Source organism: Budorcas taxicolor, chromosome 18 (assembly GCF_023091745.1).
Source record: "Budorcas taxicolor isolate Tak-1 chromosome 18, Takin1.1, whole genome shotgun sequence".
In the NCBI taxonomy this organism is placed as follows: Eukaryota; Metazoa; Chordata; class Mammalia; order Artiodactyla; family Bovidae; genus Budorcas; species Budorcas taxicolor.
The window spans coordinates 44,296,648-44,357,595 of record NC_068927.1 but is presented as its reverse complement, the minus strand read 5'-3'; the positions used below and the strand labels follow the sequence as shown (position 1 = coordinate 44,357,595).

Genomic DNA, 60,948 nt, shown 5'->3' with positions numbered 1-60,948 from the left:
TCACAAATAGATTAAAGCTACCTAAAATAAAGAGCTGCAAAGTTACAATCAATTCTGTTTGTTCAAATATCACCATCAAATGAGATTAAAAAAAAAAAATCAGACAATATTTCAAGTGTCCGGCCTCGCTTAAGTCGTTCCTAATGCTATCTGAAAAATGTTAATTCATTCGCCTCATACCTGGACTTTGGGAAGAGAATTCTTTCCTAAAATGTGTCTATGGAGTTTCCTATTCAAAAAAGTCTGTTTCAATGTTTCCTAAGCTTATGAGTCACAGCCTTAGCTCAAGAGGATGAAAAGTCAAGGTGAGAAAGAGCACCATGAAGACGGCACACTGCATGGTGGCCCGGCTGCTTTCTGATTTGTAGGCAGAACTGACATTAACAGAACAACGCATACATAAATGAGTAGGACTACAAAAGCAAAACCAAAAACTCTGTTCTCTTTACCCTTTGAAATATGCTGTAATACAACGTGTAATTAACGAGAAGATTTCAACTATCTGATGGCAAGTTTTCATTGGTTTCCCGTGTGTCCTATTGCACATCAAAAAAAAAAAAAAAAAAAAAAGCAATTTCCTGGATAGGAGAAACCCAAATGTTTTTTGTTATTAAAAGTTTTAGAAACACTCTGAATTTTTACTATATTTTAGCCACATTTGGTTATACTTCGTATGCTAAGTATAACTAAGTAAAAAACTAAAGGAAATAAAATCTCAATAGTAGTACTCATTTGAAGGGGCTTCTGAGTTTCATCCCACTTCCCCTAAATGATTTTTATTTAACAGTTTAAACTGTTTCCAAGGTCTCATGGCTAGATGCAGTTTCCTACTTTGTTGTTTCAACAGACTTTTATAGATAACAAGCTTGGTCTAGTTTAGAAGAGCAGATTAGAAGGCCTATGTAACTACTGAGAAAACTGGGGTTTCTGTCAACACTCTGAAAAGAATCTCTGAGAAGTGCACTGTGCTCAACTAGTCACCATTTTTATGAACCTTGAGTTTTGATTTGAGGTTGGCAGGAATTCACCTTTCTCCTCTTTTGCTCACAAGACATTCACTATAAATTTAAGACAATAATTTACGTTGTAAATGGTTACTTATAATCTAGATTTGGATTTAGAGATCTCTTTTCTTTCTAAAGAGTAAACTATTAATAATATATCTCAGGTTGAGTGTAGATTTATTCCTATCAATCTGACGAAAGATTTGGATTCATCATCTCAAAGCCCTGTAATAATCTATTTTTTCTTGTTGATACCAAAAACCCTCAGACACTTGCCTCCCATTTCTCACAAGAGGCCTGTCATCCATGTCAACATTGAGAATAAAGAAAACTAAGGTCTGCGTAAGACTGTGACACTTTAGTAACGGTACGTTTTGGAATAGTTCCTGAAAAGCCCCTTCTTAACTCTTTTGCTTGCATTTCTACACTATAATAAGCTTTTAATAATAAATACACTCAAACTAAGAGGTAACAGAAGGTTATTGTCAGGTTATATCTTTGCTGCCTCCTCAATCCATTTCCCCTCATTCAAAATGCTTAAATATTATTACCCCTTATCTATTTGGAATTTCTTTTATTACATTACAAATTTGGTTCCAAGGTACCATCTGTCATTTCCTCAAGAATCACACCTACTATTTCCTCTGTGTCTAGTAAGTTCCTGGACAGCACAAAGGGCAGACTGCAGTTTAAAGGAGTCTTCCTCGGCTGGCTTCCTCTTTGGATAACAATTCCATCTAATTTGTGTTTAGAGTTGTGTTGTGGTCCTTATTTAGGATGATGTTTACAATTTCACCCTCATGCTCTTTCATATGATCCAAGAGATTCTCTTTGCTGGTAGATTCAAAACCACAAATACAACAACAGAAGAGTAAAACGCAATACTCCACGCCAGGAGGGGCCAGACTGGAGTTTTTTTCTAAACTGCATGAGGTATTACTTGCAGGGCTTAGCTTCTCATTCTCGTTGGGACCTTTGACTTCATTGGGAGCCTGGGGAATCAGCTCTGAGGATGACACCAAATTTTCTGAACTTCGCGAAGTGAGAGAATCAGCTCTTCCTTCACTGTTGTTTAATACTGTCTTTCCAGAGGATTTCCCCCGAATCCTTAAAACAAAACACATCAAATAGAGTTGGTTATAATGCAGACTAGTAGATTTAACTCTAACTTCACAGAAAAAAAAATATATGTAACAGTAATTTCTTTATATATAATAGTAAAGATCGAATACCTGCCACTTTGTGAAATGGCGTCATTAATAGCCTTGTTTACTTGTTCGTAGTTGTAATTTTGGTCACTGGCATGCTTCCACATGTGAGACTTCAAAGAAGGAGGATGGCTGCACACATACCCACACAATGAGCATCTGAAAAACCGAGACGAAGGAAATCAGATGATCCCACGATTTCGTAACTGTTAAATTTGTTCTCCTGAGGACTTACTAGATATCACATTTCACTGAATCTAAGATGCCACTGATTATGAGACATACTGATATCAGAGGCTAAAATGTCCTAGTGCAGATCTCTCAGAATCAATGAAATAAAAGTATTTTACATTGTAAAGAAATAATAAGAGTCAGGACACAAACATCCCAAATTACTTTAGCTATTACAGTATTTGGAAAGATTTCTAATACACTAACATGTGAAATCTTTGCACTAAATTATTTAACCACACACATTCACAAATAGACAAAATCAATTCTCTATAGTACTTTATTTCTTAAGAAAGCAAAAAGGAATTAAATAATTTTCAACATTAACTCTGTGCTTACTTATAAATTCACAGAAAATGTAAGTAATAGTCCTGAAATGCTTCAACAATATAGATTTCATAAGTAAAACAGATACTTATCTTAAAGTTTCTAGTCCAAGTAATAATTGTTTGACATAATTGGGCACATTCAGTAAAATCTTAACTGAATAAACTACTTAAAAAAATTAACAGATTATTTTTAGAGCATGCTTATGTTTATCCTCTTTTCCTTCTGTACCCAATTCCTCCTATCATTAACATCTTGCATCAGTGTGGAATATTTGTTTCAACTGATGAACCAATATCGATACATTATTATTAACTAGTGTCTACAGTTTATATTAGGGTTCACTATGTTGTACAGTTCTATGTATTTTGATAAATGCATAATGTCATGAATCCATCATAACATCATGCTGAATACCTTCCCAACCTTAAACATCCTCTGGCACTCCACCTACTTATCCCTCCCACGCCCTAATCACTGGCAGTCACCAATCCTTTTATTGTCTCCACAGTTCTGCCTTTTCTAGAATGTTGCATATTTGGAATCATACTGCATAGAGCCTCTTCAGACTGGTTTCTCTCCCTTAGCCATTTGCATGTAAGTTCTTCCATGTTTTTTCAGAGCTTGAGAGGCCCCCCTCTCCATTGCTGAATAATATTCCACCAAGCTACCACATTTGTTACTGTTTTCTATTTGTTGTTCTTGTTCTATTATTTTCTTCTACTCTTTTTCTGCTTTTGTGGTTTTCACTCAGCATACTGTATGATTCAATGTTTCTCCTTTTTAGCATGTCAGTTATACTTATTTACTTTATATTATTGGTTTCCCTAGTGTTTGGCAAATACATTTACAGCTAATCCAAATCCACCTTCAAGTAACACTATACTGGCTTCATGGATAGCTCGGGTACATTATGATAAAATAAAGACATCTAGTTGCTCCCAAGTTTCGTCAAATATGAATAAAGCTTCTAAACATTCATGTGTAGGGTTTTCTGTGAATATAAGTTTTCATCATTTGTGTAAATACTTAAGAGTAGAATGTTTATCTTTTTAGGAAACTGCAAACATACTTTTAAAAAGTCATTATTAAATACTTAATTACCAATCTAACAAATCAGGTAACTTAACTGAACTCTTCACCACAACAACAAGAGAGTCAGCAGAGGGGTAAAAGAACCACTTTGAGACATGCCAGAACATTCTGTTCCTAATAAGGTCTCCTCTCAGGAGAAAGTATTTAACCAGAGCTTAACCTACTGGAGTTTTATCAGAGCATAACTGACCTGAGGGAAAGAAATACCCAACTCCAGGACACTCCAGCTATCTTGTCAACCAGGGGCTGGGGAGGGAGGGGGCACAGTTCACAGCCCAGAGGCACAGGATCACTAAAAAACTGAGACCTAGTCATGGACAACAGAGCGTTTTCCCTCCCTTTACTTTTAACCATCACATTTCTAAAGTCCTACTGATAGCAGAGCCTTTTACCCAGTACATCATGCCTGATTAGCAAGAAAAAAAACTATAAGACATACTAAAAGGCAAAAACCAAAGTTGAAGAGACAGAGTAAGCACAGGAACAAGAGTCAGATACAGCAGGATGTTGGAATTATTAGACTGCTGATTTAAAACTATGATTAATAATTCTAAGAGTGCCAATGAATAAAATACACAGCATGGGAAAACAGATGAGTAACAAAGCAGAGAGGTGGAAATTCCAAAAAAGAACCAAAAAGAAAGAGATGAGAACCCTACAAAATGAAATTAAAAAAATAGATAACAGAAATGAGGAGTCCTATAATGGGCTTATTAGTGGACTGGATACACCTGAGGAAAGAAATCTCTGAGCCTGAGGATATCACAACAGATAGAAACCTCCAAACCAAAAAGCAAAAAAAAAAAAAAAAAAAAAAAAGGACTGGTAAAAACAGAATATACAACTACAAAAGGTGTAATCTATGTGTAATGGGAATACTAGAAGAGAGAAAGGAACAGAATAAATTTATTTTAAACAATAATGACTGAGAAGTTCCCTAAATTAACATCAGATATGAAACCACAGATACAAGCCTCTCAGAGAACACCAAACAGGATAAATGGCAGAAAGATTACACGTAAGCCTATCAGTTTTGAACTACAGAAAATAAAAGAAAAAAGGAGCCCGAGGGAAAGATAAGCAAAGAAGAATTAAATCTAACTTCTCAGAAACAATGCAAGAAAGTAGAGTGAACTATTCAAAGTGTTGAGAGAAAAATCAACCAACATAGAGTTCTGTACCAGCAAACTTGCTCTTCGAAAGTGAGCAGAAATAAAGACTTTTTCCAACAAACAAAGTTGAAGTAATCTGTTGCTGGTGAATCTGTCTTGCAAGAAAGGTTAAAGAAGTTCTTCAGAAAGAAGGAAAATGATCAAGTTGAGAAATGTGGATCTACACAAAGAAAGGGAAAACGTCAGATAAGGCATGTTGCTGCTGCTGTTTCACTGCTAAGTTGAGTCTGAATTTTTGCCACGCCGTGAACTGTAGCCCACGAGGCTCCTCTGTCTATGAAATTCCCTAGGCAAGAATACTGGAAGGGTTGCCATTGCTCCCTCCTGGGGATCTTTCTGATCCAGGGATCAAACCAGTGTATCCTGCCTAGAGAGGAGGATTCTTTACCACTGACCACCAGGGAAGTCCCAGATTAGGTGTAAGAGCGGGTAAAATAAAAGTTTTTCATTTTAATTGATCTGAGAGATAACAGCTTATTTAAAATAATAATAGCAACAATATATTCGATTATGTATGCTTATGTATGTGTGTGAGCGCGCGCGCACACACACACACACACACACACTCTATGTATAAGTGAAATCAAAGAAGTAACGCAGATAATGGAACAGAAGAATTAGGTTATTTTATTATAATGTACTGGAGAAGGCAATGGCACCCCACTCTAGTACTCTTGCCTGGAAAATCCCATGGACTGAGGAGAATGGTAGGCTGCAGTCCATGGGGTCGACAAGAGTCGGACACGACTGGGCATTCACTTTCACTTTTCACTTTCATGCATTGGAGAAGGAAATGGCAACCCACTCTAGTGTTTTTGCCTGGACAATCCCAGGGACGGGGGAGCCTGGTGGGCTGCCGTCTATGGGGTCGCACAGAGTTGGACACAACTGAAGCTGGGATACCCATGAGGCCAGTAATGTTACTTGAAGGTGGATTTGGATTAGCTGTAAAAGTGTATGCCAAACCCTAGGAATCCATTAATGAAAAGTCAAAAAAAAAATTAAGTACAACTGATATGCTAAGAAAGGAGAGAAAATGAAATCACATCACATGCTCAATGAAAATCACAAAAGGCAGAAAAAGAGTGAAAGAAAAAAAATAGAACAAGCGCAGCAAATAGAAAATGGTAACAAATATGCAACTATGAATTCAACTATTATCAATGGTCTAAATATACCAATTAAAAGACGGAGATTGGGACTTTCCTAGTGGCTCAGGGGATAAGAATCGCCTGCCAATGCAGAGGACAAGGGTTCAATCCCTGTTCTGTGAAGAGACTCCACTGCAATGAGAAGCCCACACAACACAATGAAGAGTAGCTCCCACTCAGTGCAACTAGAGAAAGCCCGTGTGCAGTCCCAGTGCAGAGCCCAACAGAGACCCAGCACAACTAAAAATAAAGAGATTGTCAGGTTGGATCAGAAACAAGACCCAACTACATGTTGTCTATAAGAAACTCACTTTATAAAGACACATATCAAATGGATAAAGAATATCTAGAGTAAACCTAGAGGTAACATCATACTTAATAAGAAACTAAAAGCTTTCCTGATAAGTTTAAGAACAAAGCACAGATATCTTGTCTCACCATGCCTTTTCAACATCATAACTGAAGTCCTAGTTAATGCAATACAAATGTGTGTGTGTATACATGTGTACAGTTTGTTCATGTATCATCTGATTGTCTACACAGAAAATCTTAAAGCATATGCCAAAAAACTCCTAGAACTAATAAGTAATTATATCAAGATTGGAGGACCCAAGATTAATATATAAAAAAAGTCAATTGCTTTCCTATATTCCAGCCATAAGCAGTATTTGAAATTAAGAACATTTAATCCCACTTACCTTAGCAGTACTGAAAACAAAATACTTAGGTATAAAACTAACAAAATATGTACAAGGTCTGTCTTTATGAAGAAAACCACAAAACTCTGATAAATCAAGGAGTTATAAATGTAGAGAGTGTCTATATTCATGGATAGGAAGACTCAATACTGTCAAGATGTTACTTCTTCCCAACTTGATCTACAGATTTAATATTATTCCAATAAAAACCCCAGCAAGTTATTTTGTAGATATTGACAAACTGATTCTAAAGTTTACATGGAAGGCAAAAGATCCAGAAAAGCCAACACAATATGGAAGGAGAAGGATAAAGTTGGAAGTGTGCCACCACACATCCATGGAATCAATAAAAGATGAGCAGTCACCAAGGTTTGAGTCACTGAGCAGGAATAAACAGGTGGGATTCAGCTGATTTTTTTAGGGCAGTGAAACTACTCTGTATGATACTGTAATGGTAAATACATGTCATTATAAATTTGCTCAAATGCACAGAGTGTGCAGTATCAAGAGTAAACCCAAATATAAACTACAGACAGGATTACAATGATGCGTCAATACTGGCTCATCAATTCTCACAAATGTACTACTCTGGTGGGGAATGCTGATAATGGGGGAGGCTATGAATGTGTGGGGCACAGAGTATATGGGAGATCTTTGCGCTTCTGCTTGATACTGCAGTGAACCTAAACTGCCTCTAAAAATTAACCTATTAAAAATAAACTAACAGTGGGGCTTCCCTGACGGTCCAGTGGTTAAAACTCTGCATTTCCACTGCAGAGAGCACCAGTTTAGTTCAGTCGCTCAGTCATGTCCGACTCTGCAACCCAATGAACCACAGCATGCCAGGCCTCCCTGTCCATAACCAACTTCCAGAGTCCACCCAAACCCATGTCCATTGAGTTGGTGATGCCATCCAATCATCTCATCCTCTGTTGTCCCCTTCTCCTCCTGTCCTCAATCTTTCCCAGCATCAGAGTCTTTTCACATGCATCAGCTCTTCACATCAGGTGGCCAAAGTATTGGAGTTTCAGCTTCAACAACAGTCCTACCAATGAACATCTAGGACTATCTCCTTTAGGATGGGCTGGTTGGATCTCCTTGCAGTCCAAGGGATTCTCAAGAGTCTTCTCCAACACCACAGTTCAAAAGCATCAATTCTTCGGCGCTCAGCTTTCTTCACAGTCCAACTCTCACATCCATACGTGACCACTGGAAAAATCATAGCCTTGACTAGATGGACGTTCATTGACAAAGTAACATCTCTGCTTTTCAATATGCTGTCTAGGTTGGTCATAACCTTTCTTCCAAGGAGTAAGCATCTTTTAATTTCATGGCAGCAATCACCATCTACAGTGATTCTGGAGCCCAGAAAAATAAAGTCTGACACTGTTTCCCCATCTATATCCCATGGAGTGATGGGACCAGATGCCATGATCTTTGTTTTCTGAATGTTGAGCTTTAAGCCAACTTTTTCACTCTCCACTTTCACTTTCATCAAGAGGCTCTTTAGTTCCTCTTCACTTTCTGCCATAGGGGTGGTGTCATCTGCATATCTGAGGTTATTGATATTTCTCCCGGCAATCTTGATTCCAGGTTGTGCGTCCTCCAGTCCAGTGTTTCTCATGATGTACTCTGCATAGAAGTTAAATAAGCAGGGTGACAATATACAGCCTTGACATACTCCCTTTTCCTATTTGGAACCAGTCTGTTGTTCCATGTCCAGTTCTAACTGTTGCTTCCTGACCTGCATACAGGTTTTTCAAGAGGCAGGTCAGGTGGTCTGGTATTCTCATCTCTTTCAGAATTTTCCACAGTTTATTGTGATCCACACAGTCAAAGGCTTTGGCACAGTCAATAAAGCAGAAATGATGAGATATTAATTTCTTTCCCTAAAGGCCTACTATTCCAGTGACTAAAGTCAACAGACTAGCCAGCTTCTTCATATTTAACTTAGCTTGTACCTTTAAAGTTTCAGAGACCTTTATATAAAAGTTTTTTAAAATATGAAAAGCATAAAAAAGAATATATATATATATACATGGCATTATTAAAATACTACTACTGTTATTCTTTTAATCTACTATAAAAGCCTGTTTTCCAGCATTTTATTCAGGATACCTGCATTGACAGTCCTAAGTGAGATTGGTATATAGTTTTCTGTTGCCCTTGCCAAATTTAGTATCAATATTATTCTAATTTTATAAAAAGACTTTGAAAGCCTTTTTATAAAGGCTTTAAAGAAACAAGAAAAAAACTTTTATAAAAAGGTGAAGGGCTTCCCTGGTGGTGCTAGTGGTAAGGAACCCGCCTTCCAATGCAGGAGACATATGAGACGCAGGTTCAATCCCTGGATCGGGAAGATCCTCTGGAGGAGGGCATGGCAACCCACTCCAGCATTCTTGCCTAGAGAATCCCATGGACAGAGCAGACTGGAGGACTACAGTCCACAGGGTCTCTCAAAAGTTGGACACAACTGAAGCGACTTAGCAGGCACTGCCATGTTCTTCATGGGAGGCTTATTTTAGGAACACAGAGAATTTAATAGGAAATATATTATAATAAATCATTATTTGAAAGGATCGGAAAGAGACAAGTCATTTTCACTGATGTTACTGAAGGAAAATTTTTATTATGGACAACTGAAGCAAAAACTAAAGCAGGAAAGCATAATGAATCTCCATTTCTCAACTCCAGTAATTACTGACATTTTGCTCATCTTGTTTCATGTATTCCCTCAAATTGCCCTGATTTCTGCAGAAGTGGTTTATTTGAATGAGGATCCAAGTAGGATCTATACAGTTATCCCTGGGTATATGCAGGGAACTGGTCCTAGGACCTCCCATAGATATCAAAATCTGAGATGCTCAAATCGCTCATGTGAAATGGTATATATAGTACTATACTGCATTTGGTTGGCATCTTGAACTCTTAATATGTAATAATTTTTTCTTTTCCCCATCCCCCTCATGCCATTAGTATGTTGAAGACTCCAGGTCATCTGCCTCCTAGAACATTTCACAAGCTGTACTGATTACTTTCTGTTAGTGTCACATTTCTATATTCCCCACATCTTTTTTTTTTTTTGTAAGCGGTAGTGAGAGATCTAGAAAAGTTTCTAAACCTTTCACTTGACATTTGGGCTAGACAATTCTTTATTGTAGGGGCTGCTCTGAGCACTGCATGATGGTTTCAGCAGCATCACTTTCCTCTACCCATTAGGTGCTGCTAGCATCTTCTCTTCCTCTTGTGATAACCAACAGTATCTCCAGACACTGCAAAATGTCTCATCTGGGGACTACTGATGTAGAGGTTTTATCAGATTCAGGGTTAGTTTTTTCCATTTCTATTCTTTTTCAAACATAACTTCATGGGTACAGCTGTGTTCCCTACCACATTTTAGGAGGCACTTGAATCAGGCTGATAACACCTGAACCCAATTAACACTCAATAAAATTTCTCACCAAAATATGCTAGGCAAATAATGCTTCAACATGAAAAAATGTATCTACCTAAACCCCCCAACTAGCATAAAGCTCAAAGCAGAAACATCAGAAGCATTCCCATTAAGCCCAAGAACAAAGTAAGGATGGTCACTATCCCCACAGTTATTTAGAATTGGGGAGGTATTTCGTCATTGCTGTTCAGTCGCTCAGTCGTGTCTGACTCTTTGCGACCCCATGGACTGCAGCACGCCAGGCCTCCCTGTCCATCACCATCTCCTGGAGCTTGCTCAAACTCATGTCCATTGAGTCGATGATGCCATCCAACCATCTCATCCTCTGTTGGCCCCTTCTCCTCTTGCCTTCAATCTTTCCCAGCATCAGGGTCTTTTCTCATGAATCACCTTTTCGCATCAGGTGGCCAAAGTATTGGAGATTCAGCTTTAGCATCAGTCTTTCCGATAGAATACTCAGGGTTGATTTTCTTTAGGATTGACTGGTTTGATCTCCTTGCTGTCCAAGGAACTCTCTAAAGACTTCTCCAGCATCACAGTTGGAAAGCATCAATTGTTTGGCACTCAACCTTCTTTATAGTCCAACTCTCACATCTGTGTATGACTACTGCAAAAACTATAGCTCTGCCTATACGGACTCTGGTCGGAAAAGTGACATCTCTACTTTTCAATATGTTGTTTAGGTTTGTCATAGTTTTTCTTCTAAGCAGCAAGTGTCTTTTAAAAAATTTCATGGCTGCAGTCACTGTCTGCAGTGATTCTGGAGCCCAAGAAAATAGTCTGTCACTGTTTTCATCTTTTCCCCATCTATTTGCCATGAAGTAATGGGACCAGAGGCCATGATCTTAGTTTTTTTGAAAGCTGAATTCTAAGCCAGTTTTTTCACTCTCCTCTTTCACCTTCATCAAGAGGCTCCTCAGTTTTTGTTTTTTGCCATTAGTGTGATGTCATCTGCATAACTGAGGTTACTGATGTTTCTCCCAGCAATCTTGATTCCAGCTTGTGCTTCATCCAGCTGGGCATTTCACATGATGTACTCTGCATATAAGTTAAACAAGCAGGGTGACAATACACAGCCTTGACAGACTCCTTTCCCAATTTTGAACCAGTCCGTTGTTTCATGTCTGGTTCTGTTACTTTTGGACCTGCATACAGGTTTCTCAGGAGGGATGTAAGATGGCCTGGTATTCCTATCTCTTGAAGAATTTTCCACAGCTTGTTGTGATCCACATAGTCAATGAAGCAGAAGTAGATATTTTTCTGGAATTCCCTTGCTTTTTCTATGATTCAATGGATGTTGGCAATTTGACCTCTGGTTCCTCTGCCTCTTCAAATCCAGTTTGTACATATGGAAGATCTTAGCACTGACATATTGACTGCAGCACTTTAACAGCATCATCTTTTAGGATTTAAAATAGCTTAGCTGGAATTCCATCACCTCCACTACCTTTGTTCGTAGTAATGCTTCCTAAGGCACACTTGACTTCACACTCCAGGATGTCTGGCTCTAGGTGAGTGATCACACCATCATGGTTATCCGGGTCATTAAGATCTTTTTGGTACAGTTCTTCTGTGTATTCTTGCCATCTCTTCTTATCTCTTCTGCTTCTTTAGGTTCATACCATTTCTGCTCTTTATTGTGTCCATCTTTGTAAGAAATGTTTCCTTGATATTTATAATCTTCTTGAAGAGATTTCTAGTCTTTCCCATTCTATTGTTTTCCTCTATTTCTTTGCATTGTTCACTTAAAAAGGCTTTCTTATCTCTCCTTGATATTCTTCGGAACTCTGCATACAGATGGGTTTATCTTTCCTTTATTCCTTTGCCTTTTGCTTCTCTTCTCAACTATTTGTAAGACAACCATCTTGCTTTCTTGCGTTTCTTTTCCTTGGTGATGGTTTTAGTCACCACCTCCTGTACAATGTTATGAACCTCTGTTGACAGTTCTTCAGGCACTCTATCAGATCTAATCCCTTGACTCTATTTGTCACTTCCACTGTATAATCGTAAGGGATATGATTTAGGTTATACCTGAATGGTTAAGTGGTTTTCCCTACTTTCTTTAAGTCTGAATTTGGCAATAAGGAGTTTATCATCTGATCAGCTCCTGGTCTTGTTTTTGCTGACTGTATAGAGTTTCTCCATCTTTGGCTGCAAAGAATATAACCAATCTGATTTCGGTATTGACCATCTGGTGATGTTCATGTGTAGAGTTGTCTCTTGTGTTGTTGGAAGAGAGTGTTTGCTATGACTAGTGTGTTCTCTTGGCAAAACTCTGTTAGTTTTTGCCTGCTTCATTTTGTACTCCAAGACCAAACTTGCCTGTTACTCCAGGTATTCCTTGACTTCCTACTTTTGCATTCCAGTCCTCTATGATGCAAAGGACATCTTTTTTTGGTGTTAGTTCTAGAAGGCCTTGTAGGTCTTTATAGGACCATTTAACTTCATCTTCTTTGGCATTAGTGGTTGGGGCATAGACTTGGATCACTGTGATACTGAATGGTCGGCCTTGGAAATGAACTGAGATCATTCTGTCGTTTTTGAGACTGCACCCAAGTACTGCATTTTGGACTCTTTGGTTGACTATGAGGACTACTCCATTTCTTCCAAGGGATTCTTGCCCATAGTAATAGATAAAATGGTCATCTGAATTATATTTGTCCATTCCCATCTGATTTATTTCACTGATTTCTAAGACGATATTCACTCTTTCCATCTCCTGTTTGACCACTTCTAATTTACCCTGATTGATGGATTTAACATTCCAGGAATATTGCAATATTGTTCTTTATAGCATCTGACTTTCCTTTCAGTTACTAGTCAGTACAATTAGATAACAGAAAGAATATGTGTAAATATCATAAACGCATGGTTGAGAAAAGTATTTGCAGATAATACAATTATGAACCTGGCAATCCAACAGCAATTAATTACAAGTAATAAGATAATTCAATAATTATATAAAGCTAACATGCTGTATACATCAAGTTTCCCCACATAATAATACTGAAAACTAGGAAATGATCCAAGTTATAAGAGCAATAGAAAAAAAAAAAGGAATAAGCCTAACAACAAGTGTGTGTGTGTAGGCAGTCCTTGCCCTGTAATATTTCTGACATGAATGGATTTTAGTTACTATGGCATATAGTTATGAGTCTCCTAACACCACTGTTCAAATTTCAAAGTATTACTAACTGTGAGTAACTGTAGTGTACAAACTTCACTAGGAGCTCTTTGGTCCACTCTGAAAACGATAAAACAAAATATAATCAGTGACTAATCTATGTCATTTCTTTCAAAGTCTGTCAGTGATTAGTCAGTTGCTTCTATTAATTCAGTCACAGACAGCAAAGTGTGTAGTTATGTTGCCTCCTTGTATCCCAGTGATAAATTCACGTAACAATCTACAAAAATGGATGATCCAAAAAGAGAACTGGCCAACAACATGGAAGAACACACAGCAAGAAACCCAAAAGTGGTAACGGTGGAAGTGCAATTAGACACGAATGTAAATGGAGTTAGAGAACAGACAGCTGAGCAGAGGAAAGCCGATGCTGCCACTGCTGCCGCAGCTCCGCGTGGGCAGCCAGTGATCGCCAGGCACAAACAAGGAGAGCCGTGCCCAGGGAAAGTCACGCCAGGGAAAATTTCATGGAACAGAAACTCCTGGAGATGTTTCATGACAGCTAAAGAGCAAAGGATAAAATGTTCAGAGTTGACCCCTACTTAGAAAGGAGTATGGCCACTGGCCAGGGCACAGAAAAACTGCTCAGCCTGCGCTATAAGGCATACAGTGAGAACACAAGCTGCTGCTGCTAAGTCGCTTCAGTCGGGTCTGACTCTATGCGACCCCACAGACGGCAGCCCACTAGGCTCCTCTGTCTCTGGGATTCTCCAGGCAAGAACGCTGGAATGGGCTGCCATTTCCTTCTTCAATGCATGAAAGTGAAAAGTGAAAGGGAAGTCGCTCAGTCCTGCCCGACCCTTAGTGACCCCATGGACTGCAGCCTACCAGGCTCCTCTGTCTCTGGGATTCTCCAGGCAAGAGTACTGGAGTGGGGTGCCATTGCCTTCTCCGAGAACACAACCACTGTGCGAACTATTCTTGAGAAGTTTCTTGCAAAGAAATAAAACACTCATTTTCAGTGTTTCTAAGTTTTAAGCTACAGTGTACTAAGTTAATATTACTTTTAGTATTTTTTCATTTCCTTATACATCTGTAACTTACAGTAAAAGAGCTTTTAATTTTTACTTAAAAAAATAATAGAACAATTGTAGCTTTCACCATTGGGATGGCTTTACATAATTTCAGCTTGCCAATCATTTTTATGGTCCCATACTATTGGACAAACTGAGAACTATTTGTATACTTAATGCATACATGTATCTATGCATGGATATATACACATACAAAACAAGAAATGTTCACAATAATATAAATGGAGAAAACTCTGCATGCTTATGAGGGACAACAGGTGACTTGAAAAAAATGGAAGAGCCCAAACCTTATTTGTATAACGTTGTCAATTTTTTCTAAATTAATCTAGAAGCTTACCATGATCGCAATACAAATAGCAACAGAATTATTTTTAAGAGGAAACTATGACAAGCTGCTTCTGAAGTTCTTCCATGCACATATGTATTACCCAATCAAAACCTCAAACAAGAAACGGAATTATCCACAAAATCTACATACTTCAATTCCTTATCACCATTTCTCCCACAGAATTTGGAAGTTTGCATATACAATTGGAAAAATGATTTTTTTCTTTTGTGAAATGAAAAAGAGTGATATAAAGTGTCCATGCAATTTTACAAAATGATAAACCCTGGGTTCACAATAATTGCTGAAGGAGAAGACTTCCTCTATCTTAAGACCTCTTTGTGGGTTCCTCCAAGATCTCATACCTGTTCCTCCTCAAAAGAGGCATCACTTCTTTGAATTTTGTATATGATTTGTTTACTTTTCCTTAGTTTTACCTTTATGTAGACCATCCCCATGGAAAAGAAATGCAAAAAAGCAAAATGGCTGTCTGGGGAGGCCTTACAAATAGATGTGAAAAGAAGAGAGGTGAAAAGCAAAGGAGAAAAGGAAAGATATAAGCATCTGAATGCAGAGTTCCAAAGAATAGCAAGAAGAGATAAGAAAGCCTTCTTCAGCAATCAATGCAAAGAAATAGAAGAACAGAATGGGAAAGACTCGAGATCTCTTCAAGAAAATTAGAGATACCAAGGGAACATTTCATGCAAAGATGGGCTCGATAAAGGACAGAAATGGTATGGACCTAACAGAAGCAGAGGATATCAAGAAAAGGTGGCAAGAATACACAGAAGAACTGTACAAAACAGATCTTCACGACCCAGATAATCACGATGATGTGATCACTAATCTACAGCCAGACATCTTGGAATGTGAAGTCAAGTGGGCCTTAGAAAGCATCACTACGAACAATGCTAGTGGAGGTGATGGAATTCCAGTTGAGCTGTTTCAAATCCTGAAAGATGATGCTGTGAAAGTGCCGCACTCAATATGCCAGCAAGTTTGGAAAACTCAGCAGTGGCCACAGGACTGGAAAAGGTCAGTTTTCATTCCAATCCCAAAGAAAGGCAATACAAAAGAATGCTCAAACTACTGCACAATTGCACTCATCTCACATGCTAGTAAAGTAATGCTCAAAATTATCCAAGCCAAGCTTTAGCAATATGTGAACCGTGAACTCCCTGATGTTCAAGCTGGTTTTAGAAAAGGCAGAGGAACCAGAGATCAAATTGCCAACATCCACTGGATCATGGAAAAAGCAAGAGAGTTCCAGAAAAACATCTATTTCTGCTTTATTGACTATGCCAAAGCCTTTGACTGTGTGGATCACAAGTAACTGGAAAATTCTGAAAGAGATGGGAATACCAGACCACCTAACCTGCCTCTTGAGAAATGTGTATGCAGGTGAGAAGCAATAGTTAGAACTGGACATGGAACAACAGACTGGTTCCAAATAGGAAAAGGAGTATGTCAAGGCTGTATACTGTCACCCTGCTTTTTTAACTTCTATGCAGAGTACATCATGAGAAATGCTGGACTGGAAGAAACACAAGCTGGAATCAAGATTGCTGGGAGAAATATCAATAACCTCAGATATGCAGATGACACCACCCTTACGGCAGAAAGTGAAGAGGAACTAAAAAGCCTCTTGATGAAAGTGAAAGAGAGTGAAAAAGTTGGCTTAAAGCTCAACATTCAGAAAACGAAGATCATGGCATTCGGTCCGATCACTTCATGGGAAATAGATGGGCAAACAGTGAAAACAGTGTCAGACTTTATTTTTGGGGCTCCAAAATCACTGCAGATGGTGACTGCACCAATAAAATTAAAAGACACTTACTCCTTGGAAGAAAAGTTATGACCAACCTAGATAGCATATTCAAAAGCAGAGACATTACTTTGCTGACTAAGGTCCGTCTAGTCAAGGCTATGGTTTTTCCAGTAGTCATGTATGGATATGAGAGTTGGACTGTGAAGAAGGCTGAGCGCCGAAGAATTGATGCGTCTGAACTGTGGTGTTGGAGAAGACTCTTGAGAGTTCTTCGGACTGCAAGGAGATCCAACCAGTCCATTTTAAAGATCAGCCCTGGGATTTCTTTGGAAGGAATGATGCTAAAGCTGAAGCTCCAGTACTTTGGCCACCTCATGTGAAGAGTTGACTCATTGGAAAAGACTCTGATGCTGGAAGAGATTGGGGGCAGGAGGAGAAGGGGACGACAGAAGATGAGATGGCTGGACGGCATCATGGACTCGATGGACCTGAGTCTGAGTGAACTCCAGGAGTTGGTGATGGACAGGGAGGCCTGGCGTGCTGTGATTCATGGGGTCGCAAAGAGTTGGACACGACTGAGAGACTGAACTGAACTATTAATTACGGTCTTGTTTTATTCACTTCACTGCACTTACTTTCTGAAATTTTAGTTTACTTATTTTCTGTATTCTTTCATGAAGGTGTAAATTCCATGACTATGCATTTTGCTGAGTCAGAAAAGAACAGAACGTTAATGTATCAATAGAAATCTGTGGTATCATGATTTATAACAATATATATTTGGTCTTTATCCCAGTTCTTGGCACAGAGCTCCTATAACCCTTGAATTCCCCAAGAGATAGAGCAATAAAGATCTTCTGTATGTTAATGAGGTAATTTTTTAGAAAGTTTCTAGGTCAGTGGTCCCCAGCTTTTTTGGCAGCAGGGACTGGTTTCATGAAACACAGTTATTCCATGGATAGGGGGTGAGGGAGATGGTTTCCAGATGATTCAAGCGCATTATATTCATTGTATACTTCATTTGTATTATCATTACATCAGATCATCAGGCGTTAGATCTCAGAGGTTGGGGATCCTAGGTAACCTAAGGATGGAGGCTGATTGCCAGAGGAACCAACCATGTGATTAGAGGGTTGGAACTTCCAGTCTCAGAGGACAGACTATTGAGATTCAGTTCAACCATCAGTGGCCAATGATTTCATCAATCGTGCTTATGGAATGAAGCCTCCATAAAAACTTGAAGGTTGGTTCAGAGTTCCCAGGTTGGTGAACACATGAAGGACTGGGAGAGTGTCACACCCAGAGAAGGCACGGAAACTCCACCTCTCCTGGCTCTGCCCTCTGTGTCTCTTCATCTGATTGTACACCTGTATCCTTTCTAGCCAATCAATCAAGCCTGAGGAGGGAGTCACAAGAGCCTTGTTCATCTGATTCACGGCCAGCCAACAGCAGCACAGCTAACAGCCTAGACTGGTGACTGACATCTGAAGTGAGGGCAGTCTTGTGGGGCTGAGCCCTTCCCTGGTGGGATCTGATGCTGTCTCTGGGTAGACAATGTCAAGACTGAATTAAATCTGCAGGACACTCAGCTAATGCTGCTGAGAACTGAGTTGTTCGGTGGTATGGAAAACATTTGACATCAGAAAATCCAAGGTTTCTGAATCTGGCCAAAAATCTGAACTGAATTTTTCTACAGGCTTTCTCCCATTGCTAGTAGGTCAGTTACTTTAATTCCTACAGAGCTAAGAATGTGGTTTAACTACCCTATTTCCGTGGCCTGGGGCTTTACTTGGACATTACTCCAGATCTGATTTAATTAGAACAACTGTCTTGATGGGCTGCTGCTGCTGCTGCTAAGTCACTTTAGTTGTGTCCGACTCTGTGCGACCCCATAGATGGCAGCCCACTAGGCTCCTCTGTCCCTGGGATTCTCCAGACAAGAATACTGGAATGGGTTGCCATTTCCTTCTCCAATGCATGAAAGTGAAAGGTGAAAGTGAAGTCACTCAGTCGTGCCCGACTCTTAGCAACCCCATGGACTGCAGCCTACCAGGCTCCTCCGTCCATGGGGTTTTCCAGGCAAGAGTACTGGAGTGGGGTGCCATTGCCTCCTCCGGTCTTGAGGGGCTAGGCAGAGGAAAGCAGAACCAGATGTCCTGCAGTACTGGAGGTATGGCTTGAACATATGTGAAAAGACTGAAGTAGAGACCTTGCAATAGAATTTGTCTTACCACATTCAATTAGATTTCTATGCTTTTAAAGGATACATAAACTAAGGCCCAGAGAAGATTCACTTTAAATTTTGTGATAAACCTAAGAACTCTTTGTGCCACTGTAAGAAACAACGTCCATCAGTTCATTCCTTCTAAACGAAACACATTTCTTTTCCCTCCAAATTAAACCGTAAGCTAAACTGTTTTCCTTAAAACAAATTCAGGGTTTTCAAAGACTTGAGATTTTTCCCAAGCTAATGCAACTGACTAACAATTCAACATGGTTTCAGATTAAAAGAGATTTAAGAAATCTGTAGGGTGGAAGGCGGAGTTCCCAGGTGGTACCAGTGGTAAAGAACCTGCCTGCCAATGCAGGAGACATAAGAGACGCAGGTTCGATCCCTGGGTCAGGAAGATCCCCTGGAGGAGGGCATGGCAACCTACTCCAGTATTCTTGCCTGGAGAATCCCATGGACAGAGGAGCCTGGCGGGCTACAGTCCATAGGGTCGCACAGAGCTGGACACAACTGAAGCGAGTAAGCATGCACAGGGTGGAAGGTAGGTTTAAGAGTGATGGGGCATATATTAATATATACCTATGGCTGATTCATGTTGATACATGGCAGAAGCCAACACAATATTGTAAAACAATTATCCTCCAATTAAAAATAAATAAATGAAAAAAAAAAGAAGTCTAAGTTGGTGGAAGTGGTGACATGTGACTTCCATGGTATGTCATAAAAGGTAATACTGCTTTCATCTACTTCTTAGCTAAGCATTCACTTGTGGAACCAGCACACTTGGAAAAGTCCATGTGGAGAAATCACGTACATGTTCCAGCTGAGAGGTCCAGCTGAGGCCCCAGTCGACAGTCCAACCAGTGAGGGAGCCCTCAGATGCCTGCAACCCCTGTCATCTCATTACCTCCAGACTTCAAGTCTTCCCTCTTGTCCCAGACCTCATGGAACAGCCATCCCTATAATGCCCTTTCTGAATTTCTGAGCTACAGAATCCCCGAGTCGAATAAAAGAGCTGCTGTTTTACACCACTAAGTTGGGGGTGGTTTGGCAGCACGCCTCATGAAGAGTTCTCTCTGGCAAAGCAGATACAGGTGGAGTGGCACAGCTGACAGGAGCAAGGGTTCAAGGCCTGGCTCTGCCACTTGGGGAGATCGTGGGAGATCGTGGGAGATCGTTTCATCTACCCAGCCTCCTTTCCATATCTATTAATAAACATAAATAGCAGTAACATTCCCAAGTACTGGGCTGTCATGAAGATCAAGTGAGCTGACGCAGCCTGAGTACTCAGCACATTGCCTGGCCCATGAAAAATGTTTTTACAAAAAAATGTTAGCTATTATCATTGTGTCACTCAGTTGTGTCCGACTCTCTGTGACCCCAAGGACTGCAGCCTGTCAGGCTCCTCTGCCCATGGAATTCTCCAGGCAAGAATACTGGAGTGGGCTGCCATTTCCCTCTGTAGCGATCATTATTACCATTTGTAATATAGCTCTATAAAGACCAGACTTTTTACAATGACTGACCACATATAGGAGGCAACTCTGTCATTCCCAATGTCATTTCCATTGCTTAAACCCTTTCTGGTTTTTTGGGGGTTTTTTTGAGATTTTTCTTTTACTTTCTGTGTCATATTATAAAACCAGGGTCATTAATGCATAAGCACACAGAATTTTTGACCTAGTTAATGTGAATCCCTGAAAATCAGGATCATTATTTTATAAGCACACATTTTTACCTCTGCTTCCATCATCTACCTTAACTGCACGACCACTTAGAAAAATCAGCATCAGTTTCAGAGTATAAAGATACATAAGGCCTAAGCACAAAGAAAAAGATCAATATATTTGATTACATTAAAACTAGAAATTTCTTTCTTCAAAAGATACCACTGAGAGTAGCATTAAGTATAGAAGATATGGGCAATACACATAATAGACCAACAAACAAACAAACAAACAAAAACCCTTGTATTCAGAACACATAAAGAGCTGCTGCAACATCAGTCAGACAAAAGCAGACCACCAATAAAGAAATGCCACGTGAAAAGATGCTCAACTACATAAATCATCAGGAAATGCAAATGAGAACCACCACAACATAGGTACCTACCAGAAGGGTCAAAACTCAAGACTGATAAAACGAAGTATTGATGAGGGTTTGAACTGGTACAACCACTGTAAATTGGTATAACCATTTTGGACAACTGTTGACAATATCCACCATACCTCAATGTAGCATGTTCTATTACTCCCATATTCCACTCCGGGGTATACACCAATGGAAAAGAACCCATTTCATGAAAAAATATGTAAAAGAATATTGGCATTATTCATAATGGGGGAAAGTCTGGCCAATAATCCAAATATCCATCAACAGTAAATAAAAAGTAAATTGTGATATAATTTTAAAATGGAATACTACACAGTAATGAAAAGGAACACATTAATTTTACACTGAATTACACACAATGGTGCTGAATGAAAGAAGCTAGATGTTAAAGAATATGTGCTATATGACTTCACTCATATTAAGTTCAAAAACAGGCAAAACTAATTTGTGATGTTAGAAGTCAAGATGGTGGTTTATCTGGTGGGGGATAGGGGTAGTGAGTGGAAGGGCCAAGAAGAGGGTGCTGCTGAGAAACTGGCAATGGTTTATTTCTTGGTCTGAGGAATTACAATGATGGGTTTAATTTGTGACCATTCATCAAGCTGTATGCTTTTGATTTATGTAATTTTCAGGATATATGCTGCATTAAGTTATAAAGTCTATTTCAAAATTTTCAAAAAGAGAGAGAGACTTAAGAAACATATCAATCAAATGCAACGTTTGGACCTCCTGATATAAACAAAATAACTCTAAAAGATACTTCTGAAACATTTAAGGAAATACTGGGTATTTTTAGACTAGGCATTAAAATAGGATTGGTACTAAAAAATCAACATATAGGAATATATCTGGGCGACTCTTCTACTTAAGGAAGAATATTGCCACATATTTATTTTCTAAACACAATAAATATATAGAACCAGAGCCTTTTTATAGATGAGAAAAACTAAAGTATACAGATAACTATCAGTCATTTGAGCCCAACACTGGGCTTCCCAGGTGGTGCTAATGGTAAAAAACCTACCTGCCAGTGCAGGAGACCTAAGAGATGTGGGTTCGATCCCTGAGTCAGGAAAATCCCCTGGAGGAGGGCGTGGCAACCCACTCCAGTATCCTTGCCTGGAGAATCCTATGGACAGAGGAGCCTGGAGGGCTACAGGCCATACAGCTGCAAAGAGTCGGACACGACTGAAGTGACTTAGCACACAAGCACATCAGTCGTTTACTGAGTATCTACTATGTGTCGGGCAGCGTGCCAAGTGCTTCAGTCCAAAGCCCATGTATGTCCCTCTCTGTCCTGTCGTTCCTCCTGCCCTCCGTCTCGCCATGTAGTTTTGGAACCCGAGTACTGGTATAATTATGTTTCTAAGGGAAAACGGGCTCAAAGCCACAGTCAGGAGGAACCGTGGGGACACGAGGAAAGTGTTTTGTTGTTCCATCTCTAGCTAGTCATTCATGAAAGTGGTATTAGAGGAAGGAAACCAGCAGTAACTCTAGTACCGCACTATTAAACTAAACCAGAGACAATCTAATATCTGAAAATTTTGAATGCACCTTTTACTAATCTGGGGGTCAATGTCATAATTATCATAACTGGTACGTGGTTTACTTAGAATGTTCCTTACTAAAGCACTGAAAATAACAAAGTTTGCTACATTTGGTAGATGTGGGACAGGATGAGGCCTTTTTTATCTTCCCCTGTCCTAACATGGGAATGGAAAATAGCTCTCTTCCTTCTGCAGTGAGGACAGGGTTTCTGAGATGACCTCATGAGCCAGGCCCTTCAGTGCTCCAAGAAACATGCTATCAGAAATGCGCAGTATACACGCTCCGAGAAAGCAAGCCTCAACTCTGACCGTAAGGGTGCTAGGCAGCAAAACTGAATGAAGCATACATGGAACAAGCCAGGAAAACTACGATAACTCAATACTAAATGAGATATCAAGAAGGCTATGCTTTCTAACAGTAAGTCCTAGAAACATACTGGAAAAGAATATGGTAACCCATAATGCTCTGTAGAGTGCACATCTCATGAAGACAAAGGAAAAGTATTTAAAGAAGATTAAAAGAAGAGTCACAGGATTTGAAAGTTGGAAAACAAGTGTTATGTGAAAGGTAATAATTACATGGAGGGCTTGGTGTGACAACATTTTTTCTAAGGTACTCAGGTCAAACCCAGTGAAAAAGTACAGTGTGAACAAATTTGGAAAATAACCTACTAAGGCTTCTCTGATGTAACAGGAAGAAGATTCTCACTGCATGTATTAATTATTTAAAACCATACATAATTATATACTCTCTAATTAAACCACACATATATATAAAGAGAGTGAGAGAGAGTGTGCCACAGCATGGGATCAAGCAATGGCAATTTAAGGTACAGTCTGCCAGGTCCTCATTTAGATATTAATACAGTAACTTTCCCACAGTGACCTGGGTCACACCTATAAAACCTGGGAAGAGAGTTAAAACAGGAACCAAGTTTCATCAAGGGGATAGAAAAGCTCAGGGCATTGCTGAGCACGATCGGTCACGGTGACCTGGCTTAGCTCTGCCTGGAAACTTGATGTTCCCTGATGGCTACCAGTAGAAAACACTGCTCTGTGACAGCTGGACAACCTTTGCAAAAATATCTGTATCTTTACTATACATAAACAACAGGTAGTTTATTCTCCAGAGGCAAAGTTTATTTAAGCAGTAATTATTTCTATTTATCAGCCTATCTTAATCAACTGAGAACACCTATATTTTCTGAATACATATTAGAATGAGGTTTTGTAAAAAAATCAAGTAACAAAATTAAATGATCTTACTCTATACATGCTAAGATTTATTTTCAAAAATAGAAATCTTTCACACGGAATTTTATTGCTTTTAAGTTTTAAGAGTCTTTTGCTGGAATATTGAATACTTAACAATCAAATTATTGAAATGTACTCTAAGCAATGAAAATTGCTATGATAATTTATACCCACATGAAACTGACAGATATAGGCATCTTCTTTTATTGCTACTAGGCAAAATCTAGTCAAAAAAAAGCTTATCATCCTGAGACTAAAGCTTAAAATTCAAGTTCTTTAACAAACTACACAATACTCGTGAAACCAGGAAGTGAAAGTTTCTTAGTGCTTAACCTATGCTTAAACAACTGTTCTGAATTTTTAATTACTTCCACTTTTTTCTTTACAGTATTGTAATACAAGTATTAAAGCTCCAGGATCATCACACTTACCTGTAAGGCTTATCAGAGTTATGGATTCGTCTGTGGTTTCTGACACCAACGTATGTTGTACTTGTATAATCGCATACATCACATCTATACTGTTTCTGGACTGAAGACTTATTCCCTGGACAAAGCATTTCAGTTTTAGTGATGTGGTTGGATTAGATTAAAACAACAATATTTACATTCCACTGTAGATGAGAAGTTATACCACATAGTATTAACGTTTCAATGCGGGCTTTCTCACTGGTTAATAAAGTCAACAAGCTCGAATCTAGCTTTACTGGTTCTCCTGCATCTGCACTCTCTGTGGATATAAAGTGAGTATCATCTGATCTGTAAAAATACATTGGGTTAGCTTCTACATAACCTTGTACAAAATTCTAAACTATGATGAACCTCATGCCAGCTGCCCTAATGACTGAGTTGCAACTGATTTAACCAGAGATAAACTGTGAATCTGAAAGGTGTTGGATTCATCAATATAGGATATAGCCTTCAGGAAACACTGATTTTCCAACCAGCTGTAATTTAATACTATAATCCAGTTACTATAAAGTACAGCTACAACAAACTCAATATACAAAGTCCAAAGCTTTTTCACTCTGTAGGTTTCCTTTGTTTATAACTTACAACAGAAGGAAAGGCAAAGGCAAATTATTAAGTGCTATGTAATGCAGTATAATTATACCCCGTAAACTGACCGTTTACAAGGACTAAGGTGAACACGCAGCTCTCTGAAATCCAGGAAACACAGATCCATGGAATTAGGCCCTGTTACTAAACTTACTCTGCAACAAGGGGCAGGGTGCAGGGGGTAGGCAGGATTCAAATCAGGGTAAGCAAGCAGAATGACTTGATCATAGAAAACTGTTCCTGAAGATTTTCAACAATTTATTTACTCTTCTGTCAGCACAAAGTTCACAGGCCATTCATAGCCTGAAGGCTTCATATTCAGAAACAGAGTGAGCATAGAAATTGCAGAACAAGGCAGAACAGGAAGAAAGCTTAGGTGGAACACCAGCACACTCTGCAGAGAAGTAAAATTGGTGATACAGAAGAACTACCATACGGAAATTTTAACAAAACAAAGAAAATCCTTAGGTTAAATTTAAGCTTTCTAAAATTGCAATTTTCTGTGGCTAATAACTACTTTTGCCAGGTGGAACAAAATGTCCTAATTTCCTGGTATAAATCTGTAACATTAATATACACACTAATCATAATTATAATCTAAGTACTGCTCTTAATTGGTGGGTTAAAAACTTGGACTTGATTATAAGTGGCACTACTCCAGATAAGAGTTTAAAAAAAAAAAAAACCTGAAAAACAGAAGTGTGAAATATTGTATAATGGTTCTGTGTGAGAAATAGTGCAGATCAATGACAACTAATAAAAATGACAGATGGGAAAGCTTAATATAGCACAGGATGAGAGGCTGTGCTACTTCAAGCAACTGTTTCCAAAAGAAAGGATACTGGATTTAAATTTCAAAACCTTGGGCTCAGTCCCTGCTCTGCCACTTAGTATGAGTGTGATCATGGGCAAATTATTTCCCCTCCTGAGGACCTGGTTTCCTCACCTACAAAATGGGAATCCTGGAACCTCCCGGCATGGTTTGTAAGCCCAGGAGCATGCTTTACTTCACCGCAGTCTGTATGTTACCTGTGGGCTGGTGTCAAGTCTGACCCATCACTAGCTGGAGCCTCCCTGAGGGCAGGGATCTGCTTGTTCTGCTTACATAAAATCCCCAGGGCTTGGCAAATCATAGGTTTACAATAAAGAACACTTAATTAAGTTTCGTTAAGAAACTCCATGTGAAAGTGCTCTGTCTACAGCTCTTTGAGTATCTGTGGTGTTTGTTAATGTACTCGTTAATACCGGGTGTGTGTTCCTCACTGGGCTGGGCCCCTCGAGGGCACTGACACCTCGACTGCACTTCAAGCACTTAGCACAGAATCCAGCTCACGATGGGCACTCCATACCTGCTGGCAGAACAAATGTCTGAAGTGCTATTACACTGGGCCTCAGGCAAAAATGAGCTACAAGTTACCTGGGCTATCATCGTGACAAGAGACTCGAAGCCACAGAAATATACATCTCCCCTCTTGTTTAATAAGTTTATTAAATGGTTTAAAATGTTTGGATAAAATGTGAATCATTTTCACCTTCTTTGTGAGCTAAAAACTTGTTCTTCAGCCCAACCGCCAGATTCTGAAATATCTAATACAGAATCAATAAAGTGTGCACATTAAGCAAGCAGGAATTCTCAGTCATCTGAATTGCTATCCTACCTGCAAAAAGAGTTGAATGGCGGGGCGGGACGGGGGTGGGGGTAGGGGGGCCGGAGGCATGAAGAAGCAATTTAAAATCTATACATGGAACCCTAAGACACAAGAGTTTGAGCCACAAAGGAAAGCTGCTGCAAAATGGAATAAGGTGGAGAGATGTAATGCTATGAAGCCCAAACTGGTTATTTTAATTTTGAGCTGACATTTCAATCTTTTTAATTCAAATTGTGGGTTTTAATTTGTTAACCCATTTGGACAGTTTTAAATTACTGCTTTTGGAGATGGTGCTAGAAAAGACATATTCCACTGCTGGTAGTAACCGCAGGTGGTACCAGTGAGTAGTACTTACTTTATTCCTTCATTAGGGATTTACGGTCCAAAGATATCAAATGTTTTAATGTCTCCTTTAAAGGGGATATGGAAACATAATGAATTAAAATAAAAGGAGGCAGTTAGGGCTATTTTGTACAAAGGAAACAAAACAGTTTTAGCTCAGCCATCTATTGCAGGAACAGATGCTATGTCATAAACTCCTTTTGTTTTGGATAGTTTTACAGGGATGACATCTGTTTGACAAGGGAATTTTGGTGCTACAGTGGTGTCAAAATCAGTTCTTTCAGGAACATTCTAGAATCAGTTATGCTTTCTGGGGTATAATTTAATGAAACATTATGGTAAAACATTTTACTCTGCAGTTGTTTCTAACTTTAATTCTGAGGAAATCTAAAAAGGAAAGTCACCCCAATATGTTTTATTTCCCATAAACGCTATGTACCACAATTGAGACATTTAAAGTATATCAATTTAAGTGAGCTGATGCAAGGAAGCACAGCTTATTACACTTTATCCCTAATTCTCCGGATGTGGCATCCGCCTTTTCATGGAACTCTAATTAAATCTTTTGATTCTAATATTACTATTAGCAGAAACTCGGCCGACTGGCACCTAACTGGTACATAAAAAGAGCCTGTGTTGTTTTTTTTTAAATAATGCAGATGAAATCTGGCAGTCACACTTGGATAAGAATAAGATCACAGCAGGAAGCCTCAGTTAAAGTTTGAGGTGGGGGCCTACCATCTGCAAAAGCTCCGTTCTCAGTGGGTCAACCGGTGCTGAGAGAGGGAGGAGGCTTTCCTTCCACGCTGCAGCTTCCCTGGCTTGCTGGCTGTCACCTCAGGGTTTCTGCTGTACCTGGCTCTTACAGGACAGCGTGAATTTCAGAGTACATCTACCTAGACAGGTAAGCTGAGTACTTACTAACAAGATTCACTTAGTACTCAAGAGAGAAGATTCACTCACATAGTATAAAAGCAGAGAAGAGACGCAGCCTTAGTCCTGAAAGTAACACACGTGACAACAAAGGGCATGGTTTTCACTTCGTATGCTAGTCAACCTCATCTATATATACATTAGAAGAATGCAGATACCTTCTTGAACACATTTTCCATCAGTTTTATCACTGGAAATTCTGGACTCATTAGAAGTTGCTATTGACAAGGTATCTGGAAGACTGTGTTGCTCCCTCTCATGGTTCCTCAGTTGACTCTAAAAAATTGAGAGAAATTAATATGTAGTTTTCAATAAACACATCTGCACAGTTAGTAGGAGGCTACAGAGAGGAGGGAACTGCTTTCATGGCCTAGTATCTAGAACACATGACCAGTATTTAAAAACCAAATGCGCTAAAAGATAACCTGACACATTTGACAACTTACAGGAAGAAATTCACTAGAGAAAACACAATCTTATCAAAAAGGCAAGTTAGTTCCTCTTTCCACGTTCTCTGAAAGGAAGCCACTGCTGTCTTAGGGGCGCTTGTGCAGAGTGTGTGTACGCTTCCTGAACCCCTGCTGAGCCCAGAGGAGGAACAAGCAGAGTCTTCAGAGTAACTCAATACCTTCACGAAAATCAATCCAATCAGTTAACTTCTGCACTTCTGCCTTTAAATATCAACTAAATGTGTAAAAGAGACTTAACTGAATTGTGACTCCAAGGACCTCTTCCTCCTCACCCCTACCCCCGTGAATCAAGTGTATCAGCAGAAGAAACTCCTGGAACTTGCCTCTGCGGCTCATCTGTATGGGCTGCTAGTCCAATGGCCAGAGGCCACTTCAGAATTACATGAGAGCAATCCAAGTGACAGTGACAATCTGACTCAGAGGCTTTTTTTAAACTCTTGATTACCTATTAATTACCAGTGGACCTGGATCCCAACACCGGCTAATCTAAGAGCAAAAATCTACATCTCAGTTACCCCTTTAGGGATACATTCCCTCCTCCACCCCCTCAGCAGTCAACTGGCACACTGAAGAAAAGTTCTAAGCCAGTGATTCAATGAATGCAAATTTCCTTTACAAAATCAGTATTTCATACTGGTTGCTGGTTTTAGGTGGCACATAAAATGAAAACCAGCCAAGGTAATCCTGGAAAGTCCTGTAAACTTCCCATAAAATGCAACACTCGTGGCTCCGTTTCCACTGCACTGTCTTTCACTGTATCTCATACAGTCCGTTTCTCCCTGTGCAATGGTATGAATCACCCTTGGCTCGTTGTGTAGCAGCTGAAGTGAGTGACTTGCTTTAGGGGCCAGGTAAGATTAAAAATAGGTATTTTTGCGCATCGATGACATGAGGCTAAATGTGAGTCAGATGTGTGTACAATGTCCCTCCGCAGTACATCCCCTTGCAATTCCCTTGCACTTTAAAATCAACACAATTTAAAAAAGATATACACATGAAAACACTAAAGCAATAAACACAGAGTCTATTAAAGATGCGGCATGCGGGGGAAAAAGAATCCTATGCCAGACATCCTGACGACCCAGATTCCAGTCCCAACTTTAACACTAATTAATAGGGATCCCCTGGGCACATTACCAAACTATTGTGGGCCTCAGTTTCCCTATCTATAAAATGAGGTGGGTGGACTGTACCTAGAAAGCTCCCTCTTTGCTCTAAAATGCTACAGCCTTCTGAAGCACTTCACGCGCCCACGCTTACCTTATAATGGAAGGAGTCCTCACATTGCTTGCACTGGTATATTCTTGTTTTGCAGTGGTTGATCATGTGGCTTTCCAGGTCTTTGCTGTTGTCGGCAATGTGCTCGCAGATGGGACACTGGTAGGGCTGTCTCTGCCGATGGACTCGCAGGTGCTGCTTGATGTAACCCTTGTTACCGCTGCTGTAGTGGCACAGCCGGCAGCGGTAGGGCCGCTCGGCGTTAGGGATGTACTCCACCACGCTGCTTCCCGACAAACTCGCGTCGCTGTTGGGTTGGCATTGGGCATTATCCTGCAACTCTTTCAAAATGTCATCGTCGGAAGCATTTTGGTCTGTCCTTTCCCGTAACTTTTCAATCACAGTGAGTAGGGACATGCTGATGCCTGTCTTAACCTGCCCGTCTGCCAGCTCCTGCCTACCCTCTGGGAGTGCTACTAAGGTAGAGTTGCTTTGGTTGAAACTAGCTAACCCCTCAGGAGAGTTTTTCAGTGGGGACATCATTTTAGAATATGCTGCCACTGTCCCGTCTACTGGCCTTTGTCCGGTGTCCGGATCTAAAAGGTTTATATTCCCATAGTGCCCAAGGTTGGTTCGTGTTAGTTCTGCAGCTCTTATGGGCATTGTAACCAGGGCTTCTGCAGCTAGTGAGTGTAGTCTAAGAGACTCAGAATTCGTCCTTCTTCGGCCCGGTGGGGCATTCTCATCAGTAGCCAATCCTTTGTTTATTAACTCGCTGTCTTTCTTCTCTGAGTTGCCCCAGCCTATAATCAGCCCCCCGATATCGACAGTGCATTTATCAGCGTGGTAGACTTCATCTCTTCCTTCGCACCCGATCTTGGCTTCTGTCGGGCGCAGGCTCTTCCCCTCCTCGATTTCGGCGTTCATGAGGAAATGCTTCTGTGAAAGCGCTTCTTCAGCACTCGGCAGGCGCTCCACTATCACGTTGGCGTGGCCTTTTTTATGTGGGCTGCTGCTTATGATCTTCTGTGCTGACGAAAGCAGGCTGTCAGCAGCCAGGTTCTCCTCGGCATCAGAAATCACCTCAAGCATTTCTTCCTCGTTAGGGTCCAGGGTAACTGACTGACTGAGATGAACCCCACCTTCTGCACTGTGTTCTAAAGCGGAGGAAGATGACAATGCCTCTGAGCTGCAAATCTGCACCTGCACTGATGGCCCGTTGTGGATACTCAGTTCATTGTCTCCAATGGCAATGACTACTGCGTGGACACCGCTGGCTGCAGCAGCCACTGAGGAATCCAGTAGGCCTAGGGGCTCATTCTCATTTTCAAAGATTGGATAGGAGCAGTCGACCTCCCCGGCATGTTTCCAAGCATGTGTTTTCAACATTCTCTGCTGGCCACAAGTGTAACTGCAAAACAAGCATCGATACATGCCATACTGTTCATAGGCATACCATTTCCTCTTACCTATTTCTGCCACGGAAGCCGTTTGGACAGTATGAGGCTGTGGGTTGTCCACACTTGCTGGGATGTCAGGAATCGTTTCATTCTTTCTTTCTGAGGTTCGGTGACACAAGGGGTTGGTGGGGCTTATGCACTGTTGGGCTTTGGACTGAGTGTGGCTGCTGGCATCATTTTCGTGGTCATTTACCACGTGAGCTTCAAGTTCCTCTTGGCTTTTTGATGTAATATGGCACTCTGCGCACATTAATATCACTTCATTCTGCTGACCATGCTGCTTGATGTGATCTTTTAACACAGAAAAAGATGATGATAGAAACTTACAAAGGCTACACTGGTAAGACATAGCCTTCCCATCACTCTGGGCAGGAGAGTCAGGGGTAAAATGTATTTGAGACATCTCAGCCCTTCTAATATCAGTAGCAGGTGACTGGGTTACTTTAGCTGGAATCTCACAAGATTCTTGACTTTCAAGAAGACAGTGTGCTGCAGCACTGGCACGTGGCCGTTTTTTGCCAATTAAAAGACATTTTTGTGACTTTTCATGTTCCACTATCTTGCTTAACTTCTGGATAACATGGATTAATGGATCTGTTTTGGCTTTTCTTTGTTCATCAATTTCCAGTGATGAGCTGATGACAGTTTTGGCAGTCAGCATAGCTTCCTGTTCCCCAATATCTGACACCAACATGGCGACACTGCTGCTTTCTTCCATATCTAAAAAAACAGAATATATGACAGAAAGAAACACCAGGTTACAGGATCATTATAGGAATATAATTCAGGAAATCTTAACTTCTCTTTAAGAGTTTAAGCTGATCTAAGTATTTTCTAACCTGGGAGCTCCATATTGATATACCTGGCTATCCTAAGCAGAGACTTAAATTGCTTAGAATTTTTCTTTGGAGTGTTGTCCCCTATTGAGACTGATGATCAAGGTCTTTCAATCCTTCATTTCTTTCTTTGGAAATAAGTTAACTACATCTCCTTTTTTCTTGACTTTCTTTCCCCTAAACATCTAGCTGGACCTAATCAGTACTCCTCTTTTGTACAATGCCAGATTTAAAAAAAAAAGGCTGCTATTCCATTATTAAAGGGCTATAGTCATTCTCAGGGTATGTGCAACCACCTCAAGTATTATGAAACACCATTCTGTAAATTCAACACATGAATGATGCAATTCTCAGGAGACAATTTCTTGCACCAAGTATGCTGCTGCTGCTAAGTCGCTTCAGTCATGTCCAACTCTGCGCGACCCCATAGACAGCAGCCCACCAGGCTCCCCCATCCCTGGTACAATTGTGATTTATTACTGTAACCATAAACTTTTTTTTCCTCCCCAGATCTTTAGAACTGTGAAAGTATGGGCATGTAACTTTATGTAAAGGGCATAGAGAATTTTGAGAAGTATTATACAAATGAAACTAAATAAAAGCAATGATCCAGTTCCTCCTTTTATTTATTTTCCTGACGATAAACCACAAACTACACTGTGGTTTTTTTAGAGGTCATATTAGTGGTCAACTATTACTCATACACACACACACTCATATACATACATATATATGTTTTTTTTCTGAAAGGGAGAGGGGCAGCAGAGAAAGCAAAAATTGATATCCTAGTTGTGTTTCAGGTCTAAAAAAAGCACAGAGGCCTTAAAAGGGGTTATCTGTAGGTTCAAGTAATATGTCATGGCCAAGGAAGGCATTAAACATGAAATGCTTTATCTTTTAGCCTAAATCTTGAATATTTTCTGGCAGAACTTTCAAGCATTTCCTTTGGCTTAAAGTGAGATTAACTTGTTGACTTGGAACACATTTTTAAGTTTAGGCTTTTTTCCAGCACGAAGTTTTGTTTTTCCACATTTTAGGTGCATTCTGGAATCTTACTCACAACATTCAGTAAATGCCAGCAAAATTACTAGTAGAACTAGCTACAGGCCAAAGATCACATTCTTAAACCTCAGTACAGGCTCTGAATTCATTTCAGAAGGTGAAGTAAGGCTCCTCTTCCTGCAGGTGGCTGAATCAACTTTTAGGGGCCCATTAGCTGCTGCCAAGATGGTACCTGGATTCCTGTAAGACCTCACCAGTCCTCTGTCAGTTTCAGGCCCTTTACTCCCCCATGAGCTGACAGCAGTTATGGCCTTCCTGCTCTTATTTTCTACTCTTTGCGGCACACTAACTTTCTATAGCCAGATCCATATCAGGCAAAAGGCAAGCATTTTACTCTCAGTTTCTTTAGTACGACTTCTCCCCTCCGTCCGGACACTCTGCCTTGCGCGATGGGGTTTTTCTCTCTTCTACTTCTAGCTGGACTCCCAGCAGGGTATGCATTCCACAGCCATTACAGCAAAGACAGCTATGCCAGCTCCCCCAGGCTAGTGGCCCTTGGGTCACTGTCCCACTAAACAATCTGAGGGCGTTACCTCTCAAAAGACTATCTCCCTTATATCTCTCTCAAGCAGGAAGAACAGGGGTGATTTTAAATCTCTACAGTCAATCTTAAGTCTCTAAAGAAGGGACTACTGGGAGAACAATTTGTTTCTTTAGAAAAATCCTTTGTGGCTTCACAGTGAAAATGAGTGTTAGTCGCTCAGTTGTGTCCAACGTTTTTGTGACCCCATGGACTGCAGCCCGCCAGGCTGATCTGTCCATGGGATTCTCGAGGCAAGAATACCGGAGTGGGTTGCCATGCCCTCCTCCAGCGGAATCTTCCCCACCCAGGGCTCGAACCCGAATCTCTTGTCTCTTGCATTGGCAGGTGGGTTCTTTACCACTAGCACCACCTGGGAAGCCCACACTGTCTGAGAATTCCACATTTGTAGGCCAAGGGAAGCTTTGGCTCTTCAAGTGATTACTGATTTCCCTCTAGGGTCATTCACTTAAGGCTTTATTTCTTTCAGTTCAATTGATTAATGCAAATTTCTTAAATAATAGTTACTAGGACTCCTTGAACATTCCATTTCTTACATAAGATTTGGTGCCCTACTACAGATGGAAGGTCTCCTTCCCAAGAAATGAGACAGCTACGTAGGCTGATTGATAATCTGGAGGTTAACAAGTGAATATTTGCTCACAGACTCTGCACACCCACAGGGTTACAAAGGTGACTCATATTATCCTTCTACTATTTAATGACATAATAGGAGGGAGACAGAGCAGTACAAATTGCTCCCTGAGGATATTTCAGCACGTACCTTAAAAGAAAGTGAAATGAAGAAGAGGAGGAGCTCATCTCATTGCAAGAAAAAGACTAATACAAAAGAATCTGACAAAACATTCAGATTTTAAAGCTGTGTCTGCTCAGGCATTAAGAGCTAATGGAAATTTGCAGCAGATGCTCCAATTTTCCCTGAACATTTATGCAAGTATCTCATTTTAGAGACTGCATACATTTGGGGGAAAGTACAGAAATGGCACCTATAAAACAGATATCACAACATAAAATACATCAAGAAGCACCTGAAAAACCAGTCTGGGTCCACATGGCAAAGTCGACACACAAGCCTCATGATAACAAAAGCCTCTGTTAGAAAAGGTTAGATAAACAGCTCATAATAAAGTATGCTGAGAGGAAGTTAAGGTGAATACTGGCCAACTCTTAAAATTTTCACATAAAATTTCACGTAGGCCACCAATGTGCATGTGCATTTGAGACCACATGTCCTAAGGTAAAATCTGCATAATAAAGAAGATAAAAATAAGGAGTACAGATACAATCCCAGTGGCTCAAGAATGCTGACAACCTGGATTAAGATAATCTGCATACTATCCATGGCCTCCAAGAGATCAAGGCAAATGCAACTTAAAAACAGCATCACCAAGGGTGGAGGAGTAGGGGCACTCAGGCTGACAAACCAGGTAAGAACAGCAAATTTTCTAACTGGAATGATGAGTCCCTTGGAGTTCATTATTATTCTTTCTACCTGTGTAAACCTTAAAGAATTTTAAAACTAAAAAGCTAAAAAATAAAAAAGTTATGCACAAGGCATCAAGCTAGGTATCAAGAAAAAAGGGAAAAAATTGTATTCACACAGTTTAAAACTGAGTTGAGTGGGAAAGACTCACATACTTAGAACTTAAAAAGAATTAACCACTTTTAAATAACCCGGCAGTACCTAAGGTGAGAAGGTCAGTTTTCATTCCAATCCCAAAGAAAGTTCAAACTACTGTACAACTGTGCTCATTTCACATGTTAGCAGAGCTATGTTAAAAATCCTTCAGGACAGGCTTCTGCAGTAGGTGTACAAGCTGGGTTGAAAAAAGGCAGAGGAACAGGAGTTCAAATTGCCAATATTCCTTGAATCTGGAGAAAGCAAGAGAATTCCAGAGAAACATCTAGTCTTGCCTCACTGACTACAGTAAAGCCTTTAACTGTGTGGATCACGACAAACTGAAAAACTCTTAAGAGATGGAAGTACCAGACCACCTTACCTGTCTCCTAAGAAACCTGTATGTGGGTCAATAAGCAACAGTTAGAACCACACATGGAATAATTGTTCAAAATTGGGAAAGCAATACAAGACTGTAATTGTCACCCTGCTTATTTAACTTCTACTCAGAGTATATTATGTGAAATACCGGGGTGGATGAATCACAAGCTGGAATTAAGACCGCTCTAATGGCAGAAAGTAAAGAGGAATTAAAGAGCCTCCTGATGAGGGAGAAAGAAAAGACTAACAAAGCTGGCTTGAAACTTAACATTCAAAACACTAAGATCATGGTATTTAGTCCCATCACTTCATGGTAAACAGAAAGGGAAAAGTGGAAGCAGTGACTGATTTTATTTTCCTGGGCCACAAAATCACTATGGACAGTGATCACAGCCATGAAGTTAAAAGACGCTTGCTCCTTGAAAGGAAAAGCTACGACAAACCTAGACAGTGTATTAAAAAGCAGAGACATAACCTCGCTGATAAAGGTCTGTATAGTCAAAGCTATGCTTTTTCCAGTGGTCATGTATAGACGTGAGAGTTGAAGCATAAAGAAAGCTGAGTGCTGAAGAATTGATGCTTTTGAACTGTGGTGTTGGAGAAGACTCTTGAGAGTCCCTTGGACTGCAAGGAGATCCAACCAGTCCATCCTAAAGGAGATCAGTCCTGAATATTCATTAGAAAGACTGGAGCTGAAGCTGAAGCTCCAGTACTTTGGCCACCTGATGTGAGGAGCCGATTCATTGGAAAAGACCCTGATGCTGGGAAAGATCGAAGGCAAAAAGAGAAGGAGGTGGCAGAGCATGAGATGGTTAGATAGCATCACCAACTCAATGGACATGAATCTGAGCAAACTCCAGGAGACAGTGGAGGACAGAGGAGCCTGGCGTGCTGCAGTCCATGGGGTCGCAGAGTCAGACACGACTTAGTGACTGAACAACAATCACCCAAGGCGAAATAGTTAGAAGGAAACAGCCAATGACCAAGTCCTAACAGACTGAACTCATTTTGGTTAGGAAGGGAAACAAAGGCTCCCTGAAGAGGTAAGATGCATACTGCATTCCGACAGAAGAGCCTTCTGGATGTCATCCATCTGCCCCTGTGGGCTCACTGACTGACTCTCCACTCTGCTCTCTATTCCAGGAGGGATTACATCATTAGGCTCCCATGCCCTCTGGCTGAGTTATGCCAACGGGGCGCTGTAACAGGAAATCAGGCGGAGGCAGCAAAGGGAGATCAGATACTCATTTTTTTGGTTCCCTCCCTTGAGGTCACCTTGAACTGGCTGTGATCCTCAACAGAAGGCCATTATCTCCAGGCAGGCTGTTCTACAGGACTCTCCTTTCTCCTGATGCTGCTAGCTCCAGATAACTGAATGATTCCTGGGGCTTGACTACATAGGTCCTACATCTTTATAAGTATCTTTTAAAATACATCCTCCCTGAATTGTCCTAATCTGAGTGTGCCTGCCATTTGCTTTCTTGGAATTTGGTGACAAGAAAGCAACCATAACATCAGTAGATTTTCAGAAGAGAATAAGCATGCTATCTAGAGATTAGAGAAAAGACCAGTATGGCTGAACAGTAAGGTTTACTAGGATGAGGAAAGATTACAGGCATCAGCAAAACAGGGTGTTTCTCATTTGAAATCTTTAGACATAACATTTGACCAAATATATCAAATTGTTATAAGTAAATAAATGTTGTATCCCAAACCAGAAATGTTCTACAAGCTTTTCCACTTTCCTAAATAGACTCCCACAGGCAAAAGCTTGTAATTAATGTCTTTTCCAAGAAAAGAGCCAACTTTTATCAGCTGTCTTTATTTCCTTACAATTTGCTATTTGGCTTATTTGTACATCTAATTAGTTCCTTTCATTTACAGCAGTATGGTTATCATAAGTAAAAGCAAGCTGAACAATTCATGTGGGCCTGGGTGGGACTGGATAAAAGCTGTAATTTTCTGTGGAAGAAGACAGTTCAGTATGTTATATCAAGCATCTTTTCTTTCAGACTAAGATTGTTCTTCCAATTATTAAAAAAAATTATGTTACAAAAGTAATGGTCAATTCCTCATTCTTCCACATTATTGTAATTCTGAAAGAGAAAAGTATTTATTTTGCTCTAGCCAAAAGGTGGCAGGGGGCATAGCTAATGGGTTCCTCTCCTAGAGGAAACTCAGTTGTGTGACCTTTGGCAAGTCACTGTTTCTGAGCGTTTTACATTCTGCAGCTATAAAACTCCAGAGTTGTGCTGGACAAATTTTCATGTTTCTGGGTTATAAACTGAAAAGTTACTTTGAAAATGCTTACATGTTATTTGTAGATTTAACTTACTAATGCCTCTAATATACTTGAGTTAAAATCTCCTTAGCTTAATGTAATTAACTGCCCACCAAGAAAAAAAATGAGTGTAAATACTAAAGTATGTCTAATATTCCTTAGCTGGCATCTAGCCTGACAGAATACTCGAAGTTGGCAGCCGCAATTAAGACATAAGGTGAAACTACTGTTAACCAAGATTCAGATTTAACACTCACTGACCACCTATAAAGTGCCAAGCAATGTGCTGGAGACTACCAAAGTAAGAGGGAATCTGTGCCCTTGAGGTGCTCAGACCAGAGAATAGTGCCAGCACAGATTCTTGTATTACTAATGTACCTGGTAATACTGGCCTCTTTATTTGCAGATGAGGAAACTGAGGCTCACAGATGTAAAGTAATAGCTAGCTTAAGAATTAGAATACAGGTCTATCTTATTCTAAATTCATCGTTTCTCAGTTCAGTCGCTCAGTTGTGTCCGACTCTTTGCGACCCATGGACTGCAGCACACCAGGCCTCTCAACACACCAATTTTCCTCCTAATTCTCAGCGTGAACAAACAATGTACAAAGTATAAATACTGAAAAGAGCAATAGCCCCTTACAGCTAGGCAGTATCAAGCATGTATGTTTGAGCTTCATTAAGTCTTTGTGACAGGTTACCTGGATGTTACATAATTCTACAAATAAGGGAACACTCAGTGTTCTTGCCTGGAGAATCCCAGGGACAGCAGAGCCTGGTGGGCTGCCGTCTATGGGGTCGCACAGAGTCGGACACAACTGAGGCAACTTAGCAGCAGCAGCAGCAGCAGCAGTGCAGTTTACGTGACTTACCCAAGGTTACATGGCTGTTAAATGGCAGAGCCAGTGTCTTTCAAACCAATTCCTGAAATTAATACAGTCCCTTGGATCAATCTTCAAAATCCAGCTGTAGCCAAGAATGAAAGTATACAGTATCAAACATTTCTCTTTCTTGGTGAAACCAAGTAGTAACTTTCTGGGGGGGGGGGGGGGGGGCGGGGGATGACAGTGAAAAATTACCCAATATTTCATGTAAAGAAATTCAGAGGAATGTTCATTGAACCCAATTATGTGATGCAAATTTACAAAATTTACCTAACAAGCAGACTTGAGGATTTGGCACAAGTTGGAAAAAAACAGCTCTGGAAATTTCTCCAATAATCGTATATTTCATGTTTTAGCTCAAAATTTATCTAATTGACTCAAAATACTATGGGCTTTACTGATATAACTTTCTAATGAATAAAAAGCAATAAGCTGTACACTGCCATTTTAATCTTAATCAAAAATACAGTCTGAATGGTTGATTCTGCAAACTTCCAACAGTTCTACAACTGAAAGGCAGCATGAACTGATAAGTCACAGTCGACTGACCTACCTATATCATTTAAGGCACTTTCCTGCCCCGGTCTTACATATCTTTGCTATTTCTTATACTAGCTAGAATGAATTTAAAAGATCAAAGAATAGTATTCATTTCACCTATAATGCAACTTTATCGACTATGGTCAAGTAAACAGTTCATTGCCAGGGCAAAAAGCACATATTTGGCTGTTCCCTGAAATTAATTTTAAACGAGTTAGTGGGGTAAAGGAACGCAGGACCAGACTTTCTCTTTAATCAATAATGTAACCCATACACTGAGTCACAGCAGAGAAGAAAGTACAGACTGAAAGAGGTGTTAAGTCCAGTAATTGCCGGATAAGAGAGATGCAGACCGAAAGCAAATTACAGCCCACTGCGGTAACTAAAGAGATCGCCTGCGGGTTGGGATGGTGGCCTCGGCCTAATTAATCATACAGGCCTTCCACACACAAACCGTTCACTCCGGATGCCCCCAGGTCTTAACGGTGGGGAGCTTTTCCCAGTGATTTCAGTGACTGATCAGTAGGGAGACCACTTACTTCATCGAAATGGTTCGAAATAGGTGCAGAGACCAGAACTGCTTTTCTACTAGTTCTTCCTACATCAAGCAGTGGCCGAAGGGCAGGGGCGACAGGGATTGAGAAAAATAATCAAGAGACGTGGGGAGGACACCGTTTTCGCTCCATCCCGTCTAGGCGAAGCGGTTTCACCTGTGCAAAGGGAAGGACGCGACGGCCGGCGAGCCTGCCTGCGGGCCAGGCTGGTGAGAGTTAAGCCGGGAGCAGCAGGTTCCCCCCACCCGCAGCTGCAGGGCAAGCCCGGGGTCTCCACAGTCCTTGCTATGGACGCGACAAAGGACTGAAAAGGGACACGGAACTTGGGGCATGTGGCGAGCACCGGGAGAGTGTCGACCTGCTGAGCAGGAAGCCGGCGCCGGTAGAGGCCTGAGGGGAGGACGCACATGGCCGGCGGCGGCGCTAACAGCGGGCGGAGGGACGGCCCGGGGACGCGGTACCTGCGGTCGGGCGGCGGCTGCTGCTTCCGCGAGCCTCTTTTGCCGGCCAGGAGCCGGCCGTGCCCTCGCCCTCGTCCTCGCCCACCTCTCTCACGGCTCTTTTCCCTCTTTTACCCCGCTTTCCCCATCCTCATCAGGAGCTCCAAAATGGCGGCGCTGGGGACGGATCACGTGAGCTGCGGGCAGGTCAGGTGACCCGAGTGGCGGGCGGCGAGGGCGGGGCGATGTTTAGGCCCCGCCCATGGGCATCCCGGGTCCTGGGGCTGGGCGGGCGCGAAGGCGATGCCACACCCACTCACTGCCATCCCTGCCTTTTGGGTGGGTTTAAGGCGCGAGTTGTCGGGCTCCTAAGGTCCCATGGCGAGGCCTTGTCAGCGGTCTTTGGTTCTTGAAGTCAGTGACTCTTCTCTTTGGAGTCTCCACATGTCGCCCAAACCCTCTGTGGGCTGTCTTTATCACCCCATCGTCTCCCTCACTGGCTTTCAGCAGTGGGCCTTGACATTCTTTCAGCCCCATACTTAGGAGTTTGCTACTGCTTTTGGCTGGGCTATACTTTTTTGTGGTGTTCTTGGCTAAAATGTAGAGGTCATACCTAGGTTCATGGCTGGACTTGAAGTGCGCTTGGTGAGGAGTAGAGCTGGCCCTGGGAAATCTATCTGTTGGTGAGATTGAAGATTTTCAGGAAAGTCCCGGAGGTTGTAGGACCAGACTTGGTAACTTGCTTGACCCAGGAGCACAACTGCAGTCCTTTGAGGGCAACATAGTGTTGGTCATTTGGATCTGTCTTATGACATACACACCAGCTTTATAAGCAATCCTGTTTTGCCCTGGCTAACAGAATAAAATGCAGTGTGAGTGAAGCTTTCTGCCCAACTTCAGGAATGCTGTACAGGTTGAGTGTCTTAGCAACTGAACAGCAGGGTGCTTGGATTCGGGCTGAGAAGGAGGGCCGTGAATAGTAGGAAGGGAGTGAAACTGAAGATTCCACTCACAGTAATGCACTTTTTCATTGAGATACAGGTGTACCCGGAGGCCAGTGTGGATTTGACCATTGCACTGAAGTGAGTATCATGAATTTGAGATGAATTGGTTTCCCAGAGGATATAGAAGTTATATTTATACTCGACTGTGCTCTAATAAGTGTGCAATAGCATTGTACCTAAAAAGCATTATTTGTTGTGTTGTTGAGTCCTAAGTTGTATCTGATTCTTTTGTGTCTCCCCCCTCCGCCCCCATGCAGGCTTCTCTGTCCACGGTATTTTCTAGGCAAGAATACTGGAGTGGGTTGCTGTTTCCTTCTGGCAGGAGAGGGGGAGTCTTCCCAACCCAGGGATGGAACTCATGTCTCCTTCATTGCAGACAGAGCAAATGCTGTTGAAAAAATGGCACTGGTAGACTGAGTTGATGCAGGTTTGCCACAAACTTTCAATTAGCAAAAGACGCAGTATCTGCAAAGCTCATTACAAGGAAAAGATAAATGAAGTGCAGTAAAATGAGTTATGTCTGTATCTCTTGGGGATTTCCAGGTGTATACAGAGACCTTTGCAACAGGCTGGGCCCTCAATTATCAAGTGGGAGAAAGGTCCTGAAAAACCTAGTCATTGTTCAGACAGGTCAGTAATTCCTGAGATGAGGTATCTGAGGATACAAATTCACCTGAATTGGGTGGGTGGGTGGGGGCGAGGTTGGGAAACCAGCAAAGTTAGAATTCTCCTAGTCCACAGAATTCTTTGCCAGGTGGACTAAATAGCTAAGAAGAAGGAAAGATAAAGGGGTGAGTAATTTTTTTCAATAAAAGAGATTGAACAGGAGACTAGCATGGAAGGGTGGAAGGAAAAATAATCGCGGAAAACCAGAATGCATGAAAGGAAGAAAGTGAGGACGAACAACTAATGGGCAAATTTCTTTTTTTTTTTTTTCTTCTAGAGCTACTGACACGAACAATCCTTGTTTGTAACTATTGGAATAGAGGCTTTTCTTCAGTACTGTCTTAACTGTAATGTCCATGGATATAAAAATGGACAGAACAGAAATCAGAGTTATTTTATCAGAGTATGAAAAAAAGGAGAGAAACTGTAAACGAGGGAAAATAAGGGAATTCTAAAACAAGTGAGAGGTTCAAGTCCCTGTGGTTGTCTTTTCTAATATTCACAGGCTATTTCCCAATGTTCCCCTTCCAACACGAAGTAAACTTCCTGGCTCAGAGGTGTGGCCTGTGACTAGTGTTGGCTAATGAATTGTGTTGCAGAAGTCAGGGCCACCTCTTCTGTCCTGGAGCACTTATTGCCAGGGCAGTTCCCTCCAGAGTGCCCTTTCCCTGCTGGCTTTATGACCAGCCAAATAATGAAATGGTTTGAAATGGTGGCCACCCTGTCAGCCCACCTTTTATGTTTTTTGGTCATGCCGCACAGAATGCAGGACCTTAGTTGCCTGACCAGGGGTAGAACCATCGCCCCCTGCAGTGGACATGTGGTGTCTTAGCCAATGGGGGACTGCCATTGAAGTCCCCCAGCTCACATTTTAGAGTGGTGGTGATGAGCTAAGCTTCTAGTTGACCCACAGCATAAATGTAGAATGAGGAAGTCACTGAGGTTTTGGAGCTGTTTGTTACCACAGCACCATATGGTCACTGCTGATTGACACTCCTCTTCCCTACACTGAAGCAACTGGAAGAGACAGAATCAATAAGAGGAAACCATTACAGGCAGATAGGAATGTTAATAAAAGAATTAGGACCTTAATTCCTGAGTGCAGAGAAGGCATGGGATGCAAAGTCCCATAGAAAAACCTAGGCAACTTCAAAAACTCAGTGGAGCAAAACTCACTGTTTTGCTTTCATATCCAAAAGCTCTCCAGAAAATTGCAGTAAACATTTTTATGTCGGGGAACACAAAGACATTCAGGTGTAGTTCAACTGAACTTGTGGACATCTCACCAAAATCTCTTCTAGGCACCTTCCGCTTGCCATAGCATATCATTTGTCATGATTTAATTAACCAATCCTAGTAAGATTTAGGGTTATAGATAGGAAACTTGCTTACCCAGTTATCTAGTACCTACTCAGTGGAATCCTATGATGTCTCCAGATGAGAGATGACCCAGATAACTGAATCCTATCTCCACACATCTCATTATTCTACTTTGGGGTCATTAATTAGCTGATCAGCTTAAAGGTTTCACTTCTACCATCCTCATGGGTCTGTATCTTTTAGAGTGAATAGGTTGTCTGATAATACATTGTGTGTGCTTGACAACTTAAGCCAGAGCACAGTTTAAATTTGGGGAACATTCACAACAGTGCCGTGAGCAAGTTGCCAAAGTGATGACTGGTTATAAACTGAATGATACAGGGAACCAGTTGAAACTTGTGGAGAAGACCAACTTGTTTCCACCCATGATATTCATGAAGGACACCTTGTCTTTGGTGTAATAGGATTAGGTTAGATTTCTTTTAAAGTGATGATTATATAAGTCTTTGGCACAGCACAGAGTTACAGGAGACATGTTAGCCTGCATTTCTTTTAGTTGTCATTTTTATCATGACCTTTAAAAAATATACTTTGGATGAACTGCCTCAAAAAAGGAAAGTTTAATAGACCCACAGACATAGAAAACAAATTTATGGTTCCCAAAGGGGAAGGTGTGAAAAAGTGAAAGTGTTAAATCACTCAATTGTGTCTGACTCTCTTTGACTCCATGGTCTGTACCAGGTTCCTCTGTCCATGGAATTTTCTAGGCAAGATTACTGGCATGGGTTGCCACTCCCTTCTCTGGGGGATCTTCCTGACCCCGGAATCAAACCCAGGTGTCCTGCACTGCAGGCAGATTCTTTACCATTTGAGTCACCAGATCAGGGGAAAGTGGGGGGACTGGTAAATTAGGAGCATGGGATTAATATATACATGTTATTATATATAAAACAGGTAACCAACAAGGACCTATTGCATAGCACAGGGAACTATACTGAATATTTTATAATAACTTATAAGGGAAAGATTCTGAAAAAAGAATATACATATGCATATATATATATAATTGAATAGCTGTGCTGTACACCTAAAACTAACATGACACTGTAAATCAACTGTACTCCAATTAAAAAAAAAAGGGAAGATTGTGGAAGGGTCAGAGATGGCAGGGGACTAAATGTGAGGGGAAAAGGATGTGATGGTTTGAGTGGAGAAGGTACACACAAATTTTTTTCTTGACTTTCTATTTAGCCATTGTGGGGCTCTGAACAGGTGGGCTGTGTCTTTCTGGTGTTTCCATCCTGTCTGTAAAAGAAGTTCAATTTATCCTCTTCTTTAGCTTCAAATGTCTGGTATATGGACGTACAGAGTTTAATTATAGGAGTCCTTTGGGTTCAAAATGGGACTTCATCATTAAGAATAATGGCAAGGCTTGATTTTATTAATGAATGAAAAGATTGCTTGATGTAAGTCAGAAGGAATGTAAGATTAAAAGACATGATATATTATTACATATACAGCTGTCAGTAATAAATTAACATTAGCACTATGTTCCTTACACTTTGCATCCTGAATGTACACCTAGAAATACTTCATAATTATAGTTCAGGTCTCAAGAATCATCATAAATTATCCATCTGTCATTCATTCTCTCCTAAAAGCCACAGACCTACATCATTTCAATAGCAGACTGGCATCTAAAATCTCTGGTGCTACGAGGCACACATATTAATTTATTTCTTATTGAGGACTGGATTAAACTAGAAGGATACACAACTGATAATGACCAGGAAGAACCGGAGGAGGAGCAGGGGGCATCTGTTTGTGAGGGGGGGGGTTGTTCCTGCTTAACTTTCAGCTCAGCAGTTTTGGGTCTGAGCTGTTAACTGGTTTGGAAGAGGCCCCCAAGGAACTCAGACCGTCACAACATCTGAAGCAGCACTGTGGTGCAAATGGTGATGGAATTCTGTATGGAGTTCCCTTAATCCTGCACTGTCTTATACCAGCACCTGTGAGTGAGGACAGGCGTCAATGGTGGTGACATCTAGTGGCTTACCTGGGATGTTGCAGTCAAGCCACAGAGCCCTCCAGTGGGAAGCAGGGAGTTTGCCTTCTCCAGCTCACCCAGGTCTGACCCCTGGGGCTCTGAATCAGTCTAAGAGATTGCTTTCTGATGGAGCTGCCCTGCATTCATGTTGATTTATGGTTGGGGTCCAGGAGAGGCACTGGCAGGCTGAGAGTGGAGGTGGAGCGGGGCTATTCAGGAGGGTGTCAGGAGGCTCCCTTCAGTCTGGTCTGCATACGTCTTGGACTGTGGGCTGGGCGGAACTGCATGGAGGAGCAGGGAGCTGGTCTCCTCCGCCAGACTGTCTCTCTGCTTCAATGCAGACTGGTTATTGGAGCGCTCAGGCAATTTTCAGTCATCTTTGTCAATAAAGTCTTTTCCACCAGCGGAATGAAAATGAGATTTTGAGGCCTCTGGAGGGCTGTCTCCTCTGGGCACTTTATCTGCCCAGGAACCTCAGCTGAGTTGGGTGGCAGCTATTCACTGTGTGCACAACCCTGTTGACAGGTAATACCACCTGCTTCTGAATGAGACAGTGTGATTCTAATAGGGCACTGTTAAATTCTTCTCACAGAAGCGGTTTCCTTAACGCAGTGACCTTTATTGATGAGAGGGGTAGAGGAAGAAAATGAAAAGGAGGAGATGAAGAAGGACACTAAGAGGAAAAGTAGCTGCTAATCAAACCAAGAGGGCCTGGCTAAAGGATAATCCTATGACCTCCAGATGTGTCATTTGTTATTTTGACAGGTTCTCTCGAGGTGATAGACTGGGAGAAACCGGCAGGGAGTGCCACCTCTTGCTTCCTTAAGACATTAGTAACTGGATAACCACAGACAGTAAGTAGAATACCTTCTACGGTCCTCCAGTCTGAGCTCTTCATATACTATGGGGGACCAGGCATAAGGAATGTTATTTGATCTTCTGGGATGTTTCTTTCTTTGAGAAAAAGACATGAGTGAGAAAGGGAAGGGAAAATGCATATAACACTCAGAGATGTTCTACACTGTAACTGTCATGCCTTTTCTGGCAATGAGGCCAGAACTGGTCATCAACGGCTCCAGCAAGCTGTAAGTTTGGGAGGACCCACCAGAAGTCTATTGTGAGATGGGAGTGGCATATCCAGGGTCAGGCATGTGTGAGATTGCAGGGCACATGTGAGTTTCATGAGCAAGTTTCCATGTCATCTTCATGCAGGGCACAGGTGAGCTTCATGAGCCAGGCTTCCATGTCATCCACCTCTCTTGCACCAACATCTCTCCCTCAGCTTACAACTCTGGGCCCCAGAGAAGGAGATCCCTATGCCCGGATGATGGGAAGGGAGAAACTTGAGCTAAGGTCTTGGTATGTGGAAGAATATGGACAAACATGAATGGAAGTGTGAGGTGAGGGTGAGCATCAGGCATCTGTCTGGATTGTGCAGACACGTCTGCCTGACATAGAGGGATTGGAGTGGGGAGTAGGGAGACCTTTGGTCTGAAAGGCACACTGGGGTTGAGGCTGACCTAGGTAAAGACAAGCAGCAAGCATCTGTCGGGGGACCTCGTGGTGCAGGGCCCTGTGTTAGGGGCTCTGCTTGTCTTGTTTCACACGTCTTTGTGGACTTGGCTCAGCGATCATTAATTACTTACATAATCTCTGCCTCAGCATCTGTCTACCTTGGCAGGGAATGAGTTCCAAGAGCCCAGGGAGCTTGCCAGTCTTGTGCATCAATATTCCTTGTGGCCTAGAATAAGACCCTGAATGTAGTTATACTCAGTAAACACTCGTTGATTGAATGAAAAAGTGATTTCATTCAGCAGATGTGCTCCCAGACCTGAGATTTATTTGAGGAGCTACTTGAAAGCTGTGTTTGGGGAGCTCAAGCATTCAGTTGAGAACTAGGGGCCTGGGAGGGACCGGGAGTTGGCCTCAGCGAGGTTCTGAGAATCCAGGCTGTGGACTGGGTATCATCCTGAGCTTCCAAACCTATTGGCACTCACTGGCTGTGTGATCTGGGCCAAAGAACTTAACCTCTCTGTACTTCTGCTACTTCATCTGGAAAATGAGGATAGGGACACCTATCTGGCGAAGTGGTTGAAAAATTTTAAAGGACATAATGTATAGGAACCACTGATGTGCTCGATTGATAAACAAGTATTATTATTGCAAAGGTTTAGACTAGAATAACATGAAGTGGATGGAAGAGATAGAAGTGGGACTGTGATCAGAGAGCATGTAGCGTTTGAGGTTAATTGCAACTAGGGTATGAAGTGGCGGGCAATTGATGACCTCTGTTCTTTCAGTGTGCCCTGAGTGGGAAGGATAGACAGCTCTGGGCTCCAAGACCCATGACAGAAGCAAGCACAGAAGTCACAGGACACGCGGAAAAGAAGAGGGCAGAATCACCCAGCTACTCTGCAATCAACTCATCAGTCGTTAGCCCTGTTTGTCATGTCACATATGACTACATGGGTTTCCAGCCTATTTTTCCTAAACGCAGATTTTATTGGCAACAGAATGTGTGCTGACACCCTAAGATTTAGTTACATTATGGTTAAGAAGTCCAGAAGACTTTGGACTTGGCTTTGAAAAATTGAAAGTGAATTGAATTTGCATTATTTAAGTGGTTTATTCAGATTAACACTGCTATCTCTTCAGATTTAGAATTTCAAAGACTCAAGATTTGATATTTCAGCAGCAACAATGACATCTAGGGGTTGGTTTGTACAGGTTTAATCTTAGATATATGTCCTCTACATTTTGAAAAAAAGGGGTGCTCACACATTGATTCCATCCAAAGTGTCTGGACTGTGTGAACTTGGTCGGTGGCCAGAGCAACACTGATGGATCAAAGTAAGCAAAGAGCCAGAAGTGGCTTCTGCTTCATCTAAGAAAATGAGTTTCCTTCTAAAACTGCAGCACCTTTCGGCTTGCTGAAAGTACTCATTTCCCCCATGACCTTTTAACTAATGATATAATAGCATCCTTCTCCGTTCTCCTGCTTGAGTCTCGACTGCTCTTCCTGGGAGTGACAGAATTGCCTTTCCTGCTTGGAGAGGGGCTGGGACCACAGGTTCTAGCTCCTTCCAGTTTTTTCCATTCTTTGATTGTTCACCTCTTTCTATGCTATGATTTTATCAGATTCTTTTTTTTAATGCATCAGTCTGTTGACTTTGGGGCTTTGACTGTCAGACTCAGAGTAAGCTTTTGGTCTGTTGTCAGGGAGTCAGTCAACTGACTGTTGATTGAATACCTTCTGGGTAGTCTTATCTGTGTGCATACCTCTGTGTGTGTGTGTGTGTGTGTGTGTGTGTGTCCGATGGGACTGATAGGGGCCCAAAAAGCAATCCTCCTAGATTAAGTCCATGAAAAACAGTTTGTTTAGAGGACACCAAGCATACATGTTAATAGGAAATAAATTATACATGAAAACGTCTATGAACATACTAGAAAAATTCACAAACACTCAGATGATGTTTAAAGTTCCTCTCAGCCTGAAAATTCTGTGATTTTGTGCAGATTAAAATTAGTACCCTGTTACACTGATGCATAATAATGTTGGTAGCAGTGCAAGAATTATAGTGTTGCCTTTTTTTATGTTCTAGTGAAAGCAATGCAAAATTGGATCCATCTCTGTGGGTGAATATGAACTGACCTTCATCATTATCAAGCTGTGAGGCTCACTTCTGATTTGCAGACCTGTACCGAGTGAACTGGGAGAAGGCAATGGCACCCCACTCCAGTACTTTTGCCTGGAGAATCCCATGGACGGAGGAGCCTGGTGGGCTACAGTCCATGGGGTCGCTAAGAGTCAGACACGACTGAGCGACTTCACTTTCACTTTTCACTTTCACTTTTCACTTTCATGCATTGGAGAAGGAAATGGCAGCCCACTCCAGTGTTCTTGCCTGGACAATCCCAGGGACGGGGGAGCCTGGTGGGCTGCCATCTGTGGGGTTGCACAGAGTTGGACACGACTGAAGCGACTTAGCAACTTAGCACAGAGTGAACTGAGGCTTCCCAGGTGACTCAGTGGTAAAGAATCTGCCTGCCAATGCAGGAGATGCAAGAAATGTGGATTTAGTCCTTGGGTCAGGAAGATCTCCTGAGTAGGAAATGGCAACGCACTCCTGCAGTATTCTTGCCTGGTATGGACGGTGGAGCCTGGCGGGCAACAGTCCATGGGGTCTCAAAGAGTCAGACACGACTGAGCATGCATGCAAGGACAGGGTGAGCTGAGGGTTGGGGGAGCTGGCCCAAGTGTGCCACTCTGGAAATGTGCACCCTGACTGTTTAACTTTCTGATTATTAAGATGGGCCGGGAAATCTTTTCTTATCAACCTTTGCTGTTGAACTTCTGTCTCTTTAGCTTAATTGTCCAGTTTCCTGCCATAGCGAATGCATAGAACTGACTGTTAGGCTGTCTGTTTCACCTTCCCAAGAGTCCTCTAATAGTTCCCTTTCTTATGGTGCCTCAAAGTCTCCAGTGGCTCCTAATAGAGATCCAGACCTTTCTCCTGTCTTCGACGTCTGTCCTGATGCCTGTGACTACTGCTCCAGCCACGGTCCCATCACACCTGCCCATCCTCAGATGTACTTTCTGGTCTCCCAGCTACACCTGGTGTCCTCCAGCCTCTTACCACTACTCTTCACATGGTTATCTCTTACTCTGCCTTAGGTCTCAACAAACAGCCATTTTCTCAGGGAGGCCTTCCCTAACTTTCACAACCAGGTTAAATCCTTTTACCCTCTCTTAGAGCCTTGTGCCCTTCCTTTGATCACAGCTCTTGGCATTGCTGTAGTTTATCTCTATGCCTATTGCCTCCATGTCCATCCCCCTTCATAAACATTGGATTCAGTGGCATCAGCCAACATGTGTTAGTGTAGTGCCTGGCACTAGTAGATGCTAGTGAAGAAATGAACAGTGAATGAATGAATGAATGATGAATATGGTGGAGTTTGTTGTAAATGACTGAGATTCTTATAGTGTTTCAGTTTCATCAATCTAATATCAAATCACTCTGATTTAGTCCATCCCAGCTGCTACCACAGAAAGCCATAGACTAGGGACTTATAAACAACAGAAATTTATTTCTCACAGTTCTGGAAGCTGGAAGGTCAAAGATCAAGGTGCCAGAAGATTTGGTGACCAGTGAGGACCGACTTCCTGATTCATAGGCAGCTGTCTTCTTGCTGCGTCCTCACATGGCAGAGGGAGCAAGGAAGTGCTCTGGAATTCCTTTTATAAGGGCACTAATTCCATCCACGAGGGTCCCACCCACATAGTCTAAGTTCCTCCCAAGAATCCCACCTCCAAATACCATCACACTGGGGATGGGTTTCAACATGTGAATTTTGGGGGAACACAACATTCAGTCTGTAGCACTCCATTTGATTGTACAAAATAGAAAACTAGATGGTAGATAATGTGGCTTGTATGTATGTGAGTTCTAGGACCCAATGGGGAAAATTTGATTTGAATGACTATTTCACCATGTCTCAGTGCTGATATAGGAAATCCTAATCACTTGAATAGTTTCATTGATCAAAGGTCCTCCTGAATATTATCAGTGAGATGCTGTAGAATAAAGAGGCACTGAGGACTTCCCTGGAGGTCCAGGGGTTAATACTTTACCTTCCAATGTAGAGGGAGTGGGTTCAGTCCCTAGTCAGCAAGCTAAGATCCCATGTGCCTTGGGCCAAAAAAATCAAAATGTAAAACAGAACCAATGTTGTAACAAATTCAGTAAAGACTTTAAATATAGTCCACGTTAAAAAAAGATATTAAAAGGGGACAGCCCAGGCTTCCCTGGTGGTCTAGAGGTTAAGAATCCACTTGCCAATGCAGGGGACACATGTTTGATCCCTGGTCTGGGAAGATCCCACGTGCCAAGGAGCAACTAAACCCATGCACCACAACCACTGAACCCAAATGCTGCAACTACGGAGCCTGTGCCCTAGAGCCCATGCTCTGCAACAAGAGAAGCCATCACAGTGAGACGCCTGCACGCTAGAGAGTAGCCGCGGCTCGCTACAGCTAGAGGAAGCGCTTGCAGCAGTGAAGACCTAGTGCAGCCATAAATAAAAAAAAATAATCAATCTGTTTTCAAAGAGGCACCTGGTATAACTAGTTTTGCTCTGATGAAGTTCATTGATGTTTTTTTGTTCAGTCACTAAGATGTGTCCAACTTTTTGCAACCCTGTGGACTGCCGCACACCAGGCTTCCCTGGCCTTCACTATCTCCTGGAGTTAGCTCAGATTCGTGTCCATTGAGTCAGTGATGCCATCTTTGTTATCAGGTGGCCAAAGCACTGGAGCTTCAGCTTCAGCGTCAGTCTCATTGATGTGAGCTGAGAATTTTTATGATCCAAACCCAGGCGGAGTCCAAGAATGGGAGTTGCATTCTTACCTCTTGAGGGAAGCACTCCTTCCACTCTCTCTTGGAAAGAATTTTCTAAAAATCTTTTGCCTCACTAACCTCAGGTTGGAATCTCACTAGCCTCAGGTTGGTATAGTCTTAATGTTTTATCTCTAAGGGAAGGATGATCAGGTGACATCTTAATTTGGAGCAGAGATTTGTCATTGTTTATCTGTTTTGGAAAAAATAAGAGTAAACTCAAGGTGACATAGTGTTAGCATCCAAAGGCTTTTCTCAGGGTATTTTCCTAATTGTTTGTGTATTTATCCTAGATTTCAAAGTCAAGAAAAATGGCACGCATAGAGTTTAAGAGCACAGAGTCTGGGCCATGCCTGGGTCTATTTCCTGGTTCCATCACTCACTAGCTCTCTAACCTTGGGCACATCACGTTGACTCATTGTGTCCTGATTCCTTGCTTTCAGCATTCAAAGAACAACATTCCAGATCTCACAGTCATATCATGTGGGTTTTATGACTGAATACCCTGGAGAGTGCTTTAAACATGCCCCAGTAGAAAACATATTTCAGCCTTAGCTACTACTCTGTATGAGAAGTGGGGGGAGATATGCTTTTACCTATTCCAGTGCATGGATGGAATTTGTGGTTTGCAATTTCTCACCCACTTGTTTTGTTTTAAAGCACCTAAGGTATGCGTGGTGGTGAATAAGATGCTATTTCAGGGAACTTATCACCTAATTGGAGAGAGAAGGGCCCTGTAAGCACAATTGCAGAATGTACTGAATCCATTTATTCAGTCAACAAATATTTCTTGGGACTTCCCTAGTGGTATAGTGGTTAAGAATCTGCCTGCCAGTGCTGGGGACACAAGTTCAATCCCTGGTCAAGGAACTAAGATCCCACATGCCCTGGAGCAACTAAGCCTGCAAGCTGCAGTTACTGATCCTGCACGCTCTAGAGCCCACATACCACAACTAGAGGAAGCCTGAGCTCCACAAGGAAAGATCCTGCAACAAAGTTCACCTGTACCTCAACTAAGATCTCGCACAGCCAATAAATAAATAAGTAAATAAAATACAAGTATTTATTGAGCATCCACTGTGTGCCAGGTGTTATTCGAGGCACGAGGAATATGGCGGTGGAAAGAACTGACCAAGTCTCTGCCTCTGTCTCCTTATAATCTAGTGTTGTTGCTCAGCCTCCAAGTTGTGTTCGACTCTTCGACCCCATGGACTGCAGCACACCAGCGCCCTCTGTCCTGCACTATCTCCTGGAGTTTACTCAAATTCATGTCCATTGAGTCAGTGATGCTATCTAACCATCTCATCCTCTGTCGCCCCCTTCTCCTCCTGCCTTAATCTTTCCCAGCATCAGGGTCTTTTCCAGTGAGTTGGCTCTTCGCATAACGTGGCCAAAGTATTGGAGCTTCAGCTTCCACAACAGTCCTTCCAGTGAATACACAGGTCAACAGGCAGACCAATCATAGCATGGCTGCAATCTAAGAAGAAATAAGAGCAGAATGAGAGGTTAGAAAGTACAGGGGAGGTGAGAGTTGGTCACTGTTATAGACAAATGAGGTGTCCAGAAGAGGCTGCCCAGAGGCAGACCAGAGGGATGAAATCTGGGCACTGATTGTTTCAGGCTTGGGGGACCACAAGGTGAACAGAGCCTGGACTGAGCTATGCCAAGCACAGGAAGGCCAAGAGGAGACCCAGACAATCTTGAAGAAAATGGTAGGCATGGACCAGCAGAGTGAAGGAGGAAGGCATTTCTATATTCCTTTGGTGGGACCCAGAGAAAGGGCTCCCTCAGGGCTGTGCTGATTATTCCTCCCTGACTGCTGGGAAGGACATTGTTGGGACTCTGAGGTTCCTAGAGCTCATGCCCCAGTGCCCAGCACTTGCCATTTTCTGCAGCTGGTGCCAGGTCCATCTGAACCCTTTCTCCTCTCCCTCCCAGTACTGGGAAGCTGAGGCAGGTGCAGCGACGCCAGTCGGGAGCCCAAGAGCAAATGGGATTTTAAAGTTGTTAGGGCATTTTGGCATCCAGTTCCCTGAGATGAACAAAGTGTCTTGTCTGGTAATTGCAATTAATGGCTCTGCTATTCAAGCATATCCGTCAATAAATCTCCTCTAATAACCGATTGGGCACAGTCGTTGCCATAGTTATGTCTCTAAATTGAGCCCAGGGTAGTTGGCCATGACACTGACCTTACAGGGGTCAGGTCTGCTTCCTGACTGTATGACTCCACATCCTAGGAATTAAAGTTACCCGCCAAATGATTGGCTTTGGGCCAGCTGAGAGACAAGCCCAGCCCCTTGCCTTAACTGCCTGGAGATTTCCTGTAAATCTCTTAAATGCGGAATAAAAATCTTCAAAACCCTATAATGTCAACAACTGTAGTCATTAATGCCATCCGACCCACTTTTGTACAATGCTGGGATATAGTTAGCGGGAGACCACCCATCAGATCTGTGATCACCGGTGTTATTCATGGCAGGCCCTCACCTCAGCATCCCTGCCGTTGGGGTCAGCACCCCGCCATGCAGTCCTTGTCTTCAGGGCCTCTCGTTTAGAGAATTCCTTCCCCCAGCCTCAAGTTCTGTCTTCAGGAGCCTTCCCTTTCTCTGGGCCATTATTCTGCAGCCTCCTGGGTTGGCTTGTTCAGCTAAGGGCTTGAATTTCTGAGGCTCCTGCCATTACTTTCAGAGACCAAATCTGGTCCTTTTTCCTCTGACTTAAGGCACTCCTTGTGTCTTCAGAAGATCTTGGATTTCTGGAGCGCCATCTCAAAACCGAATTGGGAACACCTAATGAGGTGGGGGTATTTTTAAATGTGTCTATTTATATGTTTGAGATGATTGCTGTTGATTGCACAGAAGGTGGAAGAAGGGACCTGGAGGCAAAAGTACTCAGTAAAAGAGTCTCTCTTAATTTGTATCTGTGTAAAACAGTTGGTGATGGACAGGGAGGCCTGGTGTGCTGCGATTCATGGGGTCGCAAAGAGTCGGACACGACTGAGCGACTGAACTGAACTGAACTGAAAACCCTGGGTGAGGGAAAGGAAAGACAAAGGAAACTTATTTTCTGACTCTGGCTGGAGTCAGATTTAAGCGGGTCTTGATTTAAATGTTCAAAGCTCCATTTTCATTGTTCCTGATTTTTGCTCTCTTTCTCTCTTTTGTTTATTTATTTCTGGCTGCGCTGGGTCTTCACTGCTGGACACAGGCTTTCTCTAGTTGCAGCAAGCGGGGGCTGCTCTTTCGTTGGGGTGCAGGGGCTTCTCATTGCAGCTGCTTCTCCGGTTGAGGAGCACCGGCTCTAAGGGGGTGTGGGCTCCAGGAGTTGTAACGCACTGGCTTAGTTGCTCCACAGCATGTGGGCCATTCCCAGACCAGGGATCAGACCTGTGTCCTCTGCATTGGCAGGTGGATTCTTAACCACTGGACCGCCAGAGAAGTCCCTGTTTTCCTTCTCTTCCATTGCTGTTAATTTCAGAAAGAATGGTATAGGATTTTAGGGCTGGAAGGAGCCAGGTAGTGAGGTCATGTGACCATGGGGCCCAGAGAACAGAGGCGGGGTCTCACTGGTCCTGCCGTGGGCCCAGTTTCTACACCACCCTCCTTTCTGAAGGCTCCCCCTCACGTGATGAGGCTGGGTTTAGTATGGTACCTTCCCTTGGCACCTCTCTCTGAGAAAAAGGGAGAGGAATTTATCTATACCAGCCATCTACAAAGGTAGTCCCTCTAAGAGAAAATAGTCCCAGTTTATTGTTTTGCCTCTAACTTTTTCAGTAACCTTCAAATATAATAAAAATAATGGTGTTTTCAAAGTGGATACATTTTGCAACATTTCATGGGTCAGTGCAGGGACTTCCTAATCTTTTGAACCGTGACACTTCAGATTAATAACTGAAAGGAAATCACACAGCCCAAGTGTGGGTTCAGTGGGAAATGCATGGGCTTTTATTTTCTAGTTATTTATTTACTTAATTTTTTTTATTGGATGAAAGATTCTTTGAATACTACAGTGTTCTAGAGTTTTCAAAAGTTTCAAAATGTATGTGCTTTTAAGATGCTGCCTATCAGTGTATCAGCGGCTTAGTGTTTTGGTAGATATTTGATGGAATTTGAATTATTAAGCAATGTCAAACAGAATTTTGGCTTCACCGTTAATGATGTGTCATTGAAAGGAGCTACAGAAATAGCACAAGATTTGCTTTAATAAAAGGGAAAAGGGAAAGACAGATGAAATCCAGTAAACGAATAGAGCTGAGCAGGTGGAGGCACTCACTTCCTTTCCTCACCTCTCTTTTCTCTCTGTTGGGTTCTCTTTACCACCTCGACTGAGATAGTTCACAGCCAGTGAGTGCCCGGTGACCCTGATCTGTATTCAAGAAATGGTGGGTGGACTCCCTACCCGTTGCCTCCTCCTAAACTGTGAGACATCTCCAGTTTCCTAGATTCTGTTCCAAATGCATTTTGTCTGCATCCTGGCCAGTACTGTTCAGTGGGCAGATATAGTGATCATCCTCGTGGTGTCTGGGCTTAGAGAAGAATCAAAATACACACAATCTCTGCTGTACTTTGAGTTCCGGTTGAGGGCAGATGGCCGATGGAGCTGTCCACTGCCATGCTGCTGCTTCACGTTGTGTATATCCAGGGTGCACATGGCATGTCCCTGGCAGGCCTGGCCACATACTGGCACAACGAGCAGGAGGGCTGCTTCTTGGCCTCCTCATACTGGGGGCTATAGGGAGTGAGGATCCCTAGAGAGAGAGAGAGCAAACACAAGGAATTGCAGGGAAATTGGAATGAGAATTGACAGCTGGGAGAAGAATCAGAGGAGAATGAACAGAATGGGGAGACTAGAAAAGAAATGCTTCCCTGGTGGTGAAGAATCTGCCTGCCAATACAGGAGCTGCAGGTTCGATCCCTGGGTTGGGAAGATCCCCTAGAGAAGGAAATGGCAACCCACTCCAGTATTCTCCATGGATGGAGGAGCCTGGCAGGCTACAGTTCATGGGATCACAAGAGAGTGGGACAGGACTTAGTGACTAAATAACAACAACAACAACAAAGAAAAGAGATGCCAGTTCAGGCTGGATCAGAGCAGAGGAAGAGTCTAGGGGAAGGCGGCAACTCCAGCAGGCCCTGACCTCAGCACACCTTCCCTTAACCCTACTCCTTCCTCTGTCCTTCCTTCAGGACCTTCTTTATCTCCTCTTCATAAATTTGGCTTTCACCTTGAATTACAGCCTAATGTTTAGTTTTATTTATATACTTCAAGTAGTTAACACATATATACAGTATAAAATTCCAGACAAAAAGGGTATACAGGGAAAACTGTCTCCCCCACCTCTGTTACTAGACCCCCAGTTCTTCTACAAAGGAACCATTGTTAAATTTATTGTGTGTTGTGTTTTTTTTGCAAAGAAATTCTATGCAAATACATACATACAAAGCATACTATATACATTCTTTTGCACATTGATTTTTTTTCCCCCTGCTTCCCCACAGGATCTTGGAAATTGTGCCATATTGGTATGTAGAGAGCTGCCTTGTTGATTTCAAAGGCTGCACAGTATTCCACTTTATGCATTTACTGTAATTTACTTTACAAGTCTTCTGTTGATGGACATTTAGTTTGTTTCCAATCTTTGGCTGTAATAAATTTCCTTGTGCAGACATCTTGGTGCACATGTATGTATGTATCTGAAAAACATATCTTTAGAAATGGGATTGCTGGTCAGAGGGTATATGCATTTTAAAATTTGAAAAATATCACCACATTTCCCTCTTTTCTAATTTACAGTACCACCTTGCCAAACCAGTGGGATCAAAAGTTGATCTTTGACAATCTGTTAGGCAAAACATGTATCTCTCTGAGTGAGTCGGCGCCTTGGCATTTCCTCCTCTGTAAACTGTTCGTTCATGTTAAGGGTAGTTTTGATAAATCCATTTGGAAGAGAGTCAGGTTCAGAGAGGTCACCAACTGGGAAAGATTTAAGAAGGAGAGGAAAAGAGCCAAGTGAGCTTTATGAAGGAAAAATAAACTCAAGGACTATTTCTTTTCCTAAAGAAACCACTGTATCTGGATTATGCCCTGTCAATATGCCAGTTATGCACAGATGGCTCTTCAGCTTGATGAATTGACATTTCTTCCCCTGGACTGTGATAATAAGAGCCTTTCTTCTTGCAGACCTGGTACTCACCATGCTGTCCTAGCATTACTAGAGTATGTTTTCTTTGCAAATCGCATATAAAACCCATTGTTTCACTGCAAATAAAAGTTTAGATTTACTGCGACATGACCGCAAATGTGATATTTTCATCCATAAAGCCCTCAGTTACTCACGTGCTTTAGTGCATTAGACGGAAGTGAGCCATCTCATTTTCAGTGAGTGACCTTGAGGTGGCAGCAACATTACATTCAATTCTGTGAGGCACCAAGTCCATTACAAAGTGAAAGTAAAAATTGCAATAAATCAGAATAATACTGATTGTTATAATTTTATTATCAGAGCATTAAGTCAATAAAACTTATCTGAAATGTCATTTGCATTGTATACAATTTTTACTAGTTAGCCAGTTTGTCTTAAAAGAATGTTTCAAACAACAAAATGAAGAAATTGGTGATAAATTGTACAAAAGCTGGGGTTTGTCTTTTGCTGTAGTAAAACTAGATTCTCTTGATTCTTTGCTTTGTAAAATATTCTTTTTGCAGACTTTTAACTATACCATAATGCCTTATAATCTGCCCAACTGTATTTAGTGCCCTATTGTCTGATTACTTGTTTCCTGGCAAGTTGTCTGGCCCTTTTTCACTTATGATTTTATATAGGAGGGTCATCTAGTATATGTTATCCTTTCAGAAAAGGAGAATGTGGTTGTTTTTTTTTTTTATAATGAGGAATAATGAAACATATTTATGAAGGAAGTCAGAAAAATTTATTGAAGAATCACTATAAGAGAAACATGCAAATTAAAAAAACCCTGCTTAATAGCATATTCATTACCAGGGAGCTTCCAAGTAATGAAATAGTTGTGTAAAAGGCAGGATATTAGGTGATGTAATATTGCTTGTGTCAGGTACAATACATGATTACTATGCATATTTGTCTTGTCAATTGCTATTAGATTATCATAGTATTGCTGTGTAATTACTTAAGATGCAAGACGCAAAAAGTGTTTAGACCTATATTTTTACAACTGTTTTTTTTTTTTTAAATTTTGTGTGATGGATTGTTGACATGTAAGTTATAGGAAGTTGAAAAAATAGATTCTGAGTGTGTCCCTAGTTTGATAGTAGTAATGATGTCCTGGTTATCACTTTGACCTTGGTCTTTTTTTAAAAAAATACTTCTTTATTTGCACATTTACTTATGTATTTTTTGGCTGCACCAAGGTTTAATTGTGCCATGCAGCATCTTCAGCCTTTGTTGTGGCATGCGAAACCTTTAACTGTAGCATGTGGGGATCTAGTTCTCCAATCAGGGTTTGAACCCAGGCCCCCTTCATTGGGAGCGTTAGCTACTGGACCACAAGGGAAGTCCCTGGCCTTGGTCTTTTTAAGAAAATGCAAAGTTAAGACTCTCAGCTGTGGTGTGCAGATGTCGGACCAGAAGTCAGGAAGCTTGGGTCCCTCTTCCAGCCCTGCCGCCATCAAGTTCTGTGGCCTCAGTTAGTGGCTTGGCAACTGTGAGCTTCGGTTCTTTTGTCTTTTCAGGGAACTGGCCTTGGAGGAAGTGCATGTATGCAATCATTCACTCGCTCAGCAGACATTCATGAGTGCCTGCCTTGGGCTGGAAACTCTGTTGAGGGCTGCGGGTCCTGAGATGAATGAAGACAACCCACAGCATGAGAGAATCCATGCAATGGAGAAGGAAGGAGTATATAAACAAAGCCTCAGAGCAGGCACCATGGAGGGTGTAGTGGTGTGGGTCCTGGCTGGTGATCATGACTCGTATAACAGAACCGAACACATACTCTGTACCAGGCATGTGGAAGGGCTTCACACGCACTTAAAAAAATATTTATTAGAAAGTTATTTATATATCTGTTTGTCTGCTCCAGGTCTTAGTTGTAGCGTGCGGGGTCTTTCAGGCATGTGGACTTTTAGTTGCAGCGTGTGGGATCTAGTTCCCTGACCAGCGATTGAACCTGGGCCCCCTGTGTCGGGAGCATGGAATCTTAGCCACTGGACCACCAGGGAAGTCCTCACATACACTGTTTGTTATAACCCTCTCCCTAACCTCTTGTTGCAGAGAAATGAAAACCAATCCCCATATTCCAGGTCAGTTTAGTCACTCAGCTGTGTCCAACTCTGCGACCCCATGGACTGCAACACGCCAGCCTTCTCTGTCCATCACCAACTCCTGAAACTTGCTCAAACTCATGTCCATTGAGTCAGTGATGCCATCCAACCATCTTACCCTCCGTCATCCCCTTCTCCTCCTGCCTTCAATCTTTCCCAGCATCAGGGTCTTTTCAAATGAGTCAGTTCTTTGTGTTCGGTATTCTGATCCCCCTATTACAAATGAAAAACAGAGGTATAGAGACTTGACCCTTATCAGGACCTTAATCAGTTAACAGATGATGGGCTGGGATTTTTGCACAGGCACTCTTCACCCACATGCTGCACATATCCACATGTTCCTTCCTCTCCTTTTATTCTTACTCAGAAAATGCCCTTTGTCTAAAGAATCTGATGGACTGCTGCTCCGTCTCTTGTACGGCACTCCTAGGGAAGGGCAAATACTTTAGAAGGAAACCACAGTACAGAGAACAGCAAACACGTGGCTTGGGCCTTACTCAGGGCCTGTGTCAGCTGTCAGTTGTGTGGCATCTGTGTGACTCCGATTATTTATCGATTATTACTCACAAGAAAAAAGGAATCTTGGGCAACTCCTTTTAGAATGAATCAGCCCACTAAGAAGTAGAGCCATGCAGTGGTTAGGAGCAGGCCTCTCAAGACAGACTGCCTGGGTCAAATCCCAGGAATGAGACACATAACGTCTCAGCCTTGGTTCGTCAGCCCTAAAATAGGAATACCGATCACGACTTCCTTGTAGACTTGCCTGAAGATTAGACAATCCTGGTGATGGTTTGAGCCCAGAGTCTGCATGGTAAAAGTACTCAAGAAGTATTTTCCATAACTGTTCTTATTCTTGATGGTGTTTTCCTCCTGGGCAATTGGCATCAATAGACACGTCAAAGGAAATCTAAAACAAAATTAAATTAGAAGCTCATATTTTATCTCAATGCAACTGATACAAAGATCGAAGTAATGTACAGTTAAATGTAAATAATCTAGAAATGCCTTTTGGTAATAGCAACCACCACTGCGAATCTCAGATAAGTTGATTATTAGATGAAATACTTATTCTCATCTCACAAGAAGTATTGATTGAATTCTGGTGACAGTGTCAGTTTGAGGGGGCTGATTGAATATGTTTGGCAATGCTTGTGTAAAATG

The 60,948-nt window shown here is 41.8% G+C and overlaps 1 protein-coding gene across 1 annotated transcript; it reads right to left on the bottom strand.

The window, feature by feature from the left end:
- Positions 1-1,741: 1,741 nt before the first annotated feature.
- Positions 1,742-40,104, bottom strand: ZNF507 (zinc finger protein 507). Its single transcript, XM_052656621.1, has 6 exons — positions 40,082-40,104; positions 29,507-31,644; positions 27,935-28,052; positions 24,226-24,340; positions 2,237-2,371; positions 1,742-2,111 (listed from the first exon to the last, which is right to left on the bottom strand). Exons 2-6 carry the CDS (start codon positions 31,640-31,642, stop codon positions 1,742-1,744), a joined length of 2,874 nt encoding a protein of 957 aa, XP_052512581.1. The 5' UTR covers positions 31,643-31,644; positions 40,082-40,104.
- Between the last annotated feature and the right edge of the window lie 20,844 nt (positions 40,105-60,948).

Bases quoted from the DNA above. Each gene is read 5' to 3' on its own strand.
- ZNF507 (XM_052656621.1), bottom strand. From the start codon at position 31,642: ATGGAAGAAAGCAGCAGTGTCGCCATGTTGGTGTCAGATATTGGGGAA. The intron at 28,053-29,506 runs GTAAGCGTGGGC...TCAATTTTTTAG, and splicing joins AGGACTCCTTCCATTATAAG to AGTCAACTGAGGAACCATGA. The intron at 2,112-2,236 runs GTATTCGATCTT...TTTTGTTTTAAG, and splicing joins GCCATTTCACAAAGTGGCAG to GATTCGGGGGAAATCCTCTG.